Below are 72089 nucleotides of genomic sequence, written 5' to 3'. Positions count from 1 at the left end.
AATAGTGGAAAATCCTGGTATAAATCTACGGTAATAGCCCACTAAACCTAAGAAAGAACGCAAGTCTTTTTTTGTTTTTGGGGTTTGGGCATGTTAAATGGCATAAATTTTAGTTGTTTGCGGTTGTAGGGTACCGTTGCCTATCCTATAGCCTAGATATGATATGTTGGTATTCCCTAAGATGCACTTCTTGGGGTTAGCCGTCAAACCAGCTTCTGTCAGGGCGGTAAAGATTTGGTTGAGATGTTGTAGATGGCTCGCCAAGTATCGCTAAAAATGACAACATCATCTAGATAGGCTGCAGAGAATGTGTGAAAGGGTCTTAATAGCCTGTCCATTAATCTCTGAAAGGTAGCTGGGGCTCCGTGAAGACCAAAGGGTAGAACTGTGAATTGATAAAGACCGGATTGTGTAGAGAAGGCTGTTTTCTCTTTGTCTTCAGGGGAAAGGGGAATCTGCCAGTAACCTTTAGTGAGATCCAGCGTAGATAAATATTAGGCTCTCCCTAGTTTCTCTAGGACATCATCCACTCGGGGAATAGGATATGTGTCGACTAGGGATATTTCATTGAGTTTGCGGAAATCAATACAAAATCGGACAGATCCGTCAGGTTTTGGAACCAAAACTACTGGAGAGCTCCAAGAGCTACTAGAAGGCTCAATTACTCCTAAGGTTATCATTTTCTCTATTTCCTCTTCTATGACATGTTTCCTAGCCTCGGGGATGCGATAAGGTCGTAGTCGGATAGTTTGTCCTGGTGGTGTTTTTATTTTGTGATAGATCAGGGAAGTTCTTCCGGGTATCTCCGAAAAGAAATGCGGGTACTGTTTTAACAGTGAGAATAGCTGCGCCCTCTCTGTCGTTGGTAGAGAGGTGTTGATACAGGGTATATTTTCCCTTTGTTGGTTCTCCAAGGGAAACAGTTCTATATCCAACTCCTTACTGGGAGAGATAAAACACCCCATTTCCACTTGGCCTCCTAACTCTTCTACGCCTTCCCATTTCTTCAGGAGATTTACATGGTAGATTTGTTTTTTTTTTGGGAGTGACACTTAGTTCTATGAGGTAGGTGACGGGGAGACTGCTCTAATAACCCTATAGGGTCCCTGCCATCTAGCCAATAATTTCTGTTCAGACGTGGGTCGCATTATCAAGACTTGGTCATTCGGAAGAAATGTACGTAATTTACTTCCCTTGTCGTAATAGTGTTTTTGTGTCTCTTGGGCCTTCTCAAGATGTTGCCTTACATCCTCCCATAATTCTCGTAAGTGTGTTTTAAGTTTTTGGACATACTCTAACAATGGTCTTCCTTCCTCTTCTTCTTCCTCCCAGGTTTCGACTGCCATATCCAAAAGACAACGTGGTTGCCTTCCGAAGACCAGTTCGAATGGGCTATGTCCCGTGGAGGCCTGTTCGTGGGTTCTAATGGCATAAAGAACTAAGGGTAATTTCTGGTCCCAATCCCTCCCAGAGTCGTCTACTACCTTCCTCAATAATGTTTCAATGGTCCGGTTATAGCGTTCCACTAAACCGTCCGTCTGAGGATGATAAACTGAGGTTTTTATTTGGGTGATTCCTAACAACCTACATATCTGTTTCATAAGGTTCCACATGAACGGTGTACCTTGGTCAGTGAGGATTTCTTGGGGAAAACCTGTCCGAGTGAAGACCGTTATCATGGCTTGTGCCACTGTTTTGGTCGTCATACTTGCTAAGGGGAGGGCTTCTGGGTATCTCGTAGCATAGTCTACGATAACCAAAATATATGTGTGTTCTCTAGATGAGGGAAGTAGGGGTCCAATTAAATCCATACCCACCCTGCGAAACGGAATGTCAATGATGGGAAGAGGTAGTAGGGGTGCTTTCCTGGGCATACCGGGTTCTGTGAGCTGACACCTAGGACATTGTAAGCAATATTTCCTAATGTGGGTGAAAACCCCTGGCCAATAGAACTTCCGGAGGAGATATTCCTCTGTCTTTTCTCTACCGAAATGGCCCCCTCCGGGTTGATTATGTGCTAGGAAGAGTACTTGATTTCTGTAGGTTTCTGGAACTACTAATTGGTGTTTGCGTTCTCCCGTTTTGGTCGTGGTAATCCTGTAAAGAAGGTTTCTTTGTACGAGGAAATAGGGACCCACCTCATCTGTTTCTTCGTTTTTTGCTGTTCTCCAAGCATGAGTGAGGGTAGGGTCTTCTCTCTGATGGTGGCGGAAGCTTATAGGGGCGCTACTATTCTCTGCTACAACTCTTATGGGGTGGTTGCTCTCTTTGGTCTCCTGAAATTTCAATTTCTCATCTCTTTTTTTCCTTCTGGGTAGTTTCCTGCGGTGTGGGGAACACTCAATGGGGCTATTAGAAAATGGAGCTTCAGTCCACCATTCGGGGTTCTCCTTCTGGGTTTGGGTGCGATCTAAGAGTTGTTGAAACCGCATATAATCTGTGCCGATAATACAATCTTCAATCAGCTGGTCCATAACTCCCATGGGAAGGAAGTCTCTATATTCACCCCATTCGAGCTCAACTACCGTTAGGGGATACTGCTCCTTATCGCCATGTATACAGCATATAGTGACCCACTGACTGGAGGTTGTACCAACAGGGCCTACTAAATTTTGTCGTATTACGGATTGACTACAACCCGAGTCTGTGAGGGCAGAGAGGAAGCGTCCGTTTATTTTTATGGCTTGTTTAAATTTGGCGTTCCCCCCTCCAGTGCATAGGACTCTGCGCCGGGTTACCCCTATCTCCATAGGTTCAACTCCTTCTATTTTCCTGGGGCATACTCGTGCTATGTGACTCCATTCGCCACAGCTAAAACATTGCGGTCCATGCATCGGGTGACTCTCCCCTTGCTTACGGGGGCCTGGGTCTTCCAGAGGATATCTTGGGACAGGTTTTGGTAGTGGTGCGAGGGGTTTTATGGTGAGTCTGGGCTGTAGTGGTCTCACATCGGTGGACCTGTGGTAGGCACAGGCCAAATCTATGGCAAGCTCTGTATCCACCTTTGGATGTTGCCTTATCCAATTTTTAGTACTGGTGGGTAAGGAGTCCAAGTACTGTTCGAGGATAATTGTCTTTATAACATCTTCCCTACTGGTTCCTATAGGGCCCAACCATTTAAGTGCTAAATCTTTAACCCGGAAGTAAAAAGTACGGGGGTCCTCATTCTGTCCCCATTTCACTTTCCGGAATTTTACTCTATAATACTCAGCATCATGGCCAACCCGTTCCAAAATGCTCCTCTTTATGTCCTTGTATGACATGGTACCACCCGGATTAGCCGCTTGGTAAGCCGCCTGCATAAGTCCTGTGAGTAAAGGGGCGATATATTGTCCCCACCTCTCCTCAGGCCATTGGGCGGAGGAAGCCACCCGTTCGAAGTTGGTAAAGAAAGAGTCCGGGTCTTCCCCCTCCTGGAATTTTTTAAGAACCGAACTGGGTACATTAGGGTGTACTTTACTGGCGGCTATTGTATCGGTTAACTTCTGCAGCGCCGTCTCATGTACAAGTTGATTGTTCGCCAAGATAGTAGCTTGGCTTTTTAGGGCGGACTGCAAGGCCTCCCTATCTTCCTTGGCCTCTCGTTGGTGGGCTTCCCATACCAACTGTAAATGGCGCTGGCCTTCCGCCAGCTGTTTAATCATGTCCTCCAGAGTGGGGCTCTCACTCATTGTCTATACCGTCACTCAGCCTTAGGATAGGGAAATAATCCCACTTCTGACACCACTGTGGTAGGCTGCGACGGTACAAACAAGACTGAGACCGGGTAGTAAGGTAAGTAGGGGTATTTATTTAATCTTCTGTTATTCTGTGTGAATACAGTCTACTATGAGGTTTATCTTGCTGGGGTTTTCAGTTCTCTTTTAACTCCGTCTTCTCCTGGTTACTTCCTAGGTCGGTGGACTCTGGTGGCTCCAATGGATTACCGGCAATAGAAACAGAGGAACGCCAATGTAAGTGATTGGGTATCTCTGGGGTTTTCTTTTACCGTAGAGGAGGTGAAGGGGTTGTAGAGAGAGACAGGTATAGAGTGACGATACCCCAGTGCATGCAACACCAATTAATGGTGAAGGGTGCCTTTTTTAACGTATCGTGCTCCCAGGGTGAACAGGAAAACAAGTCTTCCCTCGGTTACTGGTGTTGTGCCCCTGCCCCTTTCTCCTCTCCCAGCTCCCCTGTTCCCTTCCCCAGTGCCCCTTTTGTTCTAGGTTCCCGTGTCCCCAGGAGGGACCGTACCTTTGCAAGCCACGACCCTCCTGGGTCGTGGCTGGCTCCTCGGCGTTTGTGCACCGGCTCTTCCCCGTGGTTGGCCTCCTTCTCCTCGTCTCCTGCTACCGCTGCTTTCTCGTCCTCCTCGTCTCGCTGCTCCTCTCCGGTTCTTCCTGGCTCTAAATCGTTCACTCCTCCGTCTCCTCCTCGCCTCGTCACGCTCTCCTCCTCCTCGTCTCGCTGCTCCTTCCTCTTTTCTCCGTCTGTGCCCCGGAAGTCTTCGAGCGTTTCCCTGGAAACAGGGAAACGCGTCACCGACGCCTGGAGCGTTCCCATGTTTCCATGGGAACGCGGAACTGACGCGTCTGGATTGCCCAACGAGGAGCTAGTTGGCGCTGGCGTGGACGTGGTTGGGGCGACCCGTTCACAAGGGGATTCTAGGTAATGGAGTCCTAATGAATGGAAGTCAGGATGTGCATGCAGGGGAAGGTCAGGAAGCTTATTAGAGCATTGAAAAGTCTCACAGTTTGGACCCCTGGTGATGGACACGAGTGTGTAGGGAGCAAATTGTGACAGTTACAATTAAAAGATGTTTTAAGGTAATCCCAAAGTTATCCTACGGGAGAGATAGGCCTTGCAATAGTGAACAACAAATTTTATAGTTTTCACTATGAGGACATGATAATCTTAAAAACACATGTCCAACTTTTTAAATACACTGCACCCTGCCCTTCGGGCTAACTAGGGCCTTCCCTAGGGGTGACTTACATGTAATAAAAAGGAAGGTTTGGGCCTGGCAAGTGGGTGTAGATGGCAGGTCAAAATGGCAGTTTAAAACTGCACACACAGGCTCTGCAGTGGCAGGCCTGAGACATGTTTAAAGAGCTTACTGTAGTGGGTGGCGCAATTAGTGCTGCAGGGCCACTAGTAGCATTTGGTTTACAAGCCCTGGGCACATACTGTGCTCTTTACTAAGGACTTACAAGTAAATTAAATATGCCAATTGTGGATAAGCCAATATCACCATGTTTTAGAGTACTGAGCACCTGCACCTAAGCACTGGTCAGCAGTGGTAAAGTGTACAGAATCCTAAAGCCAGGAAAAATGAAGTCAGAAAAACAGGAGGTCAGAAGGCAAAAGTCAAGGGAAACCACGCCAAGTGTGCCAGGTCTAACAGGGCTGCTAGGTTTTCTGCAGTACAAGTCACAATTTGGAAGTTTTACTATTAGGACATATTAAAGTATATGTCTTGCTTTATAATATACAGCTCCCGACCTTAGGGCTTGATAGGCCTTCCTTAGGGAAGAAATACATATTTTTAAGGGACGTGGTGGCTTTGCCATTGTTCGAAATGACAAAGTCAAACTGCTGTGGCAGGCTGGGAGCCAGTTTGTACTTTGTCACATGCACGGTGGCACAACCAGTACTACAGCCCTGGTTGGATACTCTAACTTACATGCCCTAGGTGCCCTTGGCACCATATACCAGGGACTTATATGTAAGTCAGCGTATGTCAATTGGGTGTAGCCAATTCAACATACATTTTGTAAGGGGTTAGAACACTTGCACTGAGGTCTGGTTAGCTTACCTCAGTGCACTTTCAGAGTAAAAAATGTGACATCATTTGTTCAAAGCTTTGTAGTTAATCATTCAAAAAAAAAAAATCCTTAAAGGAAAACGAGTTGCAACACAAAAAAATAACGAAACCATTTGGTTTCGTTTTTTCAGAGTAGGCAGTGGTCCATTGGACCACTGCCTGCTCTGAAAAAACCTTTTTGGCAACATTCACAAAGAGGAAGGGGTCCCATGGGGACCCCTTCCCTTTTGCGAATGGGTTACCACCAGTGTGACACTGGTGGTAACTGCGAATTGCTTTGCGACCGCGTTCGCAGTCACAAAGCAATTTGGCATCGCGATGCGAGTCGCAAATAGGAAGGGGATACCGACTCGCAAAATGTGAATGTGCATCACAATGTGCATTTTGCATGGCACAAACTGCGATTTTCGCAGTTTGCACCATGCAAAATGCTTGCTACATCTGGCCCTAAGCATCAGTACTCAGTCACTTGCACAGCTGTGAGGGGAGTGATGAAGGATGTTATATTCACCCCTCATGATACTTACAGGCAGACCCTGGGGGACTGCACAGCTCAGCTGTCTGAACTTGAAGCCCTTATCCCAGCGCTAGAACATGAGGATCCAGGACAACTCACAATGATTTTCTGTGATTCACACTACTGTGTTTAATCATTGGTGATTAAACGGGTTCAGAGATTCGAAGGGGAACACCATAAAATACAGAACTCTGTAGGGGAGGGTAGCTGATCTTAAGGATAAAATACCTGATGCTCATGTAGTACATACTTTGGGCCACCAAAGTGTAGGTATCCTCATTACTGGCAACACTTTGGCTGATGAAGTGGCCAAAACCACAGTAGCTACGGCTTCTGTTGCTGCAGTGACTTGTCCGCATTGTCTCTGATTGGATAATGACATTTTTGGCTGCCGTGAAAGCTCCGGCCAAAGGCAAGCCTCTCCCAAAAGCGTACCTTACAAAATATTTATACCTTATCAGTGCACAGAATGTTGCCTTTGCAACAATTCCTGCGGTTGGAGATAGAGTGATCCTCCAACCAAGAAAAGAGATTGGGTCTAATCAAAGCAGCCCATGAGGGTGTCACCTCTTCACATGCTGGTGTTGCGGGCACAATAACACTCTTACAGAAATGCTTCTGGTGGCCAGACCTATACAAACAGACCAAGCAGTATGTCCTTTGCTGTGACATTTTCCAGCAGATAAAGTGCTCAAATATCAAACGCCCACCACAGACATCCATCTTATTGTCCAATAGGCCACTACCATGTGTGTACCTGGACCATTGTGGTCCCCTTCAGCCCGATGGTGCATACAAAAACATCTTAGTCGCTGTAAATTCTTGTTCTAGATATGTGGGTATGGCCTCAGCTGTTGGTTGATGCTCTAACTGTTATAAAAGACTTGCTGATCTTTATTGGTACATATGCGGTTGCAGCAGTCCTTTCGGACCAGGGCCCTGCCTTTGCCTCTAAGGCATTCACGGAGACCATGAGAATGTTGGGTATTGAACTCCATTACTCATCACCCTACCATCCCGAGGGTCATTAGATTGTGAAGATGAGGAATCAAGATCTAAAGAAGTCCTTAACAGGTAGAGTATTAGGTTCTCGCCACAGTTGGCTTCATCACCTATATAGGGTCCAGAGAACACTGAATAATCTGCCAAGACGGTTCTTGGGAGGACGCCCTCTGTTAGAAATGGGGTTTTTGGTTGGCAGTTAGGTTGCCCTCTGTCCAAGCAAGAACCCTCACTCTAGTCAGGGTAAGTCACACACAATCCAAAATCAGCCTGTGCTCACCCTCCGGTAGCTTGGCACGAGCAGTCAGGCTTAACTTAGAAGGCAATGTGTAAGGCATTTGTGCAATAAATCATACAACACCATAGCATAACACCACAAAAATACACCACACAGTATTTAGAAAAATATATAATATTTATCTGGGTATCTTCAGGTCAAAACGATCAAAGTTGCAATATGAATTTGTAAAGATATCACTGAAAAGTGATATAAAGTGTCTTAAGTCTTTAGAAAGTAAACAGAGTCTCTTTCAAACACAAAGTACCTGGTTTCTGGTGGAAAATCTCCTCAGAGGGCCACAAAGGAAGAGGTGCGTGGAAAAAGGGTGTGTGCGTCGATTTCTCCCCAGCACACACGGACTTACGTCGTTATTTTCCACGCGGGGAAGTCGGGCGTCGTTTTCCGGCGCGCGGACAGTCTCTTTCTGTGGGTCGCGGGGATTACCAGATGTCCCGGGTCTGTGCGTGGATTTTCCTGCTTGTTTTCCGGCTGCGCATCGTTCTGCGGGGCTGCGCGTCGAAGTTTCGATCTCACAGCAGGCGTCGCGTCGATTTCTTCTGCAGAGTCGGGCGGCGTTGTCCTTGCGAGGCCGTGCGTCAAAGTTTTGATCTCACGGCAGGCGTCGCGTCGATTTCTCCTGCGGAGTCGGGCGGCGTTGTCCTTGCGAGGCCGTGCGTCAAAGTTTTGATCTCACGGCAGGTGTTGCGTCGATTTCTCCCGGGAAGTCGGGCGGCGTTGTCCTTGCGAGGCCGTGCGTCAAAGTTTCGGTCGTCCCGAAGGCGTCGCGTTGATCAGCGTCGGTGTGCGGCGTTTTTCTTGCCGCGGAACAAGCTGTGCGTCGAAAAGTTCGGCGCACGGAGTGTCCAAGAGGAAGAGTGAAGTCTTTTTGGTCCTGAGACTTCAGGGAACAGGAGGCAAGCTCTATCCAAGCCCTTGGAGAGCACTTTAACAGCAAGGCAAGAGTTCAGCAAGGCAGCAGGCCAACAGCAAGGCAGCAGTCCTTTGTAGAAAAGCAGACAGGTGAGTCCTTTGAGCAGCCAGGCAGTTCTTCTTGGCAGGATGTAGTTTCTGGTTCAGGTTTCTTCTCCAGCAAGTGTCTGATGAGGTAGGGCAGAGGCCCTGTTTTATACTAAGTTGTGCCTTTGAAGTGGGGGTGACTTCAAAGAGTCTCTAAGAAATGCACCAAGTTCCCTTTCAGCTCAATCCTGTCTGCCAGAGTCCCAGTAGGGGGTGTGGCAGTCCTTTGTGTGAGGGCAGGCCCTCCACCCTCCCAGCCCAGGAAGACCCATTCAAAATGCAGATGTATGCAAGTGAGGCTGAGTACCCTGTGTTTGGGGTGTATCTGAGTGAATGCACAAGGAGCTGTCAACTAAACCTAGCCAGACGTGGATTGAAGGGCACAACAAGATTTTAGTGCAAAGAAATGCTCACTTTCTAAAAGTGGCATTTCTAGAATAGCAATATTAAATCCGACTTCACCAGTCAGCAGGACTTTGTATTACCATTCTGGCCATACTAAATATGACCTTCCTGCTCCTTTCAGATCAGCAGCTGCCACTTCAACAGTGTATGAGGGCAGCCCCAATGTTAGCCAATGAAAGGAGCAGGCCTCACAGTAGTGTAAAAACGAATTTAGGAGTTTCACACTACCAGGACATATAACTACACAGGTACATGTCCTGCCTTTTACCTACACAGCACCCTGCTCTAGGGGTTACGTAGGGCACACATTAGGGATGACTTATATGTAGTAAAAGGGGAGTTCTAGGCTTGGCAAGTACTTTTAAATGCTAAGTCGAAGTGGCAGTGAAACTGCACACACAGGCCTTGCAATGGCAGGCCTGAGACAGGGTTAAGGGGCTACTGAGGTGGGTGGCACAACCAGTGCTGCAGGCCCACTAGTAGCATTTAATCTACCTGCCCTAGGCACATGTAGTGCACTCTACCAGGGACTTACAAGTAAATTAAATAGTCAATCATGGATAAACCAATCAGTAGTACAATTTACCCAGAGAGCATATGCACTTTAGCACTGGTTAGCAGTGGTAAAGTGCCCAGAGGTCAAAAGCCAACAACAACAGGTCAGAAAAAATAGGAGGAAGGAGGCAAAAAGTTTGGGGATGTCCCTGTCAAAAAGCCAGGTCCAACATGACCCCCTACCAGCCTAAAGCCAGGGAAGAACAATCACTATCCTGATGTACTTCCCTGTTTGAGGCGACAGAACAAGGACCCAGGCCCACAACAGCAGGGGCATGCTCCAGTTCTTCGCCTTCCTGACTCCAATTGGATCACTCTGTCCATACTCTCAGGGCCCACTAAGCCAACCCATGGGGAACCTTTCTCCTTACCTGCGGATCCCATCTGTGCAGCACCTAACCTTACTTTGCTCACAGATGTATCCCAGGAGCAGGATAGTACCACCATGACCAACACAGTGGTGTTGCCCACTCTACCCCTGGGGTGTGACACTTGTCCCCTCCCCAGGGATAACTCTGTCCACCCGGACAGCAAGCCACAGTGATTACTGACAGCTGCCAGGGATGAGAGCCAGGCCCCAGGCCTCTCAAAGCTCTCCAACCACTGTGGCTGTGGAGAGTGGGGGGCGGTAGCCCCAGGTGCTGGGCACCCTTTAACCACTCTCCCTTCCACCAGGTCAGGGATGACAGCCTGAACCTGGTCCTCCCCTCTGGGGCTTTGTACCCTCCCTCCTGGAGCGGTACCCCCAGAGTCCAACATGGTCAGGGTGCTTACAGAAGTCACCCTGTACCATTCCTCCACCAGTGCAGGGCTGTTAACCTGCAACTGGCCCTCCAACCTGGGGTCTGTACCTTCAGGTTGGACTAGGGCCCGGGGTGAGGCTTCCCTCCCCCTGCCCTCCCTTCTGGGGTCCAGCACCCTCCAACTAGGAGTGGCCTCCTCAGAAGACAACATGGTAGGGGCACTGTTATCAGTAGCCCCTCCCTCCAGGTCCGGGGGGACACCCTGAACCTGGTCTTCCAGCCCAGGGTCTGTACCCTCAGACTGGATCACTGCCTGGCAAACCAGGACTTCCTGGGAGGCACACCTACCCCCCACCAGGTCAGAGTTTAACCTCTGCACCTGACCATTCAACTCAGAGTCACCACCCTGAAGTTGAACAATTGCTTGGCACGCCAGGACTTCCTGGAGGGCACACTGACCCTCCACCAGGTCAGAGTTTAACCTCTGAACTGGGCCATTCAACTCAAAGTCACCACCCTGAAGTTGAACAATTGCCTGGCGCACCAGGACTTTCTGGGAGGCACACCTACCTCCCACCAGTTCAGAGTTTAACCTCTGAGCCTGGTTCCCCAACCCAGGGTCACCACCCTGAGGTTGGGCAATTGCCTGGCACGCCAGGACTTTCTGGGGGGCACACCTACCCCCCACCAGGTCAGAGTTTAACCTCTGAACCTGGTCATCCAACCCAGAGTCAACACCCTGAGGTTGGACAATTGCCTGGCACAGCAGGGCATCTTGGGAGGCACACCTACCTCCCACCAGGTCAGAGCTTAACCTCTGAACCTGGGTATCCAACCCAGAGTCACCACCCTGAGGTTGAACAATTGCCTGGCACGCCAGGACTTTCTGGGGGGCACACCTACCCCCCACCAGGTCAGAGTTTAACCTCTGAACCCGGTTATCCAACCCAGAGTCAGCACTCTGAGGTTGAACAATTGCCTGGCACGCCAGGACTTTCTGGGGGGCACACCTACCCCCCACCAGGTCAGAGTTTAACCTCTGAACCCGGTTATCCAACCCAGAGTCAGCACTCTGAGGTTGGACCACTGCCTGGTACACCAGGACTTTCTGGGGGGCACGCCTACCCCCCAACAGGTCAGAGCTTATCCCCTGAACCTGGTTAGCCAACCCAGAGTCACCACCCTGAGGTTGAACCATTGCCTGGCAGGCCAGGACTTCCAGGGAGGCACACCTACCTCCCACCAGGTCAGAGTTTAACCTCTGAGCCTGGTTCCCCAACCCAGGGTCACCACCCTGAGGTTGGGCAATTGCCTGGCACGCCAGGACTTTCTGGGGGGCACACCTACCCCCCACCAGGTCAGAGTTTAACCTCTGAACCTGGTCATCCAACCCAGAGTCAACACCCTGAGGTTGGACAATTGCCTGGCACAGCAGGACTTCTTGGGATGAACATCTACCTCCCACCAAGTCAGAGTTTAACCTCTGAACCTGGGTATCCAACCCAGAGTCACCACCCTGAGGTTGAATCTTTGCCTGGCATGCCAGGACTTCCTGGGGGGCACTCTCACCCCCCACAAGGGACACACCGTCCCCAAGGGCCACACAAGAGTCTGGTTGGCGCAGGTCTCCCGACCTCTGCCCATCCGGCAGAGTCTGGGTTTCCCCCAAACCAGAAACGGTTTCACCTGGGTCATTCCTGGGGGGCTCTGCTCTCAGAGCTGTCCCCTGACTCTCAAGGTCCTCCACTGGGGTCTGCAACCCCCTCTCAACCCTATGTCTGGACTTCTGCACCACCTCACTAGGAGGGCTACTGCCAGACACCAGAACTGTTGGGATGCTGGCTACAGTCACCCCCCCAAGTTCTTCTGACACTGCGGGGCTTCCCTCAAAAGGTGGCCCTACGGTACAGGCTAGGCTTCCCTCCTGGTGTTCCCTCATGGAACCCTCTAGGACCTGGGACCTACCTGGGACACTACCATCCTTTCCCACCACACTCGGTTGGGAACCACCTAGACCACTCCCTTCAGGAGCACCCCCAAATGCCTCTTCAGACTCTCTGGTACTCACCCAGAAGTCTGCCTCCATTGTAAGTTCCCTGGGGTCAGAGAACTCACACTCCACCTGGTGTTGGCGTAGCTCTGGAAAATAAGGACCAGACATATGCTCTCCAGCAATTACATCACTCTGCCCTTCACATGTATTAACCACAGTACCCTTCACCCAACCACCCAGTAACTCAACCTTGAAAAAGCACTCTACTTCACCCTCCTGAGACTGGTGAGACAGTATCTGTCTGTCCCTGACACTCAACCCAAACTCTTCTGGGATGTCTCTAAACTCTATATCCAGGACGTCCACCAGGGGGGAACCCTTTTCTCTGTCACTCTCTGCTAGAGTCAGTAAAGTGTCCCTCCCCCCAGTAGGAATATGACTCCCTGTGCCAGTTCCCCAATCCTTCTCAGGGACCCTGTGCACAACGGGAACTACCTCATACCCTTGAACCGCCTGGGGTGTGTCAACTCCCTTCTTCAAATTGGGCACCACATCTCTGGGCTTGTCCCCTTCTTCAGCAGTACTAGATGCAAGATTTTTGCTGCCACCATCTGAACTGGACTCAGCCCTTCCGGCCTCCAGTTTCAGCTCTTTACAGCTCAGCTCTTGAGCTGCAATCTTTTCTTCTTCCAGGGCTAAGAGTCTTTTTGCCTCAACCTCTGCAAGATACTCCTCTAATTGTTGCTCCTGTCGCCTTTGACCTCGGAGTCATTCATCTATTTCTGGGTCACTGTCCAACTCGGAGTAGTCTTCCTCCTCATGTGAGAAGTCTTCCTCCTCCTGTGCGTAGTCCTCCTCCTCATCTGAGGGGTACTTAGTCATTTGGTTTCTTGCTGCCTCTCTCTCTGCCCATCTTTCCTCCCCCCAGACTATGTAGTGATGGAGCATCTCTGCCTTAGTAGATCTCCTTGCTACAGGAAGGCCCCATTTTCTGCAAAGCTTCCTTAGGTCAGCCTTAGCGAGGTGGTCAGTACGAACAAAGAATGAGTAGGTACACAATCCCATTTTGATAAGATCTTATCAGCAAAAACCAAAATCCAAAGTCCAAAATATCAATAGTATATCCAGGAGGACATCAGAGAACCAAGAGCCAAAAAAGATGAAAAATCAAGTTGACCTTCAACTGTGGGTAGGTAGTGAAATACTTAGCTACTGTATGTCACTGCACAAACACAAGTCCTATCCTCACCACTGATCACCAATGTTAGAAATGGGGTTTTTGGTTGGCAGTTAGGTTGCCCTCTGTCCAAGCAAGAACCCTCACTCTAGTCAGGGTAAGTCACACACAATCCAAAATCAGCCTGTGCTCACCCTCCGGTAGCTTGGCACGAGCAGTCAGGCTTAACTTAGAAGGCAATGTGTAAAGCATTTGTGCAATAAATCATACAACACCATAGCATAACACCACAAAAATACACCACACAGTATTTAGAAAAATATATAATATTTATCTGGGTATCTTCAGGTCAAAACGATCAAAGTTGCAATATGAATTTGTAAAGATATCACTGAAAAGTGATATAAAGTGTCTTAAGTCTTTAGAAAGTAAACAGAGTCTCTTTCAAACACAAAGTACCTGGTTTCTGGTGGAAAATCTCCTCAGAGGGCCACAAAGGAAGAGGTGCGTGGAAAAAGGGTGTGTGCGTCTATTTCTCCCCAGCACACACGGACTTACGTCGTTATTTTCAACGCGGGGAAGTCGGGTGTCGTTTTCCGGCGCGCGGACAGTCTCTTTCTGTGGGTCGCGGGGATTACCAGATGTCCCGGGTCTGTGCGTGGATTTTCCTGCTTGTTTTCCGGCTGCGCATCGTTCTGCGGGGCTGCGCGTCGAAGTTTCGATCTCACGGCAGGCGTCGCGTCGATTTCTTCTGCAGAGTCGGGCGGCGTTGTCCTTGCGAGGCCGTGCGTCAAAGTTTTGATCTCACGGCAGGCGTCGCGTCGATTTCTCCTGCGGAGTCAGGCGGCGTTGTCCTTGCGAGGCCGTGCGTCAAAGTTTTGATCTCACGGCAGGTGTCGCGTCGATTTCTCCCGGGAAGTCGGGCGGCGTTGTCCTTGCGAGGCCGTGCGTCAAAGTTTCGGTCGTCCCGAAGGCGTCGCGTTGATCAGCGTCGGTGTGCGGCGTTTTTCTTGCCGCGGAACAAGCTGTGCTTCGAAAAGTTCGGCGCACGGAGCGTCCAAGAGGAAGAGTGAAGTCTTTTTGGTCCTGAGACTTCAGGGAACAGGAGGCAAGCTCTATCCAAGCCCTTGGAGAGCACTTTTACAGCCAGGCAAGAGTTCAGCAAGGCAGCAGGCCAACAGCAAGGCAGCAGTCCTTTGTAGAAAAGCAGACAGGTGAGTCCTTTGAGCAGCCAGGCAGTTCTTCTTGGCAGGATGTAGTTTCTGGTTCAGATTTCTTCTCCAGCAAGTGTCTGATGAGGTAGGGCAGAGGCCCTGTTTTATACTAAGTTGTGCCTTTGAAGTGGGGGTGACTTCAAAGAGTCTCTAAGAAATGCACCAAGTTCCCTTTCAGCTCAATCCTGTCTGCCAGAGTCCCAGTAGGGGGTGTGGCAGTCCTTTGTGTGAGGGCAGGCCCTCTACCCTCCCAGCCCAGGAAGACCCATTCAGAATGCAGATGTATGCAAGTGAGGCTGAGTACCCTGTGTTTGGGGTGTGTCTGAGTGAATGCACAAGGAGCTGTCAACTAAACCTAGCCAGACGTGGATTGAAGGGCACAACAAGATTTTAGTGCAAAGAAATGCTCACTTTCTAAAAGTGGCATTTCTAGAATAGCAATATTAAATCCGACTTCACCAGTCAGCAGGACTTTGTATTACCATTCTGGCCATACTAAATATGACCTTCCTGCTCCTTTCAGATCAGCAGCTGCCACTTCAACAGTGTATGAGGGCAGCCCCAATGTTAACCTATGAAAGGAGCAGGCCTCACAGTAGTGTAAAAACGAATTTAGGAGTTCCACACTACCAGGACATATAACTACACAGGTACATGTCCTGCCTTTTACCTACACAGCACCCTGCTCTAGGGGTTACCTAGGGCACACATTAGGGATGACTTATATGTAGTAAAAGGGGAGTTCTAGGCTTGGCAAGTACTTTTAAATGCCAAGTCGAAGTGGCAGTGAAACTGCACACACAGGCCTTGCAATGGCAGGCCTGAGACAGGGTTAAGGGGCTACTGAGGTGGGTGGCACAACCAGTGCTGCAGGCCCACTAGTAGCATTTAATCTACCTGCCCTAGGCACATGTAGTGCACTCTACCAGGGACTTACAAGTAAATTAAATAGTCAATCATGGATAAACCAATCAGTAGTACAATTTACCCAGAGAGCATATGCACTTTAGCACTGGTTAGCAGTGGTAAAGTGCCCAGAGGTCAAAAGCCAACAACAACAGGTCAGAAAAAATAGGAGGAAGGAGGCAAAAAGTTTGGGGATGTCCCTGTCAAAAAGCCAGGTCCAACACCCTCCATATGAGGTTTTCATTGGGATACCTATGTATGTCGTGGATTTAGATGGCTCTGGTTTGGTGGCAGTAGATACACCTTTTGACATCCATGAGCGTCTCACTGTCGTACAGGAGCTTTAGCAATTTTGTGATGATAATTCATCTGCCAGTGCTGCCACCTTAGGAATAAGGGATTTGCCAACAACTTCAACAGGCTGGATTCCTAAAGTTGGGGGTCTGGTTTGTGAGAAGATTGCTGTGAAGAAGGAATTCAGCCTATCTGAAGTTTTAACTCCATATCTTTCCTCACATGAGGTCCAAAGAGACTTGTCCCTTGTGAAAATTTCAGCAGTACCAATTCCTGATGGGATTGTGTGGTATAAAGTTCCATTTGACATATATGGGCCTACTGAGGTCATTCAAATTCCCCATGTTTTCAAAATCTCAATGACTGATGTAATTGCAACTGGTGTTGTTTCTCATGACTGGGATGACTGGGATGTTCAAACAGTTGATTCAATGCTTTCTGAACTGCAGGATTATACTGTATTTGAAGGTAATTGTAAGGAAATGCCTTCCTTGACATGGTTACCCCCTAACGTTTAACCTTTTGTTGATGCCAGTTATGATTGAAAGTGTGCTGGGAGCCTGCTAACCAGGCCCCAGCACTAGTGTTCTTTTCCTAAAATGTACCTTTGTTCCCACAATTGGCACAGCCCTGGCACACAGATAAGTCCCTTGCAAATGGTACCCCTGGCACCAAGGAACCTGTGGCCAGGGAAGGTCTCTAAGAGCTGCAGCATGTATTATGCCATCCTGGGGACCCCTCACTCAGCACATGCACACTGCCTCACAGCTTATGTGTGCTGGTGGGGAGAAAATGACTAAGCCAACATGGCACTCCCCTCAGGGTGCCATGCCCACCTCTCACTCCCTGTTGCATAGGTAAGTCATCCCTCTAGCCGGCCTTACAGCCCTAAGGCAGGGTGTACTATACCACAGGTGGAGGCATAGTTGCATGAGCACTATGTCCCTACAGTGTCTAAGCAAAACCTTAGACATTGTAAGTGCAGGGTAGTCATAAAGAGTATGTGGTCTGGGAGTCTGTCAATTACGAACTCCACAGTTCCATAATGGCTACACTGAAATCTGGGAAGTTTGGTATCAAACTTCTCAGCACAATAAACGCACAGTGATGCCAGTGTGGGATGTATTGTAAAGTACACCCAGAGGGCATCTTAGAGATGCCCCCTGAATACCAGTCCAACTCCTAGTGCTAGGCTGACCAGTTTCTGCCAGCCTGCCACAACCAGACGAGTTGCTGGCCACATGGGGTGACTGCCTTTGTCACTCTGTGGCCAGGTACAAAGCCTGTACTGGGTGGAGGTGCTTCTCACCTTCCCCTTCAGGAACTGTAACACCTGGCAGTGGGCCTCAGAGGCTCATGCCTTTTGTTACAGCATTCGAAGGCATCTCAGCTAGTGGAGGTGCCCGCCCCTCCGGCCACTGCCCCTACTTTTGGCTGCAAGTCTGGATGAGATAATGAGGAAAACAAGGAGGAGTAACCCACCAGTCAGGACAGTCCCTAAGATGCCCTGAGCTGACGTGACCCCTGCCTTTAGAAATCCTCCATCTTGAGTTTGGAGGATTCCCCCAATAGGAATAGGGATGTCCCCCTCCCCTCAGGGAGGAGGCACAAGGAGGGAGTAGCCACCCTCAAGGACAGTAGCCATTGGCTACTGCACCCTGACCTAAACACACCCCTAAATTTATTATTTAGGGAGACCCTGAACCCAGGAAATCAGATTCCTGCAACCTGAAGAAAGAAGAAGGACTGCTGACCTGAAAGCCCTGCAGAGACGTCGGAGACACCAACTGACTTGGCCCCAGCCCTACCGGCCTGTCTCCAGATTCAAAGAACCTGCACAGCGACGCATCCGACAGGGACCATCGACCTCTGAGGACTCAGAGGACTGCCCTGAACCCGATGGACCAAGAAACTCCTGAGAACAGCGGCACTGTTAAAAAACTGAGACAACTTTGCAACTTTAAAGCAACTTCCAAAGAACTCTCTCCTCCAGCCGGAAGCGTGAGACTCCACACTCTACACCCGACGTCCCCGGCTAGAGTTCAAGAGAGCAAACACCGCATAGAGGACTCCCAGGAGACTACGACGATGTGGGCACCCTGAGTCGACCCCCCTGTACTCCCACAGCGAAACCTGCAGAGAGGATCCAGAGGCTCCCCCTGACCGCGACTTCTTGGTAACAAAGAACCCAATGCCTGGACCAAGCACTGCACCCGTAGCCCCCAGGACCGAGAGGAACCACCCACCAGTACAGGAGTGACCAGCAGGCGGCCCTAATCCTAGCCCAGTTGGTATCTGGACCGAGAAGCCCCCCTGTGCCCTGCCTGCATCCCCTAAGTGACCCCCGGGTCCCTCCATTGCTTTCAATAGCAAACCCGACGCCTACTTTGCCTTCTGCACCCGGCCACCCCTGTTCCACTGAGGGTGTGTTTTGTTGGCTTGTGTGTGTGTGTCCCAGTGCTCTACAAAACCTCCCTGGTCTGCTCCCCAAGGACGCAGGTACTTACCTGCTAGCAGACTGGAACCCAAGCACCCCTGTTCTCCGTAGGTGCCTATGTGTTTTGGGCCCTTCTTTGACCTCTGCACCTGACCGGCCCTGTGTTGCTGGTGTGGTGACTTTGGGGTTGCCCTGAACCCCCAAAGGTGGGCTGCCTCTGCCCAGGAGACTGACTGTGTAAGTGCTTTACTTACCTGAGAAACCTAACCAAACTTACCTCCACCAGGAACTGTTGATTTTTGCTCTGTGTCCACTTTTAAAATAGCTTATTGCCATTTTAACCTAAACTGTGTGTACTACTGTTTTAAATCAAAGTTCTATTCTTACCTGTGTGAACTACCTTGCATTTTATGTACTTACCTCAAAATTTGAATCTTGGGGTTCTAAAATAAATTAAGAAAATATATTTTTCTATATAAAAATTATTGGCCTGGAATTAAGTCTTTGAGTGTGTATTCCTCATGTATTGCCTGTGTGTCTACAACAAATGCTTAACACTACCCTCTGATAAGCCTACTGCTCAACCACACTACCACAAAATAGAGCATTAGAATTATCTAATTTTGCCACCATAGACCTCTAAGGGGAACCCTTGTACTCTGTGTACGCCATCTTTCCCTTTGAGATAGTATATACAGAGCCAACTTTCTACAGTAATAATGTGTACACTAACTCAAAGAATTCCGTGGAAATGTTCTGTTATAATAATTAAGAACATTACTACCTGCACCGAGCAACTAGACACAGATCAGTATTTAATTACACACAGTGAGAACACTGTTCAACTCCGCCTGTGGGGAGCCCAGAGCATTAGTCAGATAAATTCACATATTTTTCTGGGCATGACATCAAGAATGCAGAAATATACTACTTCAAGTTACTACCTTCGAAAAGTAGGAACATTTTGCTAACAGACACAGAATTGATCTATTCAGATTCTTTTGTTTTCACACTTGCAGTTAAAGGATATGAATACTTGGAGAATACTATTAATATATAAGTGTATGGGGAATACAAGATTGGCAAATTCAGGGTAGGAAAGCTTTATTTTGTGCATGCCTTATTCCTGTTGAAATATTCTTTTTAAATGACACAATTCAACAGACATCCTGTCTAGGGTTAGCAAAAATATAGTAGATGAATGCACCCAGTATCCCCACACCTGCTAAATTCAACAATTGGCAGTCCTTCGTGAACATCACCAAGGAAGAGTTAGATGCAAAGGTTCCAGATGGTATCTTTAATTCTTCACTTTCCAGTCCCGGTGGGTGGCTATTGCTCGCAATAGACACAAATGGGTGTGAAGTCCATTTTGTTAATTTCTCATAGGGTTTTAAGATTAGCCAGCTGGACCCTCGCTTTGTCTTGGGTCAACACTTGGTTATAGTTACCACATACAGCGTGGGTAAACTGTGCCAACAAAGATTACAGATACCTTAGTAGCAGTTAAAGAACATCTTAATATGCTATCTGAAGACATAGACTTGCCAGACTTCTTGTTCGGTTCAAGAAAGCCACGCTCTGAAAGATTCATCTATGCCATATACAATGAGATCGGGAAGCTTTCCCATTAGGAAGCAGGTGTGCATTTAAGGCAAATTGATTAGGAAAATTTCGAAAAGGCATAAGCTGTTGTCGATAATGGCATGAACACTCTGTCCAACAGAATATACTCCCTTAATAACTATGGGCCTCATTACGACTTTGGCGGTCCTTTCACAGGACAGCTGAAGCCGCTGCAGGCAAAAGACCGCCAGTAATGAAGTTCTTTTACCTGCCATATTAAGAGTGTTCTGCTGGCCCAGCAGAACACTCACCACAACATTGATGCTGGTTCATAATTGAGCTGGGGGCAATGTTGTGGTGCGTCGGGTGCAGCAGCACCCATCGCGCATTTCACTGCCCGTAAGTTGGGCAGTGAAATGCATGATGGGGCTGTGCATGGGGGCCCCTGCACTGCCTATGCCAAGTGCAAGGGCAGTGCAGTGGCCCCCGCCCCCCATGCCCGAATTCTGGCAGCTTTTCATGGCAGTGCTCACTGCTTGCAGCGCTGCCCTGGCGGATAACAACCGCTGGGACCACTAGGCTGCAGGCTGGCTGCAGCCTGGTGGTGTCGGCGGTTTGACCTTGGTGGCTTCACCACGGTCATAATGGGGCGATCGGACCGCCCTTTCTGTGGCAGTCCGACCACCATCGCGAGGCTGGCAGCCTTAAGACCGCCAGCCTCGTAATGAGGCCCATAGTGTAATCTGCAATAGACATCATTCAGAATGACATGTCCTTTTTACACCATGGACAAAGTCAACTGCGTTCCATCATGCAGTTAGGTTGGACACTACAGATTCTGAAAAATGGCTGAGTTCTATGAAAATATATTAGTGGTAGTGACTTGTTTGCTGCTTTTAATTTATCCAGTGAACAACGGACAATAGCTAAAAGAGAAGCGAGTTTCACCATGCTTCATATAGAAAGGTTAGAAAAGTTGCCTTTCACGGTTGCCATCAACAGTATGGCTCGTACATGGCATTTTAAATTTGCCCATTTCCACCTTTCGTTTTTTTAAATGCTTGAAACATCTTGCTATAGGCAGATATGAGTGGCTAGGTGATAGCTATATTAAAGAAGAGTGAGAGTTGCCCTTTGAATATGTGTCTGAATGGCAAAAAAGTAGTCTTTCTCAGTGGAAGCAAATGTGAGACTACAGTTAATCATTCAGTGATTTGCGAACAGGAGTCCCTTCATGGACTTTGCAATGCGGGGGTCGCAAACTTGTCCTGTTTTCTGAAGGGTTCTCCCATCCCTTTGAATCATCCAGCATTTCATATACTTTCAAATGGAAGTTATGTGGTCCTGGATGAACAGAGCTGTTGTGGTATGAGACCAGGAATTGCCTACCAATTTAATTCTCCAAGATTGTAACTTTTTGCGGACGTGTTTTATTTCCCCACACACAAGAGATAAGAGTAGCAGAAATGTGGCCTCACATTGATACTACTAATGTAAATTCCGACAAGCTGAGCAGACTAAAGCTGCTATTGTTCCAGAAACAAGCTGTGTTGACATTGGCTAGAGAGATGTATGCTTTTCAGATGGCAAGATCATCAGCCAAGATACAATCCCTATTAAATACCAACTTCCACAAGCACTTTGGAGTGCTGGTATCCAGAACATTGAATGATTCAAGCACTATAGGGATTGTGCACTTCTTTAAGGCTGTCAGGTCTGGATTCGTGTCTGTCTTCCAGACTGTCTTTGGAGTCATACCTTCAGCCGGCCATTCACTCTTTTCAAGTGTGTTTGGTGGTTTCCATCTAGACTCTGGCATTCATCGACGGGATACTGCTGCTGTTGCTCTTGATACACAGTGGTTGTGCCTTCCCAGGTAAGCGGAGTCATGGAGCTACTACCACCAGCCCAACTGTGCCGTGATCGCATGGTGCAGTTCTAACCAGTCTTATAGTGTGTGCAACCAGTCTTTCATTGCACGTGGTGCCTCCTTGAACATCTACCTTCAGTGTGCCTTGCTGTATAGCTATTTTAAACTGGTTTTTAATGAGATTTTAATAGTATCTTTATAATGTTTTAGTTTGTTTTTAATTCAGAGCATTTTAACTTGGGTTCAATCTCCTTCTCTGGCGTCATCATTAATGCGTCATACTTATTCTGGCAATGGGGAGGGTGTAGTGTATCCTATTTAGTTTTCATGGGAATCAGGAGTTTAGCTGAGCCTTCTGGCTTGCAGGCCTGTGCCCCGTCTCCTCTGTTTTAGTGCATTTATTTAATTATTTCTTCCAAGATGGCAGCTATGTTTATAGTTAGGAAGATGTTTTGATTTCACGTTATCAGTGCCACTCTGCGAAGGCGTCACTATCAGCGTCAAAGACAGGTGATATATGAAGGTATTCACATCATGCCCCTTTCCCACTTATGTGTGACATGAACATGATGAACTTTTGGAGGAAATTGTTTATGTAATTGCTGCCACAAGCATGCTTTTTTATCTATTGTTTGGGAACATACCTGCGTCAGAGGTCCTACAAGATCTGTATAAATACATCTCACACAGACAGGGTTATCAGAGGGATTCCTACCAGAGGCCATCAACGCTACCTATGCCACACGTCGCCTTGATGCAGACCCAGCCTTCGTGTCCCCACGGAGTCTGATCTAGTGACCTAATCCTAGGTAACGAGGGTTGGGGGGCGCTTTTTATGGACATGGTATGGCAGATTAGGCTTAACACACCGACCTCTCTTTAGGTTAGAGATTAGGTTCATCATGCTAGGATATTAGGGCCTATTTCACATCTCCTATTATTGCAGGATAATGTTGTTTTTATAATTCATTTTATTGCATTGCTCATTATCCTAATCATTGCAGCCCATGCATTTTACAGTAGATTGCTATCTTGTTAATAAAACCTATTGAAAACTTTACTGCATCTCCATTGCCTGTGTGTGACTAAGACTTATTGCTCATGTGAGAAAAGGGTAATTTCCGTTTAACCATGACTCCCCTGAGATGTTGCACTATTGAGAACATGCGTAAAGGCTGCCAGAAATCAACTTTTACTATTTGGGTTTTTGGTGAGTCTCCTATAAACAAAAGTGTTGTAATCCATAAATCAGCAGTCTTGCCTAGAGCAAGAGTTTAACTTGGACAAGTCAGGCCTATGTTCTGGCTTTGCAGTGTTTATTGTATACATTTTTAAATATTTTGCACTTTATTCTACTCTGTTCAGTCTCAGGTCTGAGCATTCTCAATACAGAGTAAGTACCCCTGTTTGAACCTGGTTCCAATAGACAGACATTACTTCATTTACATGTAATTTAAGTGAGTTTTATGTTGTTCCTTTTTCTACTGAGAATGTCCACAACCATAAAACGTCTCATGCAAGAGTAAATTAGCTGGGTGCAATACATACGAAAAAACTTTGAAGAGAGCAAACGGAAACAGGAGGAATTCTGCTCTACTTTTGTTGTAGTGTCAGCAACCAGCATAGGCAAAGCAAATAGGTCTTGTTTTCGAGACCTGTTGACTTTGTTAATCTATTTTAGCCATGCTGTACAGCATCCTCAGTGGATTGCAGCATGGCTAAAAAAGAAATAAAAGCTGTCATGACATGGCTGGCTGCATCATTTTGTAGGCACGTGCACCACACACATGCACACCTACAAAATGACACTGCTGTTTTTTCCTTTTTATTTGATAATAATTTGATTTGGATAGGCAAAGAAAAAAAGGCACAACAGCATATTTTTGAAGCGCAGGTGAGGTGATCAATGCAGAGAGCAGGATGGGGTAAGCAACCCAGAGTGTGCAGATAGAACAACATAAAAAGCGTGGGTGGGGGGGCACAACACGGAGGGTGTGGGGATGGAAGCATCCCAGAAGGTGAGTTTGTGGGGGAGAAGCAATGGGCAACAGAGAAGGAAGGTGTTAAGACCAGCTAAGCAACACAAAGGTTGACGGTACGGAAGCAACACAGAGGGTGGGGTAGGGAGGAGACCTGGGGACATAGAAGAAGGGTGGATGGGAAGGAATCCAGAATGTGGGGGTATGAAAGCAACATGGAGGGAGGATTAGGGAGGAGATGCAAATAGTGAGAGAGCATCTTGGAGCGGGTGGGGAGAAGCAACCAGGCAAGGAAGCAATGGGGAGAGGGTGCAAGGGAGAGCGCGACATGGAGAGGGTGGGGAGTAGCACATGGGAGACAGTAAGCAACATAGAGTGTAGGGTGAAAGAAGGACAGAATGGAAACACATTCACTCTCTTGGAGTGCTTAACCAAAAAAATAAAAGAAGTGCTTGAAAGGCAAGCGGCCAAAGCATGGAAACCAGCCGGTAAAAAGGGATGGTAAGAGGATGTGCTCCATGGAAGGGACACACATAAGATTGAAAACTGGGAAACAAATAGAAAACAGGCAAATGAGAGTGAGTGACAGGACAGCCAACCAATGGTAAACAATGGACTTGCTCCATGCTCCTTTATGTTTTAGGTAAGCCTCCAATATGACTTTTGTAACTAGACAGCTTTGCTGACCTAAAAATTGTGCTAGGCAATACGAGAGAAAAGCAACCAAAAAGGAAAACAAATGTGTGTGGGTTCACAAATATAATGCACTCTCTACAGAGCCCTACCCTTCCAACAGAATAACGGCAGCCCTTCAAAATGAAATCAAATTGAATTTTAATCTGGCTAGTCCATTTCAGTTACGCTCAGCCTAACAGCAAAAAGTCATTGCCTTGATTTAGTTCTACACTAACTAGGCAGGTCCATAATACAAAGCCAATGATGTGGTATACACATGTTGTGCACATGTGTATTTAATTACTTTATGGCACTAAGACAATTATTTAAAATCGTACCAATACAGGTCCACGACCATTTCTATTGGCACAAAGTGAAAGAGTAACCCAGTTGCTCAGCAAATCGCCAAATCTGGGCTGGTCTGTGACTTAAAATGAAGCCCCATTTCTTGCTCAACTTCCTCACATGACTTTGTGTGGACTAAGGCCCATATTTATACTTTTTGACTGGTTTGTGTCAAAACTTTTACCTCCGACTAACGCCATTCCTATGCGCCATGAGGGCGCCTTATTTAAGGACTGACCTAAGCCGGCATAGGGGAAAATGGGGGATGTGTGTCAAAAAATGGTGCAAGTCAGGTTTGAGGCAAAAAAAGACAGTAGTCATGCCCCCTTACCCAATGGCCATGCCCAGGGGACATCTGTCCCCTGGGCATGGTCATTGGGCACAGTGGCATGTAGGGGGGCCCAAATTAGGCCCCCCATGCCACTTAAAAAAAAATACTTACCTCAACTTACCTGTACTTACCTGGGATGGGTCCCCCATCCATGGGTGTCCTCAAGGGGTGGGTGAGGGTGGCAGGGGGTGTCCCTGGGGGCAGGGAAGGGCACCTCTGGACTTCTTCAATGGTCTGAGACCATGGAAGTGAGCCCACATGTACCTTAAAGCCTGCCCTCACCCAAGTGTAAAAAAACGGCACACATCAGGCTGTGTGTGTTTTTTTAAGGCCCGCCCCCTCCTGTGCGTTAAAATGACGCAGGAGAATAAATAAGGCGCACAGGCATTAAAGTCATTTTTTGGGCGGGAACACCTACCTTGCATGTCATTAACGCAAGGCAGTTTCCCACATCCAAAAAATGACACACACGGAGGAATTTTGACATCCACAGATACGGGCGCCAAAGTTTAAATATGGTGCACGGTTTGCGCCGAATGTGCGTCAAACTTTTTGACGCACATTCGGCGCAAAAACAGAGTATAAATATGCCCCTAAACCTCTACTCATCCTGTACTCCTCATCGTATAACCTCAATGCCGCTCCACTAGTACTTAAATATGTCACCCTGAGGACTTCTATATATTTGAGGAGCACCAAAATAGTTTATGGATAAGTTCATCAAAACTTGCTGGTGTAAAATTGTCACTGCTGCAGTTCGCGTATCTATAGTGCCCAATTAACTTTCATCTGCTTTGGAACCCTTCTTACTTTACACCGCCCAAGGAATTCACGGCCCAAATGTTTTCTCTGGTGTTTGCCAGAAAATGGTTTACCAAAGGGGGTGTTATTCCCATGTAGGGTTATCTTGTCCATGTTTCACCTTATCAGATATTTGTTTCTCATTTCGCCTCAGGCTGACTTTTGGCTGTCTTCCTTGCATTGACCTAAGAAATCAGCATCCATTGTCAGAATTAATTCCCACCGCCCCTATCCTCCTCATTCTTTCTTACCCCTCTTGTCTTATAATTTCCTTTTCCTTAACCTGAGTAGTCCTGTCTTACTTATTTCCAGGACGGAACTTGGTCAGTAGGTTTGGGGGGTGTGAACTTCAGATTTCTCAATAATCGAGGAGGGCATGAGTGGGGCTTAAGAGGCAGTGCGCATTGTTAGACACAATATTTTTCAAATTAGCCAACATTTGTAAGACCTTCAAATTAGACGAGAGAGACGATGTGTGTGTTGTATGTTTGTCTATTTGTATGCACAAATCTCAGGTGAAATCCAACAGACACTTCACCATACCCGACTAAAAACACTTGTACTCAACTCTTTATGACAGAATATTTTTTTTAGGGGGGCTGTAACACCCCAAACACCCTCCTAAAGCTACACCCTGCTCATTTCATCCTTATCACAGTCCTCTTCTCCAAATGAAATGTCCCATATGCCCCCTATTTCATTGCTGTTGGTACTTCTGGAATTTGCTCTCCTCACCCATCCTATTCCTGTCTCTCTCCATTTCACCTGCACGCCTGCCTCACATTCTTCTCCATACCATCATGCTCCCATGGAGACCACCAGTCTTAATTTGTAAATAAAAACGTGCTGGTGCCCAAAGTCCTCCTCTTAAACACGCGGCTGCTGCAATTAAGTGTCCAAATACCGAATACTAAGGCAGCGTGTTCCAGAAGCCATTTTGTGTCTCTTCCATCGATTTACAGCCATTCCATGCCCCTTCAGCTCACTCTTGCAGCTTTCTGCTTTCTCCTATTGTGACGCTTTTTCGTTTTTCTCTTCCTCCATCTTTCCCATATGTGTCTTTTGCTTGTAGTAAATGCTTGAGGCAGAAAAATGAGTGCCAGCCCTCAAAAATAAGTGCTGGTGCCCTGCACCAGAGCCAGCAAGCACAAATTAAGCACTGGATACTACCATTCATCTGAATATTCACAGACCGCATGCACAACCTGCGCTTGCAAGGATACCACCTACTTCAGCGTTTTTGGACTGTGGAAATTAATTTCATATCTGATAAACCAACAAAAGACTACCATTGATAACAAATGCTACAACTCTGGTATGTTATTCGAGAAGGGATCATATTTGCCCTACTCTGAGGAGTCTGCATCGACTTCTGGTTCACATCCTCTTTAATGCTAATGTGATAGATCACCAGCCTTTCTACCAGGGTCAACCTGATTTTACTGCTACCGAATTATCTTTCTGTCTTCCTTCACACTCACTGTGATCTGCACAAGAAAAGCTACTGGTTATTTGCTTGACAACCTCTTCCGCTTTTGGAGTCAGAGATTTTTCAGGTGAGGCAGCTAAACATTGGCAAAATTTACCAACTGGACAGCATTTTGTAAACCGAGGAAACATGTTCTTTTAACCCCTTCACTGCCAGGCCTTTTCCCCCTCAGGTGCTAGACCTTTTTTTGGCTATTTGAGGCAGTTCGCACTTAGGCCCTCAGTACTTTTTGTCCACATAAGCTACCCTTGGCAAATTTGCATCCTTCTTTTTCAACATCATAGGGATTCTATAGGTACCCGTCAAGAGTTCGGCATTTTCTAGTGGACTTTGGTGAGGGATTCTATAGGTACCTAGAGTTTTTGGGGTCCCCTGGAGGAGACCAAAACAATTATCCACAATACAACATTTTTTTTTTTTTTTAAACAAATGGGAAAAAGGGCTGCAAAAGTAGGCTTATGTTTTTTCCCCCGAAAATGGCATCAACAATGGGATTGTAGTGCTACAATTACCATCTTCTTAGCTTTCAGGAACAGGAAGACTTCAATCAGAAAAACAAATTTTTCAACATAATTGTGGCATTTTCCTTGGACATACCCCATTTTTTAAAAAATGTGTGCTTTTATCCTCCTTCCCGTTAATGACAGAAATGGGTATGAAACCAATGCTGGACCCCGGTGAGCTAAACATTTCTGAAAAGGAGAAAAAATTCTGAATTCAGCAAGGGGTCATTTGTGCAGATCCTATAAGGGTTTCCTACAGAAAATAACAGCTGAAATAAATAAATATTGAAATTGAGGTTAAACAACTGCCATTTCTCTCCATGTTTTACTCTGTAACTTTTTCCTGCGATGTTAGATTTTCAAAATAAGTATACAGTTATGTCTGCTGGACTCTTCTGGTTGTGGGGACATTTAGGGCTTGTAGGTTCATCGAGACCCCTAAGTACCCAGAGCCAATAAAGGAGCTGTACCTTGCAATGGGGTTTCATTGTGTATCGGGTATACAGCAATTCATGTGGTGAAATATAAAGTGTGAAAAATACATATCAAGGAAACCTTTGTATTTCCGAAATGGGCACGAGATAAGGCGTTGAGAAGAAGTGGCTATTTGCACATCTCTGAATTCTGGGGTCCCCATACTAGCATGTGAATTACAGGGCATTTCTCAAATAGACATCTTTTTTACACACTGTCTTACATTTGGAAGGAAACAATGTAGAGAAAAACAAGGGACAATAACACTTGTTCTCCTAATCTGTGTTCCCCCAAGTCTGCCGATAACAATGGTACCTCACTTGTGTGGGTAGGCCTAATGACCGCGACAGGAAACGCAACATGGACACATCACATTTTTACATTGAAATCTGACCTGTTTTTTGCACAGTGCATAGCTGTGGATTTTGGCCTCTAGCTCACCTGGCACCTAGGAAAACCCAGCAAACCTGGACACTTCAGAAAACTAGACACCTAGGGGAACCCAGGAGGAGGTAAGTTGTGACGCTCTCCCCAGGTTCTGTTACCCGGAATCTAGAGCAAAACTCAAAATTTGGGAAAAAAACCACTTTTTTCTCACATTTCGGTGCAGCATTCCCCTAGGTCTCCCAATAAAAATGGTACCTCACTTGTGTGGGTAGGCCTGGTGCATGCGACAGGAAATGCCCCAAAAAACTATGTGGACACATTAAAATTATCAACTACAAAACTACCTGTTTTTGCGGGGGAGGCACCTGCGTTTTTGGTCCTGGGCTCAGAAGCCATCTAGGGAAACTTACCAAACCCAAACATTTCTGAAAACTAGACACCTGAGTAAGTCCAGGGAGGTGTGACTTGTGTGGATCCCCCAGTGTTTTCTTACCCAGAATCCCAATCAAACCTCAAATTAACTAAAACAAATTACATTTTTCCTACATGTCTGTGTGGGTTCACCGCATCAGCACAAATTTCCTACCACCCAACATTCCCCTCATTCTCCCGTTAAAAATGATTCCTCACTTGTGTAGGTGGGCCAAGTGCCTATGACAGGGAAGAGTCAAAAACATGTCAAAAATGAGGGGGAACCAAAGCGGGCCCAAAAGGGCAGTTTAGAATAAAAAAGTTTTTAGGCTGACAAGTGGGGCAACATTTTTATCAATATAGTTGTGACAATGCAGAGTTGTACGAATTTTGCGGATTCCTGCAGATTCCGGAAGTTTCCATCACAAAAATGTGGGAAAAATGTTTGATTTTAAGCAAAGTTGGAGGTTTGCAGAGCATTGTGGGTAAGAAAATGGTGTGGGGTGCATGTGAAGCACACCACCCTGGACTCACCCAGATGTTTAGTTTTCAGATGTGTCTGGGCCTCATAGATTTCCTACATGGCAGGGTCCTAAGGTCCAAATAGTGCAGCCATCACCATTTCAAGTGGGACGATTTTGAGAGTTAAACAAGCTTTCATGGCCCAAATGTAAAACCAAAATCCAAAATAATCAAATGTCCTCTTGCTTGCCGTGGGATAAGATGAATTAGTGAGCAGGGGAGAGCTGAAAGACTGTTACCCCCTTCATTTGTCGGTGGGGTCATAACCATGCCCATGCTAGTTGGTAGCCACCACCCCACTATTTTTTTATTTTTTTATTCCCTGCCATCTAGTAGGCTTTCTGCCCCACCAGGGAGTGTATCGGGGGTAATTGCCCTATCTGCCCACCGGTGGGCAGAACAACTTTGTCCCCAATATATTTGGGGTGGGGTTATGGGGCAGGTGGGCCTTACAAAAAGAGGCCGATCTGCCCCCAAGGACGTCAGAAATGGCCAACATTGATGTGCCCAAGGGGCAGTCCCCTCTAACACATAGACACCAAATCTCTAGTGCCTAAGTGGTTTCTGCCCCTCCTGCTTCTTCTCTTTGCTTCCCTCGTGGTGGGGGCAGCCTCTGATGAGGTCAGGGTGCGATCACGCGCTGACATCATCAGAAGTCACTGGGCGGAGTCAGGGGTGTTAGGGAAAGCGATTCCCCTTCCATCCCAGCCCATGGGAGGTGGGCCGGGTGCTGGATGAGCTGGTCTTGTCCTCTGCACATAGCAACAGGGCTGAGGATGAGCCCAGGTCGTACCAGGCACCCGAGGGGGTAACCAATGAACTCTGCAGGCTTGTACTGAGTATTTTTTTGGTTTTAACATTGTATTGCCCTTGTCCCTTTTCTGTCCTATAATTGCCAGTTATGCGATTTTAATAAACAAAACATAACATACATCTCTTGTTGACATACATTGGATATGAGCAATAGGCAAAAGAAGTCCGCCTTCAGATCTCCAGGAATGGAAGATTTTCTGGAAGTAGTTTGAACCCAATGAGTAGAACCAAATGTTTAAAATCTAATTCAGCATACTGTGTAGAATTTAAAAAACATACCTGCCTATTTCTAAAGAAATGCCACTGTGTGAAGAGGGGGTGGGGCTTATGCAGAGAGCTACCTAGATGCTATTTGCCCTCCAACAACCTCCCCACACAATCCCCCCCAACAAACCTCCACCAACTCCCTTACATTCCCACCCAAATGAAAAAGGTCACGAAGGCCGTTGCCCTTGTCCTGGGATGTTTTCATGGACATGGGCTGCTTACACCCTTGGAAACAAGCAGGAAAGCCAGCCTGTGCAGTGGTTTCCAGCTACTGTTTACTGCCACCATGTGATTTTGGTAACCTTACCTGGTGACTGTGTGAAGAGAGACAAAGTCGTGTGACCCACAATGGCACCTTGTGAGTTACCAAGTGTGAAAAAAGCTTTGTGAACTATGAAGCTATTTTGGGGCCCAAAGCTCAGAGCAGATTCATCAGCTGGAGTGAATGCCTCAGCATTGTACTTATAGCTTTGTCACCCTCTCTTTTTATTGGATGGGGCTGGTCCTGTTTTTCACATTATGGATTTGCCACAGATTGAGCCACTGGACGGTTCCATGTGAATTAGTTTTTTCGCCAGCAGAGCTCCAAACTCTGCTAGACTAAAGGGACATTCACACCGTTCAGGCTGCTGCCAGGAAGAGGTGAGAGGGTGGGGTGGGCGGGCAGCATGCAGGGCTATGTTGAGGGGGGGCAGTAAAAAAAAAACTTACCTGCCCCCCGTGATACACCGCTCTCGCTCCAGCCGCCTCTTGTCTTCTTCCCTCCCCAACGAATCCAGACACTTCTTTCATGCTGTTATACAGCATGAAAGAAGTGCTGCAATTGGCCTGAGCAGGCAGAAACGACGCTCAGGGAGGGAGTGTGGCATTGCGCTAGGTCTCCACCCAGCTGTAAAATATAGCCAGGTGGAGAGTTTCAGCATCAGACGGCCAGCCAAACTGACATGCACCCTTAGAAGCGCACCACCACTTCTCCTCCACTTGTTGACATGGAGGAAGCAGTCCCGCCCTATGAAGGCGGAAAATAAAGGGATAATAAAATGCTTTTATTATCACTCTATTTTTCTGCTTTCAGCAGCAGGGCGACACTCCTCTGCCATATTGGAGGGGCCGACCTTGCAGTCACATTTCATAGCGGGGTCCTATACTCCCTATGTGTATATGCAGTGGTTTGCAAGTTGTGTAACTTGTGCACATATTCTATATTTTGGATATTTTGATACCCCTGATTTGACTAGACTTGTACTCTGTAAAGTACTTTTTGGCTTCCCTCTACCTTTACAGTGATACCCTGGTCTTCACTTTGGAAACCATAATGCAATTTAACCCTAATCTTCTTTCTGGCTGAAATATACAACCAGACCAGAGCATTCAAGAACACCAAAAAAAGACTTAAACTGACTCGAAACCCTTTTTAGATTTTGTTTAGGGTATGCCTAAGACTTGTAGCCTCGGGAACTGTGTGGGGACCAGTCTACCAGTCCACATTACTGAACATCATCTGGGGTCTCTCCCTTGTATCCTGAAAATGGGAAGATCTCCTTTGCTTGTCTACCTGCCTTACTCTGGAATCTACATCATTTTGACAATTTAATGGCTGCCATTTACTTCCTTTGTGAAGGCCTAGGAAGAAAATATGGAATGATGCTTGCATTTTGGATGGCTGAGGGTGGAGGCCCTGCAGTAAACATAAAGGACTGTGAGTGTGTTGCTGTAGGAGTCTGGCTATCTATGTAGTGTGCAAATCCAGGCACACTGTGCAGAGAGTCTGAGCAACCACACATTGGTTTACAGAGTTAAAGACTAGACCACCTAATGCTCTAATTGTTTATAGCAGATTAGTCGAGCAGTAAGACCAATCTTGGAGAAGTGCAAAGCATTTGTTGTGCTCATTGTATCAATAAAGCAAGGCACACACTCAAAGGAATAACTCAAGACCAAATTACAAAAATACAATGTCTCCTTTTGCTTTCAGGTCAAGGTCATCAAGAAGTCCTATGGGCCAGCTGAAGGAGTTTGGGCGGTTCACAGTTTTGGCGGAAAGAGCTGCTGCAAAGTCCTTGGAGATGGTGCAGCACCACTGCGGGGGACCATTTGGAAAAACAATGCACAGTTGGACTTGAAGGTGAGTCCGGTGGGTCCCCTTGTAGTTTAGAGGTTGCAAAGGATAGGGGACCGTTAGAGCACAGCTGGTTCTCCGATGCATGGCCCAGGGAGGCTGGGTGCAGAGCAGATAGGTGAGCCAAGAGCTGTGCGCAAAGGTGTCCTTGAAAGCAGGAGGCAGGTCACTTTAAGGGTGGTTTGCAGGTCAGCAGGCCCACTCTGGGGGGGTGGCTTTTAGGTTACCTGAAGTCCCTCAACTGCGGCTTGCTCCTGGTACTTTTGGAGTCTAGAGTGGACTTTCCTTCTGGGTCTCTCATGTTGAGGGTCCAGTACTCCTGGCTATTGCACATTTCAGCCACTGGGGGTCGCAGTGACCCCCAAACTTAGTACACTTACAGGATTTGTCCTCTCAGTCTGTTGGGTGGAATTTGGTCTGGCTGTAGCATCTGGTTCAGAAGCCAGTCAATGAATTGGACTTCACTGGTCTTTTGGTCTTTTGTTGCAAAGAGTGATGCCTTCATTCTGGAGGGAGATCTTTGGCAATTTTAAAAGGAGTGGCGGTCCTCTGGGGTTTTGTAGAGGGTGTCTGATATCTAAGCAACCACTCAAAGGTGTTTATCGGGTCCCCGGGTGCAGCAGGCAGGGTTTGGCACCTTTTTCTTTGTGCAACAGGAATGCAGTTCTCGATCATTTGGTCTTCTTTGTTGCTGGTCTTGTGTCTTTGGAATCTGATCTGCAAGTCTAGAGTGCCCACTAAATTTTGCATTTAGCATGAGACCCGCCAGGAACAGGATGGCGGTAGAGGGTGTCAGAATCCCCATGGCGGCGGAGCGCGCTCCGCCGCCATGGAGGATTCACAAGGGCAGCGGAAAACCGGCGGGAGACCGCCGGTTTTCCGCATCTGACCGTGGCCGAACCGCCGCGTCAGAATGCCCTGCGGGGCACCGCCGGCCTGTCGGCGGTGCTCCCGCCGACCCTGGCCCCGGCGGTCTCTGACCGCCGGGGTCAGAATGACCCCCAGAATGTCTTTACAAGTTCAAAGCTGCCTCAATTTGTAACCATGTGCCACTTGTTTAGCAATCTGATTCAGTAATGGACACATTGCTATTTCAGACGAATTCTAGCAAGAACTGTTTTCCCATTGAAATATGTGTCCATTGCTCCTTTGTCACCAACTCCCAGAAATAGGTTGTGAGTTTTTTGAGTGTTTGAAATATTTGTGCCTTGTGAATATTTTGGCGTGTTTTCGGGTACCAGTCAAATCCAATGAGAAGTACCCTTTACACTCGGGGCACTGAAAAACTATTTCCCAAAGCTGATTATTGATTAATTATCCATTTATGTATTTATTTTGCTAAGTATACTGCACAAACACATCATATGAACTGTTGTGAATCCCACAAAAGGGTAGACATTGGTACTATGCACGAATAATACCCTAAAACGTGCACAAACGTAAACACCCTGGAGAAACAATGTAAAGCAAGAAAAGAGAAAAGTAAAGAATAGAGAACCTGGGAATCAATTAAGTTGAGGCATCCTAAGGAGGCAGAGGAATAAAACACAACGGGTTTACATTTAATAAAGGTTACTGAATTCGATGGAAAAAAATCTATAAACTACACAGAATAAAAGTCAACAGTGGGGCTCCATCCCACTTTCTTACAGTCTTGCCTACTTCTCTCATTTTAAATCTGAAGTCAATTTAAACATTGTTGGTGAGCAATGCCTCATTAACCCATTAATAGCCTGATGGGACATTCGGCTAAGGTCAACCCCTTAATGTAATAATGTAGGAAAGTAAAAATAACTGTACATAAAAGCTTGCCCTGAGCCGCTGTCTATTGTTCTTAAAACAACCAAATACTACAAAATTGATTGAATCCTTCTGACCCATATCATTAATTATTTAGGATCTCCCATTCCAGCGGAAATGAGCTCAGGACCAGCATGTGTACTAAACTCGCATTTAAAATGGGGCAGTTAATGATAGATTCTCTTAGTTTAGACAATATGCATTTAGAATAAATATGTCAAATAGTTAATATTCCTGGATATGTAGATAGGCTGGTAAACCAATGCTTAAAAGCAGTAACCTCGTGTTCACTATCCACTTAGATCACCACATCCTTTGACCGTTTGACCAAGGTTTTCTGGTGCTGATTCATGGCATACATAGAGTTTAGTAGTCTTCTATTGCACATTTGTCTGAAAACAATTAGCTCGCAACCATACATAGACCCAGTCACAGATTAAAAAAATAATTGCGGCAGTTTCATGTTGAATTTGGAACTTTCTTAAATGTAACGAAATAACAGCTGACTTAATACTTGAACGCGCTGGGCTCAATTCACAAAGATGTTGCTGATGCTTAATTCCAGGACAAAGCAAAGCACAGTTCTCATACAATCCTGGAACTCATTAGAAAGCAGAAAATCTGTAAGGCTAAGTCAGAGCTATTGTCAGAAAAATCTATGTGAATAAGATCTTTTGACATTCCCATTAATTGTACATCCTTACTCATAATGGAGTTGTGGTATTTTTTCATATCAACGCACATCAGTTATTAATAAGCCTTCCTGTTAAAAGTTCAGTCAAAAGCAGACGTACATTACGTTGTTAACTCTCATAAGGAAAGATAAAATAACTGATGGATTTTTATTAAAGACTAAAGAAGGTTTGCTTTTTAGGATAGCTCAAAATAAATACAGGAAAGTTCATAGAATGCTCATCTTGACATTGTTATACCTACCAACCAATGAAAAAGAAAGGCTACACTATTACCATCATTTTTTAGCTTATTCTGCAGGAGAGACTATAACTAATCTCCTAAAAATTGTGGTCGGGATTCAGAAACTATACTACAAAATGCAATTCACAATCCTACATTTTGAGACCTTCACTTTCAATTCTCCTTTCTTTTCTATACCAAGATCTCCACCAATGTGGCAGAAATATCTACACTCTTAAGCCTATGATTTCGCTGTAAAAGTATCAGAAGCCGGAAAATGGGTAATACTTCTACACAATCAGAAGGGTTTTGGGAAATGTAAGGGGTGGTTTAGGAAGGGACAGTTGACTACAAACATCTACCCACAAATGAGAAAGCACATTTCTATTCACAAACTACACTTCTAAAAATACAACTGTAATGCAAAGATAAAATAGTAGTATATGTACGCCAGCACATCCTTGGAGCAAGTTTGGTACCACACATAGGGCCTCATTATGACCTTGGTGGTCAGGTGACCACCACACCGACGATGGTTGTAGAACCGTCGCCAGGCCGGCGGTAATGACCGTCAAATAATGACCATGGTGGTCATCCCTCCCATAGACAGCCAATGTACCACACCAACCACCAGTGCCGTATGAACATGGTGGTAGCAATCTTCAGGCAGGCGGAAGACAAGGATCCGACCACCATATTATGACATAGCACACCCCCAGGATTTCCAGGGCGGTACCAATGCCACCAAAAGCCTGGTGGAAAAACATAATGTAAAAGGAAACACTCACCTCCAGGGACACAGAGGAGTCAGAGGCCACCTTAGAACCCGAACTGCAAGTCTTCCCGAGGCTGAACCATGCCATGGATGTCCTGGAGCACCAACTCCGATGAAGACGACGACTTGGGTGCAGGTGCATGGACAGAGCGCATGTGTGAGGTTGATGGCTTTTGAGGGTCTGAGTGTGAGCGTTTGTGTGTCTTTGGAGGGGGCAGACAGGTAGGGGAGGTCATACAGGATGTGTGGATGGTTGTGGTGAAGTCTGCAAGTGAGGTGGGTGTGCTGCATGAGGTGGTGATGATGGTGGTGGTGACACTGCATGTGGTGTGTGGGGTGCATGTCTGTAGGTCTGCTGTTGTGGTGACTGTGGGCAAGGCTGTGCAGGTTGCAGGTTCAGGGACTGTTGATGCAGTGCATGCTGGTGTGAGTTCAGATGTGACTGTGAGGGAGAAGGCAGAGGGGAGACAGTGGATGATGTTGTGTGTGCATCTGTGGGTTGGCTGTGTGAGAGCTTGTGGACTGAAGTGTGCTGCCTGTGTTTGTCTGTGCATGTCTTGTCTGTTGTTTTGTGTGAATGCTTGTCAGAATGTGTGTGTGGGATGGGCTTGGGGGAGGAGACTGGGACGGGGAAGGGTTAGTTGGAGTGGTGGCAGAAGTGACAGGGACACTGGCCGCCATCAGGGAGGAGGCCAGAGCCTGAAACAAAATCTGAAGAGCCGTCAAGCCACTGTGAATGCCCTCCAGGAAGGCATTGCATTACTGCATCTGGGATGCCAGCCCCTGAATGGCATTCAGTATGGTTGACTGCCCTACAGAGATAGATCTGAGGAGGTCAATAACCTCCTCACTGAGGGCAGCACAGCTGACTGGGGCAGGGCCTGAGGTGACTAGGGTGAAGGAGATGCCCAGCCTCCTGGGTGAGCGGGCATGGGCAACTCGGTGGGAGGCAACTAGGAGGGCAGTGCTGGTACAGGGGTGGCAGTTGCACCTGTATCTGGGTGGTCCCAGAGGGGTATTCCACCACCAGGGAGCTCCCAATAGAGGAGGTATCAGAGTAAGTTGAATCAGCTCCTGCCCCCCGAGGTGCTCTCCTTGCCCTCCATCCCACTAGTCCCCTCGATGTTGTTGGACTCTGCCTCCTGGGTCCCGTGGACTGCAGCTCCCTCACTCGCCAGTGCCCCTGCTCCTTCGCCAGATGATGCTAATGCACACATGGACAGGATGAGAAAAGGAGAAGGGGGGCAGAAAGGGAGCAGAGGGTCAATCACAGCAACAACAGCACAGATGGCATACACATCACAATCACACAGAGGGACTAAGAATGGGCAGTATGGACCACACTGGCATACCTTTGGCTAGGTACCACTGCAGGTGGGAGTCAGACACAGCCATTTGCACATCAATTAGAACCAACTAAGCCATGTCTGACATGGAAAACCTGCTACCTAGCCATCTAAAATATGCATTACACGCAAAACACCTAAGTTGGACCACGCTGCAATGTCTAAGCTGGCATATTAGGGCATCCACTGACTAGAACCCTGCAGCAAAATCCTATGCCAGGCAATATAGATGGTTGTCACACACACTGTACTCACCCCTTGTGGCTGCTGTGATGCCCTCAAGTTCCCATCCAGCTCTCTCTGGGTATGCCACCTCCAGTAGGCAGGCCATCAGGGCGGTCAGGTTCTGACGGGCACCCCCCTCGTTGGGAGGCCGTCCCCAGCTGGGGCACCGCAGTCTTCCTGCCCTAGCATCTCAGGTCCTCCCACCGTTTCCTGCAGTGGGTACCCTGCTTGCTATGGACCCCTCCGGGTCCGCACATCCTTGGTGATGGCACGCCACAAACCCTTCTTCTGATGGGCACTGACCTGCAGGGGAAAAACAGACAGAAGGACGCCATTAACCATACAATCTAGCCTGTCAAAGAAATGGCTAACATACTGCATTTGCACCTCATCAGACACACACATGACCCGTACCACTGCACAGATATTGGCACCAGCACTACGCCCCTAAATGACACACTGCCAGCACACACACAGCAACATACCCATGGTGTATTCACCTGTTAGTCTGGAGGCCCATACAACTGCCCATACAGGGGTAGGACCCCATCCACAACCCTCTCCAACTCCTCCGACATGAAGGCAGGGGCCCTTTCCCCTGTTGCATGGGCCATGGCAGGTTCCAGACACAGGTCACAGCAGCACACGGAGTGGAGATGTGGTCTCCACCAGTGTTGATAATCAGTGGTTCCTATACTCCATAGAGGCCCATGTTAGCCAATGAGGAATTGCACGGCGGTGCAGACCGCCTCCTGCCATGACACCTAACACCGGCAGAGTGAGGTCACTTCCACCTGTCCTTGCATAAAGGGCAGGCAGTGCCATTTTCTGCTGCTAGTACTCATGTACTGATTTAATAGTGTGTCATTGTTCTTGAATATACACTCCCAGACAATTCCAGTGTCAAATATAATATACAGACATGCTCTATGTACACTGATGTACCATAGTTCATAGTTCCTGTTGTCACTCACTTCTTACTTTTGGGTCCCTTAGGTACCAACCACAGCAGAGGAATAGGAGGAGGAGGCAAGCACCCATGTACAGACCCCATGTGGACTTGGCTACACTGGAGGACAGGCACATCATACTCACCTATCGTCTGGACAGGGCCACGATCACAGAGCTGTGTGCACAATTGGAGCCTCATTTGCTACCTGCTATACGTTGCACCACAGTAATAAGCCCTCTTGCGCAGGTACTATCAGTGCTCCATTGTGCAGCTACATCGCATTTCCCCAGGTAGATGAATTGGCCACAGTGATGGCTGGATTCTATGCAATGAGACATATACCACATGTTATTGGGGCAATTGACGAGACCCATATTGCCTTAGTCCCCCCCCCCCTCGGGCCAATGAACATGTGTACAGGAATAGGAAGAGTTTTCACTCACTCAGTGTCCAGATTGTGTGCCTTGCTGACCAGTACATCTCCCACGTCACTATCAAGTATACTGGGTTGGTGCATGATGCCTTTGTCCTGAGGAATAGCACAGCTACAGAGGCACAGAGTGTGGCTTATAGGTGAGCCTGAGTCCCCACCCAATGTATGTAGGTGTATGCCTTCAGAGTCATACCCACTGCTATTGTGAAAGGCTGATGTGTGTCCCTCACTTCTTGCAGGTGATTCCGGCTACTCAACCCTGTCCTGGCTCCTGACTCCCATCAAGAGTCCGAGACAGGGGCTGAGAATAGGTACAATGATGCTCGTGGGTGTACTAGGATGATTGTTGAAAGGACCTTCGGTCTCCTGAAGGCCAGGTTCAGGTGCCTCCATCTGACAGGTGGAACCCTATGCTACTCCCTAGAGAAGGTCTGCAGGTTTGTTGTTGTGTGCTGCATGTTGCACAACTTGGCCCTCAGACACCATGTGCCCTATCTGCAGGAGGAGAGGGTGACAATGCACCTGTGGCAGCAGTGGACAGCAAGGACAGTGAGAAGGAGGAAGATGTGGACAACAGGACACATATGATGCTGCAGTACTTCTGCTGACACTCAGGTAAGACTGTTGAACTATATATTACTCTATTTAAGTTTTTTGCTATTTGGCTGTAGCATAATGCCAGTCACTACCTTTGCATCCCACCTGACTGTCACCTATGCCTTTCCTTATTGCAGATGTTGGTGTGGTTTCAACAGTGTAATGCTGTGATGTGTACAGACTGCTGAGACACATATGTAGTACAGATCAACATATTACTGGACATTTGGTCAGGGTCATGTAATTCAATACAGTATAATACATTATACATTTCCTTCAGATAAAGCTCTATTACTCAAGTTGTGTCCAAGGGTTTTTATTTGAAAATTTGGTAAACAAAGCAAAGTGTAATAGAGTGGGGTGATGGTTGGGAATAGTCCAGTGTAGTGGACCAGTCTGTTTGTAGCACTGGTCCAATGTCCAAGGGGCCAGAGAAAGGGGAGCAATGGCAGTTCAAGTGGACAAGGTGACACAGTGGAACACAAGGGGTACATTCAGGATGGGCTAATTTCCTGGCAGTGGTCTTTGCAACTCTCTCTGGTGTCTGTCTGGGTCGCAGGGAACATTTGTGGGGTGGTTCACCTTCTGCAGGGGGAGGGGCGCTGGTGGCCTGTGGGTCCTCTGGCAGGGCCTCCTATGCACTGGCTTCAGCAGATGTGGAGGGATGGTCAGTACACTGGCTAGTGGATGGTGCCCACTGTTGTGCTGTGTACACCCTCATGATGTTGGCCTTGTCACCCAGCACCCCTGCAATGGAGGCCATGGTGTTATTCAAGGCCTGCAATTCTTGCTTGATCTCCTGGTGGTGACCCCCTGCAGCCGCTGGTTCTCATGCATAATGTTTAACACCTGACCCATCTTGTTCTGGGATTGTTGGTATGCCCCCAGGACATTAGTGAGTGCCTCCTGGGCAGTCAGTTTCCTGGGTCTGTCCTCCCCCTGGGGCACAGCTGTCCTCCAACAGTCCCTGCCCCCTGTGCCTGTGTCCCCTGAGCTTTGTGTGCTCACTCCCACTGACCCCAGGACCCTCATTGTCTTGCATGTGAGATGTGGTCTCGGTCCCTGTATAGGTGGGCACACTACTGATTGATGTGTCCTGGGGACATAGGTCTGGGGACGCAGGGTGGCTGCTGTGGTTTGGATTCTGAGTGGGGCGGCTCTGTAGTGGACTGGGTGTGGGATGAGGTAGCCAACTGACCAGTGGTCCCTGATGGGCCAGGGAGTTCCTCCAGATCCAGAGCTCCTGAGTTGCTGTCATCACTGGGGGCATCTTCTGGTGGGGGACTGGTTAGCCGTGGCACCTCTTCGTCGCTGACATTGGCTTGGGCACCTGTGGGGATGTAAGTGGTGTATTATGCTACATGTCTGTGACATATTCTGCATCACTAGCTTCCCCAGTGTTATTGTTGTTGCCCTGCCACCTTTGGTTGTGTATGATGATGGATTGTGGAATTGTTAGTTCTTAATGCTGTGCATGCATTGGCGGTGGGTGCACATGCAGGGCTGGAAGGGATGTGCATGCACCGGGTATGGCATAAAAGGCTTGGCATTTCATTTTGCTAATTGTGGTGGTGCATTGTGTGGGATGGATTGGGGTGATGGGTGTCAGGGTGAGGGGTTGTGGTGGCATGCAGGTATGGGGGTGATAGGTAGTCAATGTTGACTCACCATTGTCCAGTTCTCCGGCTACTCCAGTGAGTCCCTCAGGATGCAGGATTGCCAAGACTTGCTCCTCCCATGCTGTCAGCTGTGGGGGAGGAAGTGGGGGTCGACCACCGGTCCTCCTGATGGTGTGCTGGTGCGTTGCTGCAATGGAACGCACCTTCCTCCGTAGGTCATTCCACTACTTCCTTATGTTGTCCCTTGTGTGTGAATGTCACCCTGTCCATGATCCTCTGCCATAGCCCCATCTTCCTGACAATGGAAATCTGCTGCACCTGTGCTCCAAACAACTGTGGCTCTACCATGACTATTTCCTCAACCATGACCCGCAATTCCTCATTGGTGAAACGGGGTGCCTTTGTGTGGTGTGTGTATGTTGTGCAGAGGGTGATGTGTGAAGTGGTGGGGTGTGTGGTGTGTGGTACATGTCGGATGAATAGGTAATTGTGATGTGTGCATGCGGTTCTCTTTACGATTGACGTAGCAAAGTGTAGCCGTTTTCTTGTGTTTGCAAAGGATTGTGAGTGATGTTGGGTGTGTTTAACAGTGCTGTTGGTGAGTGTGTTGGGTGTGTGTCAGGTGTGGGTTTTTGGTTCTGGTTTGGTTGTCTTGTTTTGTATTTGGGTGGCCATTTTCACCTTGGTTGTGTGCACCGCCATCATTGAATGTCTGCTGTGGTGATTTGTGATTCATTATTTGGAGGGCGTTGTATTGGCGTAAAGGTATGTGTGCTAGTACCAACAGTGGGTCTGGCGGATTTGTGGTTGTGGCTGTTTTCTGTCGGTTTTGTATGTTTGTGTCATAATCTGGCAGACAGATGTCCGCTTCCGCAGCTGTATGCTGGCGGCAGTCAGCGCGGCAGTATTCGATATTTACCACCAATGTCATAATGATGGCCATAGTCATTAACAGGGACTGCAACACTCTTTCATTGAAAAACAAACTGAAGTAAGGTCTTAAAATCACACCACTTAGTAAATAATGTTAAAAAACCTAATTTGAAATATATATCAATAGCATATTACGGATTTCCTGGTAGACATGTTTCAAGGTTATCTTTCTGATGTGGTATCTCTGATGAAATCAAGCTGTCTGGATCATAATGTCTGTAAGTTAGAGTTACTTTTTTGGGGACTACTCTTTCTCACTCGACTTATTGAAATGGTGACCAACTGATTTTGAGTAGTCTCCAGTACCTTCTCCATTGGTACGAAATTTAGAGATCAAGTTCGACCATGACTTCCTATTTAGACTGCATATTTAGACAGTTACTGCAGCTTGTTTCACCATGCCGAAATATTTTTTTTAAAACTTTAACATTTGAACCAGTTCACAGTCAGAAAACAATTATGTTGGCACTAGTTACCTCTAGATTAGATTATGCTAATAAACTATATCTAGGGACAAAGGTCTAATTGTTAATTAAACTGCAAATAATTCCAAATTCTGTCTCCCATTTGACTCCTAATTGCCCTAGGAAGCCGTCCATTTGGTCGGATTTGAGAAACGTCATTGCTTGCCAGTCAATGAAAGGTTTTCTTGATTCCTTTTAGAGGAATTCACAAACTGGGATCCCTCTAACTAGGTGTAAGCCTTTGAGAATATTCCCCATCTATCTAGAGTAATTTGTTCTTCCAATCAGAGCTTGCTTTGAGTGCCTAGAGTTTATAAAGTGAGGAGGGCAGTCGATCTTTTTTATTAGTAGTGTCTAAATTGTGGAATAAGCTACCTTCAGAATTTCTATTGATCAACTCCGTTATATCATTCAAAAAGTGGTTGAGGACCTTCTTTAATGTAATTCTTTGCTGGTTAGCGCATGGACACTTCTTTGGAAGCAGCTCTTTGTGCTTTATAATGGCACTACATTTATTCGTATTATTTAATTTAAGAAATATAGAAATCTTTTAAAATCTGATAAGAAACTTAATTCAATTATATTAAACATTTAAACTATAGGTAAACTTTTCAAATGAATTGAAACTCATTCTACACATTACTTTTAACAAAGTATATATTAAATAAAAATAAAAATGTGTGGGACAGATTTTTTCAAACAAAATTAGATTTAAGAAATATTATTTATAAATTAAATAAAGGTATTTCAATTAATTGATTATTTATTATGCAATTCATTTATTGAGTTATTATACTCTAACTTTTGATTTTAATAATAAAATGATTTTAAATTATTGTTTTAAAGAATAAAACATTTTACTATATTTTCCCTATGCTTTCTCATGGAGAGTTCTCTGTCATGATGAAAAATATCTGCACCTGTGTGTGAAAAAAGTTCTAGTAGTAACTTTACATTTGCAAATTCTCTCTTATATTTCTCCAGCTCCTAAACCTAGGGTACGGAAACATGTAAGTCAGCACTTAGGTGTAAATCTACAGTCAGATATAGCGATTAGCAAAAATTATTAGACTTATACCTAGGTGTAGAAGTAAATACACATGAGTAAATCTGCATGAATATTTAACATTGTGAATCGAGCCGAAGACAAATAGAATGAAGTTTGACCACCAAATGCAATGCCTCTTGCCACATAAAATTTGATGTTCAACTAGGAACATTAAATGCCAGACATTGAGGTACAGTTTAATTAAAATATTTTGTTTTCTAATTTACTAAATTCAGCGGTAAAGCACGGGACAACTTACATGGTTCTGTTGGGATCTTAGGTCATCATTTCAATGTATTTTACAGTCAGTAAGATTTAAAAAGCACAATATTGATGCAGATATGGGAGAATGTAAGGTGATTTTGTTATATCTTGAATTAGCGATCAATATAAAGCACAAATGGTGAGGGGGAAAGGGGGCAGACCTTGCATATGTCTCCCTGTACAAGGATTAGGTTTGAATACCTCTTATTGAGACTGATTGCTGAACATGAGTTAACATGCAAGAACATCTTAAATTAATATTTCAGAAAAAACACTTCTGCATAGATTTCCCCACAGAAAGTGCTAGTTGCCCCTTCTTCTCTTTGTCACGACCAGGACTGGCACTTTGAGGCACTCATCGTTTTCCCGGGAGGCTGGACAGGGTGGGAGACTGGTTTTTGCTGGGGTTCAGTTTTGATGCTACCCACCAATAGCTTCCATTCTCCCTCCAGCCAGTGGTAGGCCCTCACTTCACTGGCAGCAGACACAACTTTGGAATAGCTTGCTCAGACTGCCTGTGACATACTATTCCTCAAGTGCTTGATTGGTGGGGAAGGGGATAAGTACTCAACTCCAGTAAGTTCTAATGTTACCCTCACACTACATATTTTGCACTCTCAAAAATAGCCTGAACTCGTGCAGTGCTCTGTGGATGAGAGATTCTGACCCCGACCCATACCCCAGTCACATTGAGTAATCATGTGGCTCTTGATGTAGCAACCAATTAATGAAAGAGTGATTACTCACTCTCGATGGGGAAGAGAGTCAGCCAGTGTTATCCAGAAACCACCACACAAGCACTTCATAATTAGCACAGTTACAAGTGCCTGTGCCTATCATATTTCAAGAAGAAATCCAGAATGCATGGCGTGGGTGCCTAAGCAGTGAGAGATTGGCACTCTCCTCACACCAGCAGTAGGTAAGTTAGTGCTTGAGGCCTCAAACCACTATAACCAAGTGTAGGTGAGCAGCTCCCAGCAGAGCAGGTTTCTATGAATATTGTAAGATTCCAACCTTTTTCACTTGTTAGTGACTCTAAAAGGTCATTAGGATGGTAGCAGAGTCACTCATATGTGATGAGATGGAGATAATTAATCATAACACACGCTTTCAGCAGTACTACGAAGAAAGTGAGCAGGTAGGGAAATATCTTGCACATTATGCTAAAAAATGTCAAAATGCCTCTTCAATCGAAAGTGTATTTGACGAGGCTCAGGGAGGGGATGTGGATCAGGTTGAGGAGATAGGGAAGGTGTTCTTAGCACACTGTACTAATCTCTATTCCCCAAAGACCGTAGTACACAACAAACATATCAAAGAATATCTCGACTCAGTTACCTTACTGAGCCTTAACTAGGACTTTCAGGTGGCCTTGTTGTGGCCAATCACTATTACTGAAGTTATGGAGGCTATCAAGAGCTTTCCTCAAGTTGAATATGGTCGTCTGCAGAATTGTACAAGGCTCTGTCTGAACAGATAACAATAACCCTAATTGCTTTATTCTATGCAATATTTTGCAGTCAGGAAGTAGCTAGTTTCTTCACTAGAGCAGTTATAGTCATCTTCCTCAAGAAGGACAAGCCAGGGAAAAAGCCAAATTCCTATCCCCCCGTCAGCCTTCTGAATTATGACTATAAGATTCTTATGAACATTTGGCAGCTCGTATTATGCCGCCAGCCCAGAGCTTCATTCATCAAGACCAGTGTGAATTCCGACAGGGAAAACCATCTCTACCAATATGAATTTCCTGTTGCAGGCAATAGATTATTATTCAAAAAATAAAGTTAAGGCAACTATAATAATGCTAGATGCTGAAACAGTATTCATTTTAGTACAATGGAAGCTTCTCTTTGCAATCTTGAGGAGATTTAAGTTTCCCCACCAAATAGTTCAACTTCCATCAAATCTTTATCAAGAGGTGGAAGCCAAGATACTAGTTAACTCACAAGTGGTGGGCAAGGGACAGATACTTCGTGGGACTCGGCAGGGATGCCCTTTGTCCCCGGTTCTCTTTGCTCTATTTATCGAACCATCAGCCTCAGCTTTGCAACAAGACAATTCTTTTAAAACCACATTGATAGGTGCACCCAAACTAAAACTTTTTGCAGATGATGCTATTTTGTATCTCGCTGCGGATACCCAGAATATTGGAAGTGCCTTAAAAAAGATTCAAGCTTTTTCTGAATTAGAAGGCTATCGGATCAAGAATTCGAAGTCTGAGGCATTACTTTTCAACACTTATGAATCAATACTACCATACGAGATGCAAACTAACTATCAGGCTTCCCATCCAATTAGATATCTTGGTATTTTTGTCTCTCAACACATGTCAGACCTTTATGCGCTTAACTATCTTCCTACCCTAAAGAAAGCACAAACTCTTGTGTGTAAGTGGCAGAACTCCCCCTTAACGGTAATTGGTTGTAACGCATTGGTTAAAATGATGATACTCCCTTTGTTTTTATTCATCTTTTCGAACGTAATGATTAAGGTTCCACAAAGATTTTTCAAGGATCTTAATTCAATGCGTCAGGAGTTTATTTGGGCAGGTAAAACACCTCGCATCCAACTGGAAACAATCCAGCTGAATGTCAAGGATGGAGGCTTAGCATTACCTCATTTTAAGAAGTATTATGGGGCAACATATTTGGATTGGATTGTAAATTCTGTCACTATGCGTCAGGTGACTCTAACTTCTACCTGAAACAGATGCTCCTTGAAATCAATATCCAATTATTTCATTTTCTCAAAATGCTGTGGCTCCCGAAACGTACTAGAAATAAGGACCCACATTTGCTTTGGTATAGAGGTACTGAGTTACAACAGTTTTATCACTTTACCCATTTTCATCCATCAACTTTTGGGCTCCCCCTTGCTAGTAAGGTAATAGCTACTGAGCAGAACTGGGTTCAAGACTTTATTGTAGGAGATTATGTTAAAACATGGGGTCAACTCAAGAACAATAACCCAAAATCCCAGACTTTACAAGCTTCTCATTTTTTCAGATTTTCCATGTTATCCAGTCATTGGGCTGTAGAACTCACTATCCAACTGAATCACTTCCTTTTAAGATTATCCAAGCTTTGTGGGTTCAGAAACTAACAGGACTTGGCAATTGGTATTGTATTCTTCAGCAAGAACTCCCAGCAAATATCCTCCCTTCTGCCTTAAGCAGGATAACATCAGTAACAGCCTGTGGGATAGATCGCCAGTACTGGAAGCAGTATAATCTTCTTTTGTATAAGACCTTGAGAAGTGCAACCTTTAAGAGCATGGCATTTTTTACAAAATGGTTGCCGTATTATACACCCTTTCAGCTCAGCAAGATGCTTCCACCAACTTCGAGCAAATATTTTAGATGTCATGGTGATGTTGGAGATTGGCCTAATGTCTGTTCCCTTTGTCCTGTCATCTCTAATTTCTGGGATAGCATCTTTCAGTCGATCAGAATACAGCTCCAGGTTCCTCTTGCACCAGAACATATTGAGGCCCTGTTTGGTATATCAGAGTAATTTGTTTCATTGCATCCTTGATTGCAAAATCTTTGATCTTGCAGCAATGGAGAACACCAATACCTCTGCCTTATAATCTTTGGGAACTCAAAATGAAATTGGTCCAAGCTACAGATTGACTCTATGCTCGAAGAATCAGGGCCACTCGGAAATGTCATTGTATACGGGATAACAACATCATAACTTCACTTTAAATTCAAGGAAAGGTTATTCTCTATGTTAAGAATATAATGAACCGGTAACGAATCGCAAGACTTTGTATTATATATGCTCATGATTATTTGAAGACTCCGATCTGTATTCTTGACATTGTAGTATCATTACCTACATGGATATGCACATTAAATAAATCTTTAAAAAAAATTAAAAAAAACAGAGATGGACTGATGGTACTTTTTACGCATTCCCTAAGCACCAATCTATGACGTCCTAGGAACCCTGCTGGATTTGTAAAGTGGGATTATAGCAGAACTTTCCAACATCCTTTTAGTGTTGATGTGCTTGTTAATCCTGCACATTTGAAGCGAGCTGGTCTCCTCCCCATAACCCCCTTCTTGTAATGCTTGTCCTACACTTCTGAAACAACAGTTTGCGCTATTTCTGATATATAACTCGTTATATCACTACCAAAGAAAACTTTTGCCTAAAGTATAGAGATTAACTTTTAACCAAATGTCTCCCTGTAGGAGGCTGGCCTGGTTTGTAATGGGTACCTTGGGTACTTACACCTTATACCAGGTCCAGTTATCCCTTATTAGTGAAGTAATAGCGTTCTAGCAACTTAGGCTGATAGAGGTAGCTATAGCAGAGCAGCTTAGGCTGAACTAGGAGACATGCAAAGCTCCTGCAATACCACTTTTAGTTACACAGTACTTATACACAAGTAAAGACAATATTCAGTGTTACCAAAAATAAAGGTATTTATTTGGGTGACACAGTACCGAAAATATCTTTAGAGACAATACTCCTTCTGGAGGTAAGTATTATACACAATATATACACTAGACATCAAAATTAGACAAGTAAATAGTCATAGAACAATGCAAACAGTAGGAAATCCTATAGAATGCAATGGGAGAAAATAGGTCTAGGGGCAACACAAGCCATATACTAAGAAAGTGGAATGCGAATCACAAATTCCCCCCTAGACAAGTGTAGTGTGTGTGCAGAATCGCTGGGAGAGTAAGAATACAGTAAAGGTAAGTAAATTACCCCACCCCAGAGCACAGAAAAGCAGGAGTAAAGTACTGCAAGTTTCCTTAGGACACACTACACCTCGTTTTGGGGATTTTGCAGCAGCCAACTAATTCTGCAAAGAACAACTGTTGGATTATTGGACCTTAAGACCTGCAAAGGAAGGGGACCAAGTCCAGAAGTTGAAAGAAGTTCCAGGAAGGACAGGATCCCCTCCCAACCCAGAAGAGGGTGCAAAAGAAGAGTCCACAGTTAGTCAAAGACTGTAAAAATGCACCCTAGGAAGATGCCAGTGGATTCATGCATGATGCAAATGATGTCACACGGCGTGAAAATTGTTGCAGATGAGATTTTGTGTTGGAAGGCACCAACAAGCCTTTGCTACGACAAAAGTGCATTTTGCGTCAAAATGGCACTGGATGGACCCAGGAGGGACCTGGGGGCTTCAACTCTATGTGAGGAGGAAGAGGGGGCTCTCAGCACTTTAGAGAGCCCTCAGGATACCAGCCAGCACCCCCAGAAGTCACAGGATTTAGGTTCAAAGGAGGTGCAAAACACAGTTGATGCAGCACAACATACGAATGTCCCACGCCGCCGGAGAACAACTCAGCGAGCTGAGCATCGCAGGATGGAGTAATGGGGACATGGGCCAGGCTTTGGATGAAGGAATTTTGCAAAGAGTGCACAGAGGCCTCAGAAGGCGAGGAAGATGCAGTGCACAGGGGTACTGTTGCTCTTGGGGAAGGCAAGGTCTTATCTCCTCCAAATTGCGTCAGCAGGACCTCAGGACAGTCTGTGTTGATGATGTCCACCCTCTGTGTCCATAGGAGCACACTCGTCACTGTGAGAGGACTCCAAGGGTACCGGTCGTTACCTTGGAAGGTGCCTGCTTGGAGCAGGAGAGTGACTCCATCACTCCACAGGAGATTTCTTCGGTCCTTCTGGTGCAAGATGAAGACAGGGAGTCCCCAGAGCATGCACACCATGAAAAATGTTGCAGTTGCTGACTTGGAGCTGAGGTTGCTGAAGAAAAGTGTCGCTTATAGACACTTTGTTGTAGTTACAGCGTTTCTTGGATCAGGCTGCGGTTGATCCGAGGTCAGAAGAGTCTGAAGTTGTTTCAGAGGATTCCTGAAGGAAAGCTGCAAGCAGAATCTGAAGAGAACCCATAGGAGAGACCCTAAATAGCCCTGAGAGGGGGATTTGCTACCTTATCAGGTATGGACCTGCCAGGAGGGGTCTCTGATGTCACCTGCTGGCACTGGCCACTCAGAGCCATCCAGAGTGCCCCCAAACCCTGCAAAGCAAGATGGCTGAAGTCTGGGACACACTGGAGGAGCTCTGGGCACCACCCCTAGGGTGGTGATGGACAGGGGAGTGGAGACTCCCCTTTCCTTTGTCCAGTTTCCCACCAGAGCACGGGAGAAGGGGTCCCTGAACCAGTGTAGACTGGTTTATGTAAGGAGGGCACCATCTGTGCCCTTCAAAGCATTTCCAGAGACTGGGGGAGGCTACCCCTCCCCAGCCTGTAACACCTATTTCCAAAGGGCGAGGGTGTAACTCCCTGCCCTCAGAGGAAATGCTTTGTTCTGCCTTCCTGGGACTGGGCTGCCCAGGCCTTAGGAGGGCAGAACCCTGTCTGTGAGGTGGCAGCAGCTGTAGCTGCAGTGCAAGCCTCATAGAGCTGGTTTGGCAGTACTGGGTGGAGCCCCCAGGATGCATGGAATTGGCTCCCCAATACCAGATTTGGAATGGGGGGACATTTCATGATCTTAGACATGATCTTAGACATGTTACATGGCCAAATTCGGAGTTACCATTGTGAAGCTACATATAGGTATTGACCTGTATGTAGTGCATGCATGTAATGGTGTGCACTCACAAAGTCCAGGGAAATGGCCCTGAATTATGTGGCGGCACCTTTGCCAGTGCAAGAGTGCCCTCACACTTAGTAACTTTGCACCTAACGTTCAGCAAGTGAAGGTTAGACATATAGGTGACTTATAAGTTACTTAAGTGCAGTGAAAATGGCTGTGAAAATGGCCTCCATTTCATGCAGGCTGCAATGGCAGTCCTGTGCAAGGGTTTGACTGAGCTCCCTATGGGTTGCAAAAGAAATGCTGCAGCCCATATGGATCTCCTGGAACACCAATGCCCTGGGTACCTAGGTACCATATACTAGGGACTTCTATGAGGGTCCAGTATGCCAATTGAAATTGGTAAATGAAGTCACTGGCCTACAGTGACAAATTTAAAAGCAGAGACAGCATAAGCACTGAGGTTCTGGTTAGCAGAGCCTCAGTGACACAGTTAGGCACTACACAGGCATACACATTAGGCCACAACTATGAGCACTGGGGTCCTGGCTAGCAGGATCCCGGTGAGACAGGCAAAACATACTGACATGTAGGTTTTCATCTATGAGCACTGGGGTCCTGGCTAGCAGGATCCCAGTGACACAGTAAAAACACACTGAAACATTAACAAACAAGCCAAAAGTGGGGGTAACCATGCTAGAAAGAGGCTACTTCCCACACCCCCTTTACAAAAATGATCTAGGGCAGGCAAGCATGTGTTACATGATTTCAATGTACAGCACACTGAGCACAACATTGCTTGGACTAGGTCTATTAATGTGTCATGCACATTAATAAAAAAATAAAAATGTTAACTACCAGCAGGCTTTTAGGTGCGACTTACTTAGGTGCAGTGTGGTACAAGGGCAGATATGACATCTCCAGTCAACACGAGAGACGCCATCTAGTTTACACTCCTTTGAATAATGAGGTTTCACAACCCGAATGTTCAGTGTCACAAGGGACGCCACAAGTTCCAGAATGCAATGTTCTGTTGGATAAAATACAATTGCTGGCTGTCGGAGTTGCATATGACATGCAGTCGCTTGGCAGGCATGTGGGGCATGAAAACTTGACAGTGGAGTGTGCGTGACTGCGATGAGGAGAGGGACTCAAGCACAGGGGCTGAGGGGAGCAAAGGAAAAGAGAGGCACAAGCAAGGAGAGAGAATGCGGCTTTTTGTCCAAAGCATGGCATGATCAAGCAAAGTGTAACAGACTAATCCTCTAATAACTGACTAGTGAGTTGGGCTAATCCTCTATCATAAAATACATTTCAGTACTGCAAAAGTAATTATTTGGGCACTTGTTCTCTTACAAATCGTTTGGTATGAGATTAATGAAACTTTACATATTCTATAAGAATATGTTTGCTACTTTGAAGCCGATCTTTGTGCATTGTGAGTTATTTCGAAAAAATATTAAGCACGTCAAAAAATCAATTTTTTTGAGGGCAATTGAACGGGACAGCACTTGATGGCTCGACACATTATTCTGAAATGGCTCCCTCATCCTTTTTTCCCCAACTCGTGTATATATTCCATCACGGATGCTCACAGTGTGTGAAATATAAATACAGAAGTGCTAGTACACACTACTCCACAGCATCTGTTCGATACAGAGCAGTACTGGGACCCTCCCATCCTAAGTATTGCACCTTTGCTGAGAAGTACTGGTAGTTTCCCTTTCATGTTAAAGAAATGTAGGTACTTAGAACTTGGCAATAGCTGTCAAATTAAATCACTGGGCGTCCAGTTCTGCTGTCATGTTATTTCTCCAGAGCACTGTTCCTACACTGCACACGGAACATTCTCCTTTGACGGAGCCTTCTTAACAAGTGGACCTCGTTCAAGGCTGCTGGGCTGATGGGAAAATATTGACATGATAAATGAGATGAAAAACACATCATTTTTGCCATTTTTTGTCAAAAACCTGTGCACAGAAATGCCCCCATACCCAAACAAAAACTTCCCGTGCATTGTTGGGGCTCTCTCATTTCGTTCAGCAGAGTACTGGTCTGAAAACATTTGCCAGGGCTGCTTTTGTTTCCCAGTCCAGTACTATTCGCGTCTAAGAGAAATACTGTGACTGCTTCTCTACATATATGCATAACAACAAGTAGTTTCAATGCTCAAGTAGCGTTTCCATCAGTATGACCTGATATGAAGCTACTCTTCTTCACAGCCTCTGGTTGTTTTAAAATGGAATTTAGCAGAGCAGTCATATATACTGTAACTTGCAGATGTTGGTGTGATAAACAACAGTCTTTACTCTCCAACAACTCAGGATAAGTGTTATAAATCTCACCAGACGAAGTCTTAGACGTGTTGAGTCAGATTGAAACGGGTGCAATAAATAGCACCTACTTCTTCGAATCACTTATAATGAAGTCTAGAGTTGTATGATCATATTTTCTATCTCTTCTATAGAACATTAAAAAAAACAGTTGGTGCAAACATCTTGCCCCTTGCCTCTATTGGAAGGACACAACTAATTCCTTTTGAGCTATTCCAGCCCAGTACAATCTCGACTTCAAGACTGCGACTACTGACCAACTGAAATTGCCTGTATTATTTAGTTAGTTTGACTGATCGAGAGCTAGTGTAAATACCATGTCAATGTCATCACAAGCATCCTGGTTGTTGGCAATCAGAGGGGTTGCTTGGTCAGTACGTTTGGGGGGATTTCCCAAAAATCACGCTAGCACATAATGTTAAAATGCATTATATGACAAGCGGGGCGTGTAAGAGGGGCTTAGGGGGGCAGCAGAAAGAAGGGGAATGCATACTGGTAGGGGTACTACATGAGAGAAAACACATCATTTTGTGAAATAACCAACATTTATGAAGTCTTTCCAAACAGAGAAATGGGGAGAGTGTGCGTTTTTGTCTCTGTGTAAACATTCCTGTTGAAATCCGACAGATACTCGACTGAAAGCACCTGAACCCAAATATTTATAACAAGTACATTTATTAGGGGGGTGTAACACCCCAAGCATCCCCCTCAGAGCTACGCCCCGATACTTGCTAAATTATTCTGCATTTACATGCAGTGTCAGTTTTCATTTTTACGGGCGAGCACAAAGCGTTCAGTTCTGTGTTGTTATCTCTCTTTGGGGTTCAAACCACGCCCATGTCACATCAGTGTCTTTCATTTTTTCGTGGGCTTGCCTTTTAAAATCTGCTTGCTTTCATTAGTGGAAGGTATGCATACGTCATGTCTTTTCTGGTGGTTAGCCTTCCTCGAGCGAGGCGACCAAGTACTGAAAACATACCAGGCTTGTTGTTTTCCATCCGGTTAGTGGACTACTTTTTCTCTTTTTTCGCAGCGCGATCTCGCTTGGCAGAAGTTGAGCGCTTTGCATGACATCGACCCTGTTACGTAGATCATTGCACTTTTGCTGATAGGTTTCACTATGAGTGAACTGTAATTTCCGTTTGTGTGTCTGCTTTGCACTGATGACGGCCGTCAGCTTGCGTAAACTTTTACTTTTCAATTTATATGGCAAGAAAAGTCCAGTTAGTTATGTGAAACTGTTTTATTTTCATTTTCAATTTATGTGGCAATAAAAGTCAGTTCAGGAGTTTACAATGCTAATTTCTCGAACTGAAACAAACGCAAGACCGTTTGCATTGCAAATGCTTGTTTTAATGTACACTGGATTTTCCATTCAAGTTACATTAAAAGCCTCCTGAGGGAGCTTAGTTGTTGGCTGAAGCAAGGATGTGTCCCTACGTCCTTCAGTATAACTAAGGAATGGTTCAAAAATATAATGGGGTACATGCAAAAGTGTGAGAGACGGGCAAACGATTAAGAGATGAGGACAAAATCTATTCTGGAGCAGGTTTTATTTCAGTGCACAAAGGTATTGCAATTTACATGAAGACTGCCTGTTATATACATCCACCAATGACTGGTATTCACTTAATTCTCCTATAATTAGTATCCCCTTTATCCTTGCCACTCGTACTGTCAAGACTAGGGTCATTAATTACATTAAATGACTTCCTCAAATGCAATGTGTTGGGAAAAAAATACATTTTCAAATTCAGCCTTCAACAGGCAAGAGTTTCTTTGACATGAAGAACCATAGAAGGAGCATAGCATTAATCCTGCTGTTTACTGACTCTATATCCGATTATAACACATCTACCACTGGTGTCAGAAGCCTTTCATCCAAATTCAATCCCTATTCTAAAGAAAGAACATCTCAGATACCGTAGTATTTGATTTTTTTAAGTTGTCCAACATTTCCCAGCCCCAATCTGTTGAAAAATGTTCTGATTCTTGTCAGTTAAGTGGGTTTTATTAGACTTGACATCCTTGGTGTGGTCTCCCCTAACTTTTTGCCTCTGTTTCACAGGTTGTTGATGTGTTCTGGACTCTGTTTTTGCTGTTTTTGCTGTTTTTGTTACTCTGGACACTTTACCACTGGTATCCAGTGCTAAAGTGCAAGTGCTCCTATGTAAAATGTTTGTGTGATTGGATTTCCATAATTGGCATATTTGATTTACTGGTAAGTCCCTAGTACAGTGCACTAGAGGTGCCCAGGGAATGTAAATCAAATGCTACTAGTGGGACTGCAGCACTGGTTGTGCCACCCACATTAGTAGCTCTGTAAACATGGCTCAGACCTGCCACTGCAGTGTCTGTGTGTACAGTTTTAAACTGCCAATTTGACTTGGCAAGTGTACCCACTTGCCTGGCCTAAACCTTCCCTTTTCTTACATGTAAGACACCCCTAAGGTAGGCCCTAGGTAGCCCCGTGGGCAGGGTGCAGTGTATGTTTAAGGTAGGAAATATACTAATCTGTTTTATATGTCCAGACAGTGAAATACTGCCAAATTCGTTTTTCACTGTTGCAAGGCCTGTCTCTCTCAAAGGTTAACATGGGGGCTACCTTTAAATATGATTAAAGTGTAGATTCCCGTTGGGAGTAGATGGACATGTGCAGTTTTTGCTGATCCCTTGATTGACTTTTCTTGAACTTAATTTGGGAACCTGTTTTTCTGCCTTTGGAACTTTGCGCTTTTGACTCTCCATCATGTCTCAATGTGAGGATGCATCAGCTGGAGCTGCTTTTGATTTAGGGAAACTGGAAAGTTACACAGTGGCCCAATTGAAACAGTTCTGTAAGGATCTTGCCGGCCCCATTAAGAGCCTCACCAGGAAGGAGGAGCCGCCAAAGGCACTGAGGGCCTGGCTGGCAGCCAAGGAAGCTGGAGGGCACACAGAAGATGAGGATGAGGAAGAGCAATCCATTCACAATGGTATAGTGGGTGGGCCTGTTATGTTCAGGGAGAGAGCCTCCAAGGCAGGTAGCAGTGTGTCATCCAAGGGTCTGACTCCTGAAAAGGTAAAGGACAGACAGACAGAGAGGGCTCACCATTTGTAGTTGGAAAAGTTTAGGATGCAAAGGGAGATGGAAGAAAGGAGGATGGCTATAGAGGAGAAGAAGATACTGTTGGCTCATGAGCTTAGCTTGAGGGAGCTAGATCAGAGGAGCCAGTCCAGTAGAGATGGTGGCAGCAGTATCACGGTGCAGCCTGAGAGGAGGGTGCACATTCCTAAAGATCTTGTGAAGAATTACAAAAGGGAGGATGACATATTCTTGTGGTTCATGGGGCATGAGTCTGCTCTCCATATGAATCTGGTCCCTGAAGCTCATTGGGGGGTGGGTCTGTGGAAGCACTTTGAGGTAGAGGGGAGGGATACTCTGGCATCCTTAGGGGATGTCCAGGGGCTCACCTACTCTATCATGAAGGATGGCCTACTCACAAGATATGGTCTCACCCCTGAGCAGTATGAGGAAAAGTTCAGGTCCTATAAGAGGAAGGAATCCCAAACATGGTTGGAATGTGTTGATTCATTCTGCAGGTCACTGGATGGTTGGGTAAAGGGCAGTAAGGTGACAACATATGAGGGGCTTTACAATTTGATTACTTGGGAGTACTTGTACAATTTATGTTTCCCAGAGCTGCGCCAGCACCTAATGATAGCAAGCTGACTGACCCCAGGAAGCTTGAGCAGGCAGCGGACCGCTGGGAGAGCATCAGGGTCCAGAAGAGTCATGGGGGACTCCAGGCCAAGGGTGGGCAGGTTTTCTTTGGGAGTAGATGGACATGTGGAGTTTGGGGTCTCTGAACTCACAATTTAAAAATACATCTTTTAGTAAAGTTGGTTTTGAGATTGTGTGTTTGAAAATGCTTCTTTTTGAAAGTAGGCATTTTCTTGCTTAAACCATTCTGTGACTCTGCCTATTTGTGGATTCCCTATCTGGGTTAGTTTCACAGTTGGGCTGTTTGCACCTCTCTCTAGAGAGTGACACAAAGGGAGCTGGGGTGTAGCCTGCCTATCCTGATGAGCCATCTGTGCTAGGAGGGAGGGGAGGAGTGGTGACTTACACGTGAAAGGGCTGTGCCTGCCCTCACACAATGCAGTCTCCAACACCCTGGTGTGTGTCTGGGGCCTGGCCTGGACAAGGCAGGATCTCACAAGCAAAAGGCAAAGCAAAGGCAGAACTGGGTATAAGAAGGGCACCCAAACCCCTGAAAGTTAGATCACTTCTGGAAAACAGGAGGAACCTCTGCCAAGGAGAAGAGCTGAAGAGCTGAGAATATTGGACTCTGTTGTGCATTCCTGCTTGTGAAGAAATCTCAAACGGCTTGTCCTGAGCTTGCCTCCTGTTGTTGAAGTCTCAGGGCCATCAAAGACTTCCTCTGCCAGCACCTGAACCCTCTGCTGAGACTCCTGCCCTGCCAAGTGGTGCCCTATCCAGTTCCTGGGGCCTTTGAAGGTGAAGCTGGCAGATCAAGATTGAAAATCCACGCACAGAGCGCTGTGCGGGGAAATTTTCGACGTACCTTCCGAGACGCAGCTGAGACACGACGCGCTGCCGGCTCCACAGCTGAAATCGACGCTCCACCTACATCGTGGCTGGAATATCGACGCATGCAGATGGAGAAATGACACGCAACACCTGCTGACGGAGGCTGATAACATTGCAACCCACACAGTGCGGTTTTCCTGATACCTTGCGGCTGGATTTTCATTGCAACATCGCTGGGCATGGAAAAACTATGCACCTCCGTCCTGCAGAGCAAAGAAATGACACATGCCGACGCGACCGGAGGAGGAAAAATGGCGAACGTTTTCGCTTGCAAGTGAGAAATTTACGCATCGCCGGCCTTTTCCAATGCACGCTCACCTGTGCATGTTATTTTGACGCTACCCAGGTACTTTTAAATGCTAACAGTGTTAGTACTGTTTACTCAAGGATTTAAGACTCTTTTGCTTTTAAAATTCATAACTTGACTTGTGCATGTTGGATTTTTGTCGTTTTGGTCTTGTTTTGTTTAGATAAATATTTCCTATTTTTATAAACTTGTGTCATGTCATTTTGTAGTGTTTTCATTGAGTTACTGTGTGTTGGTACAAATACTTTACACCTAGACTCTGAAGTTAAGCCTGCCAGCATGTGCCAAGCTTCCAAGGGGGTGAGCGGGGGTTAACTGAGGGTGTTTCTCCTTTACCCTGACTAGAGTGATGGTCCTTGCTTGAACAGAGGGTAACCTGACTTCCAACCAAGGACCCCATTTCTAACAGGTTTCATATAGGGAAACATTGCACCTATTGCTAGACCATGAGCATTGTTTGTCAATTGCACAACCCTTTCTTATTCCAAGTAGCCATTTTTAAAGCCATTGGAGAGATTAGGAAAGTGAATTAAAATTAGCATTCCAGTATGCCCTGTAAATATAATGCCAATGAGCTGATTATGAATATAATATTATTTATTAATGTGTGTGTTTTTATCAGCTGCGGCTCCTCCGCTAAGGTGGAGAAGCATCACCGCACTGCTTAATGCAGTGAAGAAAAAAAAAATGATAATAATGCAGCGTTATTATTATTTGTTTTTTCCTCGGGAGCCAGGTTGGGCAGGGCAGAGTGGGGCTGGGTGAGGAGAGAGTGCACCAAAAGTCCACATGACCGTTTGGCCGGCTGTGTTGGGCTGGACAAACGGTCATGCGCACTTAGAATTTCTCCACCCGGCTGTATTGAACAGCCGGGTGAAGAAAGTGTCCAGGCTCCTATAACTCCTTGTCTGAATGCTGAACCAGGCCGCTCAGACCAATCACAATGCTGCTGTCATGGTGATGACAGCAGCATTGTGATTGGCTTAGTGGAGTCTGGTAGACTGCGTGCTTCTGGGAATCAGGGAACAGAAGAGGACGAAGGAGAGATGGAACCGTCTCTCCTGATGGAAAAGATAAGTGCTTTTTTTAATTTTGTTTTTTTTTTATACCCCCCACATCCTGCCCCCCCCTTTAAGTAGTAGTCGCCATTGGTTTTTATGATTTAAAGAAATGTGCTTTTAGGTGTGTGAATAAATATTGTAAGTTCAAATGTTTTGCATTTGATGTGTGAGTTGTGATTTGTACAACTGTTTTGCAAGTTATGTATTACAGACCTAATTATAACCGGTGAATTTCAGTGATTTTTCGGTTTTAATTCCTAACCATAACCGTACTTAAAATATGATTTTCGAAGTGAATATCATTTTTTTTAAATGTATGTTAACAAATCCGAACCATAACTTCACCATAAGTGTAGTTTTTTATGGGTTTTATGGTACACTACTTTCAATTCCATCAAAGTATTTTATTCTCAGCTGCATATGGCCTTCAGCAATTCACACTGGGGCTTGCCTTTGGGCTGTGGCCAGCCCACCTTGGGGACCATCTCGTGCTGCATCACTTGATGGCAACCCAACAAATAATTTTCTGTATTACCAGCCAATCTGAGCTTGTGTGTCTGAAGACCCAACTTTGGGACAGCACTCCTGAAAAGGACGAAAAATCTTACTTGTTCAATGGTTGGCTTATATTTTTTAAATTTGGGTCAGTAGATCGCTCAACACTGATTTCTTGAAAACCATTGATAGGATTTACACCAAACAATTCTCTTAACTAAAGTGCTAGAGTAATGCCACATTTTGTCTAAAGCCACTCAGTGTGTTTTTTTCTTTAGCAGAGACCAAAGATTTCTATGGGAGTGGAAGTGGCAAAGGCTACTTTGGAATAACCTTTCAGCTGTGCCCTCCTAAATGGTTATGCATGACCTGAAAATGTCAAGAGCAACCTACTCATGGTTAGTGTCTTTCACCTTTCCTGCAGAGTGGTAAAACTATACCAAACTTATTAGCAGATCAATGATTTGTTTTCTCACACGGTTAGCTCTGTCTCCTCTTGCTATATGTACTTGAAACCTGAGATTTCTGTATCAGGTTTAACTGGCTTATTGCCTGCCAAATGTTAAGCAGACTCATTATAGAGCAGACCAGATTTGTCTCCAAATCAAAGCGTTTCCACCCGAGCCATTAAGCTTGCACCTATTTGATGGTTCAACACAAAACTTGCCACTCCCATAGAAGAAAATGGTTGCCATGTTTCATGTGAAATTATCAAATAATGCAGCAATTATTTGTACCCCAACATTTTTCTTGCCGCCCCTTAAACCTCTTCCTATTTATTATATCAGGTTCCATAGGATATACTGGAACTTGTAATACGGTGGGCGGGATATCCGTCATGTTTGTGACAAAATAATCCCCTCCAACAAAGTTGTGATTAGGCCCTTAGTGATCTGTGTAACTAAGTAAATAGTTCAGTCTAATGAATTTCAAGACTGGATGTATTGAGCATGTATTGCTTTGCAGACCATGATAATGGTAGTAATTGTGAAGAACAAGCCATTTTCATAAGGAGATGGGTTGGTAAAATATTAGCTCAAACAGTAGGCATTGTTTAATATTTATTGTAAGAAAAATACTAAGGGCACATTCAGAATTCTTAAAGGGCCTACCTACCTACTTCTGCTCATGGACAACCATCTTTCTGCCTCCGGAATGTAAAGCTCACCCTCTTCTTGTGGCATGCTTCATCATCGGGTTTCTCCTCACCATGTACTGATTGTTTGGTACATGGGGAGGCACTATTGGTTTAATATCCTATATATTTTTTTAGATTCCCTAGTCAGTCATTAAGCCATTGGCAATCTAAGTGACGTAGACTTTTGCCATTTAATTAAAGTGTTAAGATAACAAACAATTAATGGATGGAAAAGTATAACCAAATGTTTCTAAGTCACTGGGAAGTCTGCTTAGCATTCTCTTCTATTGTCTTGTCTGCGCCATTATGGCACAGTGGCATATTCAAGGCTAGAAAGTATATTTCCCTTTTCCTGTTCTGTAGTTAACAATACATTTTTATAGTTGTCTTTTGAAGATTGACATCCATGGCCTTACACCCTCACGTTTTTCTTGCTGTGCTACAAAATGAGTCCTTCCCTTGGATTTAATCTTCCTATTATGCTCTAGTCGTGCACATGATTATCTCCTACTGTATCTATGATCGTTTTAACCTGATTAATGCAAAAGACCAGTTTTTAAAAATTAACTACCGATTAATCTACAGCATGTGACATGACTAAAATTGGTATAATGACAACATGGTAGGCGAGAACTTGGATAAATCAGTAGTATATAAAGAGAATGGCTTTTCCGCAATTACTCTTTTTTAATAGTGTCCTTTCTATACCTTAGTGATACCCTTTATCTTTGCATAACAGTGAGGCGACAAATTCAACTGCATAGACAAAAAGTAGCAGAATAACAGAGCACAAGTGTTTTTTTTTTTTAAACAAGTTATATGAAATCCAATTCTATGTACCAGGTAGACTACAAGGTAGAGTACGCCTACGCCAGAATTTTGCCTAGCCACCTGTTCATTACATTGAGGACAATTATCTCAACTTTAAAGACTGTTCCTAGTACAGCAGTTGTTTTGCACATTCTGCACTGAGCACTGTATTTTGCATCTTTATTCAGTTTAATATAATTACCTGTGAATTAAATATAACTTCTTTTTTCTAAATATATTTGTCTTATATCTAAATTATTGTGTACTATATAAATGATGCAATGATAGCAAGATATGCCTGGTATTGTGAAGGACGGAAAAAATCTAGCACACAACTAGAGAACAACTTTTCAAAAACCTCAGGTTTATGAAAATGCATATCATGTTGTCTCTTTGAGATTCGATGTTCACCCATTAAATGGAAAACAAAATTCGTGTCAACATTAGATTTGCAATTACATTCGAACAATGAAATCCTGTATGAGAAGGTGTTCCGAGAGACAGTAATTGGAATAGATCATTGAAATATTATGCATTGTCATTTTGAAGGACGTGCTGCTGCACTATCACAGATCGACGGTCTTCAAAGTGCATAATTTGAATGCCATTATTTTTGTGTGCCTTTTGTTTATGATCGCTTTCTTTTTACAAGGATGACGTGTTTGAATTGTATGGTGCGATTGAAAAGTAGTAACATTCCAGAGCGCGGAAGAGAAGAGCAGAGTCTAAAACCATCGAATTTTAATTAATAGGAATTATCAAGTTTGTGCTGCAGGATTCTTCTACCAAAACGTGATGGCTGTGCTAATCATACACACTGAAATGAAGATAAGTAGATGTATGTGACCCTACATAAAACTTGACCTGCATATGTGCTTTGTTTCAGATTTATTGAGCAATGTGGGGCTCGTTAGGGGGGACCACAGGTTCAGATGGTTGGTTTAGACCATCCAAGATGTTTAAAAGAAAACCTAGGAAACATAATTTTGTATTCTCCTTTGAGCAATGATCTATGTCACACTCTGCTTCCACTTTATTGCATTCAATGCAAATTGTATTTCAGAACAGGCTTTGCTCATACACTTCCTTTCTCTCGTCTAAATGATGTAGGTGCACCATGGTGCCCTTCATGGGAAATAGTAGCCCACTTTCCTCACCTCCAAAGTTGAAAGCACTGTGGGGCATATTTACCAATCTTTCACCCAGAGCAACGCAGCAGGGCACCTTTCTGCACTGCGTGAAAGAGACAGTACTGGAATGCATGGTATTTAACATTATATGACACTTTTCTGTCATTTTCTGGCACTGGCACACTTTTGGCTGCCATGTTGCAAGGATGCCTGCATTGTAGACAGAATTGTTTTTGTGAAGGAAGGGGCCCCTTCCTGCACAAAAAACGTCCTTAGAGGGATTTTCCTATTTCTATGTCTGCTGCAGGATGCAGCACACTTAGAAAGAGGAAACAACGAGGAGAAATAAAGATATTTCTCTTTGTTGCGCCTCTGGTGGGAAGGTGTATAATTCTGGCGCATTCCTAAATCTACGAGTGTTGGTAAATCTGGGAACGTGTCAGAATCCATGAGTAGCTGAATGGGTACACCCACGTTCTACCTATGGAACCGCAGAATAACACAAGGTAGTGATGTGTGCTGCCTTACGTTACTCTAAATTTATCAAGCCACTCAGGGCCACATAAGGTGGCCTTGCATCGCTTGATAAATCTCATTTAGGTTTTGCTTCGCCCTTGCGCCCCTTTGCGTGTCGCAAAACCTTGGTAAATTTGGGCCTGTATCTTTCCTTTGTGCAAAGCTCTGGTTCCCAAGACCTGCTTCATGCGTCCTATGCTTGCAATTCAAATGCACTCACGTATCCATATAGGCGAGGGCCGAGAGGAAGTAGAGGCAGATACATGCAGATTATACTGAAGGCTAAAGGTGTATGAAAGCTAACCACATCACATTTTGTCTGCGCTGCAAGCTAAAGTAAGAGTAGAAAGATAGCTGGACTTTGTTTTAGAAAGACATCTGGAATTATAGTTAGGTAATAGTGAATTACAGGGATGCTTTTTAATGAAGGGTTCCAAGTAACATCAAATAGACAATGAGAGTAAAACTCAAGTTGTCTATGATGTTAATCAGAACCCAGAGGGGAAAAACATCTCTAATTTAATGTTATGTATGGCCCTCAAGATCATCTACCCCTGCTTTCAACTGCTACACAGGAGTGGATGAGTAGTGTGATAGCTATACATAATGTACAAAACACCGATCCCCACCACTCTCCCTGTGCCTTCCCTCCCCTCCAGGAACTGTGCTCCTTGCTTTCCATCGCTGCGCTCAAATGCTCTAAACATGCCCAAGTGGAGCTAACAGAAAATTCTATTATAGCCTTAGAACCCGCCGTAGCGGGCTCTACCGGCTATTAAAGGCCCGCTCCCTGCGTTAAATTTAACAAGGGAGAGGGACTTTAATAGCCGGTAGAGCCCGGTAGAGCCCGCTACGGTGGGTTCTAAGGCTATTAGAACATTCTGCCACACAGGGCAGAATATTCTATTAAAAAAAAAAATGTTCACGGAGCCCGAGGGGATTAAAATCCCCTCAGGCCCTGTGAGGCTTTGTTCACAGCTGTTGCTGTGATCCAAGAGAACATTGGAATGTTGGCGCTGCGGGCTTTTACCGGCTAGTAAAAGCCCGCAGCACTCCATTGTTTTCAATGGAGCCCCCAGCATTCCAATGTTCTAATATCATGTAGCAACAGTGGTTAACAAGTACTGGTACCCACCGTTGCTATGCCATAGCAGTGAATTACTTGATTCTCAATCTATTTGTTTACATTTATGGGTCTATATGAGAGCAATACATAACATAACAAAAACATAGCTCTTAGTTCACATAGGCAAAAGTGTGTCATAATGATCAAACAAGGATACAACTTGAAGTAAGTCAAGAGAATCTGTACATATAGGAGCAAGGCGTTACACATTCCTTACAGTAGGTTTTAGCAATATATTGGCTGCAGTGGAAACTCCAGCATGTCCCCATAGCACAACTTAAGGATTGCATACCCTAATGATTTTATGTACAAAATAACTCCTGCAAATTCATTGGTCTTTCATGAATTATTGTATGTGGATTTCGGTAAATCTACTTTACTCTCCCTGCAAAAGTGGCAAAGGAGTCGGCTAATCACAGAGACGGAATACTCTTTACAGGTATTTCAGAATATTGACTACAAGAATTTCATGTAACAAAATTATTGTAGTAAAAATACCAATCAACACAAAATGACAAGGTAAGTATATATATATGTACGTATAGATTTACTATTCTTAACTCAACATACACATACCCTCAAGATATACATATCAGAGGAGAGAAGATGTGACATAATGGCCAGTGCTGCTAACTTTGGAACTGGGGAATCAGGGTTTGAGTCTTGGTGTCTGCTCAACATCATGTGATTGTGGGCAAATCACTTAATCTCATGTGCCTAGAGAGAACAAGGGAATGTGTACTTGCGTAATGTAGCTGGTGCTTATGTAAAATGCTCCAATACCTTAGATACTAGTTCTTGACATAAAAACTGCAAAAAGAAAAGGTACATATATGTGGAATGAAGTATAATAAATCTCTACATACTGGCAAGCCCATATTTTATACATGATATTTCTGAATCGTGATATTTAGTGCTTGATATTCTGGCACTATACCCTTCTGACTATTGTCACGACATACTAAAACATCCTAAAATCTGAATGATTGGCTTTCACATTAGGTGCATAATATTGGCCTCCATGCCTTGCCATGAAATAATTTCCAGGGAACATTCCAGGTAATCAAGCATCTCCATCAATTGAACTAAACCCCGGTCAGACAGCAATATGGCACATAAGCCTCTACAAGAACCATTGTGGGAGGCTCACAGATTGCCTACATTTGGCCCAGTGAAAGAAGATAGATCTGGCCAGAGTATTAACCAAGAAGGCTACCAGAATTTTGCTTTGCTCCTGATGCATCAGGAAAAACCCATTGCTGCATTTGATACTGTCCCAGAATTCTGTACCTGTGATTCTAGCTTCCCACGACTGATAATGCCCTCTGTTCCCTACTGCATATTGCTGGCTTCTGTCTGCACTTTTGCGATACAGTCTCAAACGCATTACAGAGTGTTAACTTGAACTTGACTTTAATCTCATGACTTTCTTGTTACTGCTGTAAATGTTCCCCATTCAAACAGATTGTATGCTGTCATATCTCTTTTGCTTTTAGAATAATATGAAATCTCTTCTCCTATAACCCCTTTCAAGCACCGGAAGCACAATTTTTGAGTGGGAATGATGGCCCAGGATTCCCCACTTACATAACCCATAGTAATGACTCGTGGTCTATTATGGTCCTGCAGACATATTCAGCCCAGTGATTGTTATTTGAAGTCGTGTGGCAACCAGCATCCTGTCTAATCTAACATGAAGGTCCTTCATGAATCCAGTAAAATCTAGCTGTCCATCCACTTACTGAAAACCCTTGCTATCTTTACCCCTATTGAGTTAGGGATAACCAGGGGTTGTCTATCGAGGGTAACTGTACAACCACAGTTGAAATCCCCACCTATGACTCGAGGTTGATTTGCTGAGTGTGCTAGGTGGCCTGAGAGTGTATTCAGTATTTTCCCTAGTCAGTGTTTGAGGCTTAAATCTTGCTAAAAGGATTCCCATCCCATCTGGTACACCTTCCACAACATATCTTTCTTCTTGATCCCTTAATAGCCTGGCTGCTGCAAACGGCGCTCCTGGCTGTACCTCTATCAGAATTTCCCTTGCCTATAATTAGAAGCCCAGGAAAAGCAATTGTCCCCTCCGTGTTTGTTCAGTGTATTGCTCTCACCTAGTGCAAGGTGTATCTCTTGTTGACAAACCACCTATGCCCTACACCTCTTAGTTATGTATTTTGAATATTTTATTTGCATTGTTCATGCATTTCACATTCCATGTAAGGAGGGTACTGTCATTAAGAGAGTTCATGAGGCTTTGTTGACAGCCAACATTGGTGACTATGATGCGATGCCCCGCCTCAAGGAGTAAGCATGCATATCTGTGTAAAAGATACCAATGTCACAAGTAACACTAGTATTCTACTCTGAATAATACAGACCCAAAGACAACATTCTCCAGGGCATGTCAGCAACAGTACCCATCCAATAACAGATACATAAAAGAGCAGTTTCTGCGTCACCTTCTTGTATAAAGAGAGACAGGGAGTCATAAGCGAGGTTAAATACAGCTTTGTTCAGTTGTACCTGCTATTAGGGAATGGAATGCATTATTGCAATCAGGGAGTCCCTGGTTTACCACACACTGGCTGTATCCCAAACATTATTAACTGCATGATTGTTCATTTCTTCCTGACGAAGTGTCATTTCATATCAGTTCATCTGCTAATCTTGTCGTGACCTCGGGTATTTCATTTGCTTTGATCATTTTGGTGCCATGAAGATGGCATACATTGTGCCCTGGGGTGAAAAGGGCCTGGGTATTCACTTTCTGCATCTCCACGGCAAAATGGAATTAGAGAATGGATGGCAGATGCTTGTGCAGACCCTTTGTAATACTGATAGCACTGGTTCCCATGTAGTGCCAAGACTATCATGAGACGGAGTTCCCATATTTGCATAGGGCCTCTGTCCTAAAGGCTCGTTTGCAGACCCTTGGGCGGCTTCTTCTGGTACAACAGTTTGTACACACCATTTTTCTATGATTGCTACAGTATTTGTTCCCTCATTAGGTTTGGATAAGTCAACCACAAGTACATTACTTTTACTGGAGAGTCCTTTGGCAACTTCAGCTCGGTATTCCAGAAATTGCAAGGTCCATCTGTCTGCAAACTTCTTTTTGTGGTCATAATCGGTGCAGTTCTTTTCAAGCAAATACATTTTTATTTACTTTCTCCGCTATTTTCTGTACCCCAATCAGAAAGCTAGATCTATCACAACACAGTCAATTTTTTGCCCTTTGAGTTCCTGCATAGTGCTCAGGAAAATTCAGGGTACCAGGTGTTTGGGAAAGGGCATGGTACTTTAATATTCAATATTTATCTGGCATATAAAGTTACCTTTTCTGCAACCTCACCTATTGTGTAGCTCGACCCAAGGATCTCAGGTAAAATAAAATCTGCAAGTATCCCAGGAGGTGATGCAGCAACCTGTGTGGGCTCCCTCTGTGTCTGAAATTCAGGAGACCGTGCTAAAGGCAAGAGCTAAGCCTGAACCAGTCTATATCAGTGCTCTGTATCCCTTTTTGTTGCATCCCTGTCCATGGACATATGGTCAGTTCTTTACTGTTTCATGCCCTGCCTTGTTTGTTACCGGGCAGTGCTGGTCTTGCCACTCCTCTCAGCTGATCTCGACTCCGTTTTCAGTTGTGTCCCACAGTTCATTCTGCTCTGGCATCTCCCAAGGTAGCCAAACGCTCAGCTCTGCTCATCAAGTACCATCTTCAAAGATCACAGGTAACTCTGTTCTGCCTCAATGCTCTGTGTGTGCAAGATGTGGTCTGTCTTGAGGCTGTTCTAGGCTCACCATTCTCACATAGCATTGAAAGTCCTGTGAGAGCTGAGATTTTATCGTAAATATTTTGTCTTTACGTAACTATACTCATATATTAACATGTGAATTAATTTGATTATAAATTTGTGCTTACGAAAATTGTGACCCACTTAATGGCCGCCGTAAAGTAAAAGGCCTTCATTTGTTTTCTAATGCTAAGTTAACATTGTGATGAAAATATTCTCTTTAAGAGTATGTTCTTTGCTAAAATAAATGCTGAAATACAATGAGTATTTCATGACCTCTGCTAGGCAGAAGCAGACACAATGTAACTGTGCAATGTTATCTGTATTAAATGTTTCTAGTCTATTCTGTTTCTGACTGCCTTTCCACAGCCTGACAGACTGCATTCATTTTATTTGCATATTTGCTTGTGGTTATGTTTCTAAGACATGTTTTTCCCTCGGGGAAAAAGGTGCGACAAGAAAATGTTTCCACATTTTATAATCACTATCGGAAGATGCCAAACAATGGATCCACAGATGCAATGGGAGAATAGGATGTACAAGATACAAGTGTATTCGTTTTATTTTCGTAAATGGAATAACAGCAAATGGAAGAGCTTAGAGCTACCATTTTATATAATTTCGATATCTGTTAATGTTCTGATTGGACATAATTTTATCACCTTATGTTCTAAGCAATCACAAGAGTTTAACAAGTTTAATTTAATGTTCAGTCACCATTAGTTAGAGGCAGATTCTTTTTAGATGTTCGTACTCTTGTATCCTGCGTTCCAGAGATTAAACTTCTTATGATCTGTCACTTTGACATTTCATGCTTTGCCAGTTAGTCTATTGAAATTCTGGTGTTTTATTATTTTCTGAGTATACTATGTTTGTTCATTACTGAACAAATGCTTTTATGGTTTAGTAATCGTATAGTCCAAACTCTAAACCATATCCCTTACCTTGTTCCTGTTCTGATGCTGATGTCTGATGCTGCTGTCCCCCTGGTGAAGTAGACATTGTTGCTGAATACCTTAGAGATTGGGTAAATGTATGAACTATGTATTGTTATTTGTCTTTGGTTTTTCAAGTACCAACTGCTAATATCATAATACTGCTGCTATTTTTGATAGAGCCTTACCTAGATGTTTTCTAAATTCATACACTCCAGAAAGGTACAGCACTCTCTTCATAAATGCCTTATTTTTTAGAGGGGTATGGGCTACCAAGGAGTTGTGCACCCCTTATATTGACCTCCGTTTTCTAAATTCCTGTTACTAAATTATTTTACATGAAGTCCAACATGTTGATGCTAATTAGTGGTTACTGAGGTGTTACTCTCATACACACGACTTGGCATTGATTCCTTTTGTTTTATTGTTCCAATGTATTAAATTTCTCTTGCTCAGATTCTATTGTTATGGTTTTGTCTATTATCCATCCAGGTATTGCTATCAATTGCATTGATTAAGCTTAGCTTCATACGCCGAATAAATCAGCGTTTATTGTTTCTATACATATACCATTTGAGTTTGAGAATTATTTTCGTGACCTTAGCATTGTTAATATAGGGAAATAAATCTTTTAACTTCTTAATAAACTGGTGTGGTTATTGACATTCAAATGAATTATTATATGCTTAATTTGATTGTTTATGGCGTATTTCCTATGACATTTTCTTTAAAGCAGATTCGGTTCAGTTAATCGACCCACAGTATAAAATCCGCTATCTAGTCTGCTGTGACTAAAATATAGTTGACATTTCTCCTTTAACAGTCTCCAGCTGATGAGTGGAATGTTGGCTCTCACTGCAGAGATTTTTGAAGATGGAGTGACCAGGTAACACCTCCAAAGAAAGCATCTTATTCAATATCCTGCCCACCATGCCTCTCATGTAGGAAATACTTAACAAGTGCACATCTTCTTCTCACACAAGCTCATGTTTGCGAATCCCATGGGTAAGGTAAGAGAGCTGTTAAGTCTCACATATGCCAATGCCATTAGCAACATTTATTAGTTGTTTCTGTAAATACATTGGTAGCTGAATAGCAAACTTTTGTGTGTAATTTACAATTATGAGATCATCCAGTGAGCAAAGAATCTTTAGTTGTATATAGCCCCATTGTTAGTCTCTGATTATCATGAAGCCACAGGTAAAGTAAGACACATATTGGCATAGGTGGACAAAATATCTGGAAACATCAGGAAATGCTTAATATCACTCTGGAAAGCATACAGAAAGGTAACTTGTATGTGATTCTGGAAAGAAAGTTTTGAAACATTGACCTATATTAAGTGACTGATACTTTCCTGCAAAAACCACAATAAAGACAATGGACTGCCAACCGAATGACCATGATGCAAATGTACCTTCAGCAAGGGCAGTACAGAAAAGGCCACATGGAATAAGCAGAGCAGGAGATGGATGCCAGGGCACTGAATAAATGATAGAGACATAAACAGCAATGGAAGGCCTCAATCAGAGCCCAGTTAACCGAAGGGTGGTACAGGAAGGGGCTGCTTGATGTTCATTGAAGGTCTGCAGATATGAAAAGAGCCTGGTTGTTTCTGACCTCCCAAGCAAAACTGATGCCATGCTAGTGAAATAGGTTCTGTCAGAGATGTGGGAAATGTGGAATTCTCTTTCTCCTGGCCGCCTGAGTAATAGTATTCTAGACCGCAGGGTCCACTGGCTGTGAGAATCTGAAGTTAGGAAAGCCTTTGGAAAACAAGATGACTGATGGCCTGCCGCCATTCAAACAGATTCTACAGCATGATTGTGTCTTATTGTAAGTTCTCATAGAATTAAATGAGCAGTATTGGCAATGATTTTCGAAATTATTACAAAGAAGTAAGGTACACTGTTTGCACTGAAAAACGTAATCATTGCTTAGCTTTCCTGCTACCAGCCAGAATCATTCTTATAAGTTCACTTAAAGATAATAATACAAAACCTGTGGGTAAAGTGGGTAAGTGAATATTTTGCTTTGCCACTGGTAGATTTCAACTCAGTTACTCAAATATGTAAAGATATCTCCTAATCCTTGGGTTGCCACAGCTATACCTGAATCCACGGAGCAAACGTAAAAAAAAATGTAGGAAGCCCCCTTTTAATTGTACAGAATCTGAATTAGTGATTATACGGAAGAAAGATTGTGTATAAAGAGATTACTAACTGTGATTGATTCTGTAAGTGTTTCTAATGTGGTTACAAACATGTACAGTGTAGTGCCTAATACATTGGACATCATGTTAAAATGTAAATGTCTGAGAGACAGCGAAGGAAGCAAAGATCTTTTACTGAGAAGTTACTTCAGTCCTGACAAAATAGCACCAATTTATTACCTCAAACATAAGACAATAAGAAAGAGACAGTTTGGAGCCTTGAGGATGTTCATCAGAAAGGGAAACACCTGAGAGAAAGTGATAAAAAAAAGTAGAACCACTTGTGGACTCTCAGCACTCGCAAATACGGAAGACAAATGTGAAAGCTAAATAAATTACTAATGATTTTAATTTGTTATGGGTTAAGAATTTGCATAGAATTAAGCTAACAAATAAAATTTTGTGCGTTTTGGAAAATGTGCCCACTTGGGTGACCGCCATGAATTACGTAATGCTTTTATTAAATGCATATTATTATTAATTGAAGTGCACACATTCATAAAATTTTAGTATTATGTCACAAGAATGATTACATGCTATGTATTTGCTTATATATACTATAGGCGTTAAGTTGTCAAGGTTTGGGCCTAGTCTGCACAACCTCATATTGGGCTGCATTTTTTAATAAATTAGTGGGAAATGTACGACTTGAGATTTGATGCTTCCATTATTCGCACTGCGCTGACCAAACAATTTGCAGATGTCTTTTACTTTCTCATGAGAACTGCCTGTTAGAGTGTCTTGTATTAGAAGTAAGACGGCGATGTTACCAGGAACCAACAATGGATGCACTGATTGGAGTACAGATGGCAACAAGAAAGATACCTGACGAGTCTGATGATGGGA

This window comes from Pleurodeles waltl, chromosome 7 (genome assembly GCF_031143425.1).
Source record: "Pleurodeles waltl isolate 20211129_DDA chromosome 7, aPleWal1.hap1.20221129, whole genome shotgun sequence".
NCBI lineage: Eukaryota > Metazoa > Chordata > Amphibia > Caudata > Salamandridae > Pleurodeles > Pleurodeles waltl.
This window is presented reverse-complemented; position numbering follows the sequence as displayed.